This window comes from Rhineura floridana, chromosome 6 (assembly GCF_030035675.1).
Source record: "Rhineura floridana isolate rRhiFlo1 chromosome 6, rRhiFlo1.hap2, whole genome shotgun sequence".
In the NCBI taxonomy this organism is placed as follows: Eukaryota; Metazoa; Chordata; class Lepidosauria; order Squamata; family Rhineuridae; genus Rhineura; species Rhineura floridana.
Window position 1 is genome coordinate 12413305 of NC_084485.1, and position 56077 is coordinate 12469381.

The following is a 56077-nucleotide window of genomic DNA, read 5'->3' on the forward strand; positions in this document are numbered from 1 at the left end:
AAATAGGCCCAACGTTTTGCAAGACAGTATTATGTTCACTCAATAGCCCACCATTGGGTTGTGATAAAAGGCCATTATTAATCCCTTTTTTTCGACTTCCTTTGAGGCTGGGAATAGCTCTGGTGCCTGTCCTGGGACCAAGATACGTGAAAGATCATCTTACACCTTACATACCGAGTCAGTCACTGTACTCAGTCGGTGAGGACCTCCTGCAGATACCATCTCATCATGAGGTCCATTCCCCACAACATAGGGATCAAGCCTTTAATGGTGTGACACCTACCCTTTGGAACTCCCTTCCCTTAAATATTAAGCAGACGCTGTCCCTGTTATCTTTTCAGCACCTACTGAAGACCTTCCTCTTTCAACAATCCTTTTAAGTACAGACCTGATCCCAGTCTGCCTCTGTGTTGTAGTTCCCGACTTGTGGCAACCGTTTTAAAAGTTAAATGTTTGTTTTTACAGATGTTTTACAGATTTTAACAATTTTTGAAAGATTTTTTAATATGCTTTATAGATATTTTTAGTATTTTAGTGCCTGTTTGCCACCCTGTCTGTTTGCCACATCCTAATATGTTTTAGAACAGAGGTGGTGAACCGCTTTACTTTCAACAAATCTAACTGGAATTTGTTTATCCCAGCTGGATAATCTAATAATAATAATAATAATAAAATTTTATTTGTGAGTCGCCTATCTGGCCAAATTAATCTATATTAGACTTGACATTGTTTTTATATAGGCAATTATTTTCACTGTTTTTATATATGAAATTGCTTTATATACATTTTATTGAATTGTGAAATCCTTTCAAGATGCTTCACAGGAAGAGAATTACAAGTGAAATGGAGCAGAGATAGGCAATGTGGTGCCGTCTAGATGTTGGACTACAATTCCCATCATACCTGATCATTAGCCATGCTTGCTGGTACTTATGGGAGTTGTAGTCCAACAGCATCTGGAGGCCATCACATTGGCTTCCCCGAAAATAAATAATTTCTCTGCTGGGCTGGCTCAAAAATGGCTACTCTTCCATGACCACGTTGGGGAGGTGGTCAGGTCCACCCACCTGTCAGTCACCTGACAACATATGACTGATTCTTGACAAAAGCAATAGGCCTTGGATTCAGTGCAAAATTTAGACAGCACCTGTGCAAGCCCAATTGCAAACGAACAAATGCAGTCCTAACTGTCCTTTGACAGCTGCAGCTTTATCTGTCCTGCTCCTGATGTCATATGATGTCAGATGAGCTACAGGTGGATGCAGCCTGCCAAAAAATAGCCACACAGGCCAAATTAGCTGGATTTGTGGGCCAAATTTGGCCTGTGACCTGGAGATTCCCTTACTCTGTTTTAGAACATAGTGATGGGGAACTTGTGGCCCTCTAGATGTTGTCAGCTTAAAACTGCCATCAGCCACAGCAAGCATGGACAACGATTAGGGAAGATGGGAGCTGTAGTCCCAATTTCTGGAGGGCCACAAGTTCCCCATATGTTATAAAATGATAAAGAGCATGTACAGAGTGTATAACTTGCACAAAAAAGCAAGAGGTGTGTCTTTGCACTTCTTAGCCTCTATCTTCCCACCCCAGAAAGGAGCCAATGGGTGTAAAAAAGGGATGCTTACATCTGGCATGAGGTCACTTCCTGCCCTTGCCCCCCCCACACGTCTCCCATCTGAGATTTCCTTAATATCTTTTCAATTTAAATGGAAACTATTGCTCAAAGCCAATGTTCTAATAATGCCCCACAACACCCTAGGCCCTAGCTTCTGTTCCATAAATGTGGCCCTGTGGGCACTTGAGAAATTTGTTGAGAAATACAGTATTTATTATTATTTTATGTATTACATTTATATTCCGCCCTCCCTCTCAGAAGGAGTCCAGGGCAGCAAACAAAAGCACTTAACTCCTCCAAATTTTACAGTCCAGTTCTCAGCATACCAAAAACTGTATAAAATGCATGATTGTACAAGATGATATTTAGAAATATGTAGAGAAATAATACATTTAAAAATCCATGTTTAAATGTGAATTTTCACTTTTTTAAAAAACTCAATTGTATACAAAACCAGGAGAAACAGTGAATACACTAGAAATTGAAATGGACCCACAACAGACTGACCCATCCATTCCTAAATGAACTTGGTTCCATTCATATCTCCCATCTATCCTGGCCATGTTGCGTTAGTGAGGTAGGGTGAGTAGGTTGGTCCCCCAAACTGAACCCACGGCAGGGTCAGAGTTGCATCCAATGTTGCACCAATGGAACTGGACTTCCACTTTGTCTCCTCCCCCACATGCCCCAAATCTGCTCAAGGGTCCCCCAACCCTCCAGAGTCAATTTTGAGGGTGAAGGAATGGTGGTGGAGGGGACAAGAGAGGAAGCTCTGTTGCATGCATAGAAGTCTGCTGCGCCAGTAGAGCTGCAATATTGGATCTGGTCCTTAATCCCACACAAGTTCGTCAAAGTTTAGCAAGGAGAATCCACAAAGAAAGGTTGTGGTCAAACTGAGGTCAGGAATGAAAGATTCAGTCCCAGTCCAAATGCAATCCAGGGGCAGCATCAATAAGCACAAATCCAGGAGTTGGTAAATGAGATCCAGATGATAGCAGGGCAAGGCAAAAGAGCAAGGTTCTGAAGTAGGGAGGTGGATGACATAAGTTGTTCTCAGCGGAAGCCTCCCAGACCATGCCCAATTCCAGCTTCAGATGCTTGAGCCTTTACTCTTGAGGTGTGTCATTACTTGCAAGAAGCCCTTTACTCAAGAGTTGTGCAGCGACATTGTGCTCTCAGGCAGGAACTCCACTATCGGCCAGCTGCCTGGGCTTGGACCTTCTGGTGGAAATGTTCTTGAGGTTCGTGTGTGTGTCTTTGCCTCCCCTTCTGACTCAGCCAGGGGTTCCTCTGCTGGAGGTGGGTCAGGAACCCAACCCCACATGACCTTACAGGGAGCTCCTAGACATAGCCCTGGGGAGATCCCTGCAGGGATTTCAGAGCTGGCGTTGGGGGGGGCTCTGTCTGCTCACCCAGATCTGGATCCTCATCAGAGGTTTTGTCTTCCTAGGTAAGGACAGGGCCTGGCATGACACCTTTACCTCTGCAGCCCCCTGAAAATCTGCTCTTGAGAGCTTCAGGACCCTCAGGAAAGGGGTGGGAATAGGTGCAGAGGGGCTGCAAACAAGGAGCCTTTTCTCAGTTTTCCCTATCTAAAATAAAACCTTGATGCAAATAGTCCTTGATACTAGGATCTCATTTCCTCACTTTGCCCACTCCGACCCTGTATTCTTGAAAATGAAGCTCTCACCTTGAGGGGAGCTTACCTCTGAGAAAAGGTACAAATCCTGGTATTTTGAGAATGCTTGCTGCAAGCATGTTCACAGTGCACACTGGCTTGATAACTTTAGAGCTGCTCCAATCTGTCCTTTTAGGCTAGCCTCATCTGGTAGTCTGAAGATCTAGTTTAAAAAAGTGCAAGCCTATGGTCTATTCACCCTGTTACGGACCAATCTCACAAGGAAGAGTTGTGACTCAAGCAAGTGACCTGCAGAAGACAACACACAGACAAAGCAATTAAATATGACCTAGAGGAAGCTTCCTCCGACTGCAAATACTGAGATCAGACAAACCCAGTTCTCAAACAAGAGCAGTGGCAGCATCTGAGTGGCACAGTGCATTTCTGAAGAAATGGCCACCAATCTGTAGCCTTGTAATTGAAATGTGTCTGCATGTGAATGACAGCCTCACCCAACATGAACCCACCCATATACTAAGCTCATCATCAAAGGCCCTCCTCCGGGTGCCTACTCCGAGGGAAGCTCGGAGAATGGCAACAAGGGAGAGGGCCTTCTCAGTGGTGGCCCCCAAATTATGGAATGATTTCCCTGGCGAGATGCACCTGGCACCAACGTTGTTATCTTTTCGGTGCCAGGTCAAGAATTTCCTCTTCTCCCAGGCATTTTAGCATGTTTTTAAATTGCTTTTAAAAATGTTTTTTTAAATTTGTATATTTGTTTTTAATGTTTTTAATTGTTGTAAACCGCCCAGAGAGCTTCAGCTATGGGGCGGTATATAAATGCAATAAATAAATAAACCTGCTTATCTATCCTTATAACAGCAAAGCCCACAATGCAAAATGAAATTGCTTATTATTCACACATCTTATCCTGTTGTCACAGAACCTGCATACAGCACTCAGAACATGCTCAAACACGTATGCCACAAATCCAGTGAGTTCTTACATCCAGAATAGCATACACCTTTATGTATTAAGAGTATTTTTACTAAATTGTGATTGAAAAATTTTGATTGAAAGAAGAGAGAATACGAGTGCCTTCCCATCATTTGATCAATGGAGTCCTAGCAATGAAGAGCAAATAGACAGTCCCTACTCCTGAGGGCTACTAACAAAACATGCGCCTATATACCACTCAGCATGCTTTAGCGAGGCTCCTATTGGATAATCCTGCTTCTAATTTTTACAGACAAGTAATACTGCACGGGAAATGCAGAAAATTTCAGTAGATGAGCAAGTCCCAGTGGGGAGATGAGGTTGTGGAGTAGATTCAGACTGTGGAAGTGGCATTATAGGCCATGTTCATATTGATATCTCAGTTACTCTGCGCCACCTGTGTAAAATTAATAGTGATCCTACTCCCCTATGAATTTTAGTAGTATGTTTTCTTTCATTCACATGTTTAAATTGCTGCTCATTTACTCAGTGTTTGCATTTCACTTTTAATGCACTTCATAAAATTTAAAAATTGGGAGCTTTCCAGCAGATAATTTAGCTGCCCTGACAGCTGCTTATTCAACTATTTGAAAGCTTCCAGAGATTCAACAAACCGTCCTACAAAGCTCCATCCATTGAGTCTTACAGTTCTTCCCATTTATTTAACCTGTCTCTCCTTCAGTAAAACCCAGTGACACCTATGCTGCCCTCACAGACTAGAACAATTATTCCCACCACCTTTGTGAATTTTCATGGAATCTGAAAGCCATCAGCAGATCACCTCTTCCTTTTTCACTACTGTCAAAATACCCAGTTGGACATCTGCCTGTCCTATGTGGATTTGCCTTTTAGCCTTCTTATAGCCATGTCTCCTTTGAAGTCTTTCAACATGTGAACATCTATATTAGAATTGACCCCTTGCCTAGCTTACAGAGGAAGCTGTATTTTGTAAAAGACACTTGAGCTTACCATTTCCATCTAGAACAGTAGTTCTATATTGCATTCCACCCACCCAACTAGAGAGTCAGGCAGTCATTAACAGATTATCAGTGTGGTGCAGAGTCAGTGTGAGGTAGTGGTTATGAGCATTGGGCTAGGACCTGAAAGACTAGGGTTCAACCTCTTATTATTTATTTATTTATTAAATTTATATCCTGTCCTTCCTACCAGAAGGAGCCCAGGGCAGCAAACAAAAACATTAAAACACTCTAAAATATCATAAAAACAGACTTCAAAATATATTAAAACAAAACATCTTTAAAAACATCTTTTTTAAAAAAGCTTTAAAAACATGTTAAAAAGCAGTTCCAACACAGACACAGACTGGGATAAGGTCTCTGCTTAAAAGGGTTGTTGAAAGAGGAAGGTCTTCAGTAGGTGCCAAAAAGATAACAGATGGCGCCTGTGTAATATTCAAAGGGAGGGAATTCCACAGGGTAAGTGCCACCACACTAAAAGTCTGCTTCCTATGTTGTGCAGAACGGACCTCCTGATAAGATGGTATCACCAAAACCAAAACCTTGAACTTAGCCCGGTAGCTAATGGGCAGCCATGAAGCTCACTGGATGACCTTGGGCCAATCACAGTCTCTCACTCTAAGCTTGAGCTCCTTGAAGGAAAGGTTGGATGTAAATGTAATATAAATAGATACACCTTAAGTCCCACCAATACCGCATAAATGTGAGTGCACCATTATATTTAAAAACAGAAGACAAGATGGCATTGGCCCATTGAACTGTTGGTTGTACCAAGATGACATGTAAATCTTTTTTGTTTTTATTTCTAAAGCAAAGCAAAACCAGTCTTCAGGCAATCTAAATTACTTTGTTCCGTTTCTCTTGCTTTATTTATTTTGATTTTAAGACGACAATCTAGGTTCAAGTCCAGCACCACTTTACAGAACAAGAAATATAGCTCACAGCTCCTGTGAACTTCACAAAACACACAGTAAGGAAACTGAAAGGATCTCATGTCCCACAAGCCCTCTCCCTCCCAAAGAGAGGCACAGAGACCAGTTATTCCACCCTAGAGTGCAAAGGAAGGTTAGGAATCTATTTAAGTCTCTTGAAGCTATCCTTCAGCTTTGGCCAGAATCCTCCATCCTTACATTTCTGTCAATTTAAGTCTGAGTACAGGGAGATTACACCTCTAAATCTTTGCTTTCTGGATTAAGTTAAGAGGAGGCTCACCTCACATTTTTAAGTGATTGCACAAATTACTACACCAATACATAAATTTTCTACCCATGGAGTGTTAGAAGAGGGTGGGGACACTAGATTCTTGGGAAATATCAAATATTCTAGCATGACTGTACAAAAAGGGCTCTTTAAATCATGAATCCTAGCACTACACACCTGGTTGTGTATTTAGAAATGCCCAACTTTGCAAATGGCTTTTATACATCCCAAAGATGACCCTGGATATTTGTTGGGCCATAGGTCAACTGGCATACAGAATGGCTTTTTGCAGCCCATCTAGCTTACTTAATCATTCCATCTCACATACAACTGATTCCAGTAAGGTCTTGCTGAGGGCATCATTTGGAAAAAAGTTATGTCTGTATGCCAAACCCACATATTATTTAAATCTTTATGGCCAGACGCTGGAGAGTCTAATATCCATGTTCACACATTTCCTGCAAAATATACACAATTCTACAGTGGAGGAATACAACATCTGAACTGCCACTGAGAGAGGTCAAGGCAGAGGTAGTTGGACCTCAATTCAGAAAGAAAAGATGGGGCATAGAGACCAAGGCTGCCTGGACTAAAGGGAGAGAAGATTGTGTTGGGAAGTTGGGATAGCGTTTAGGACTAGTGGGTAATTCACAGACACAGTTGCATTATTGCAGTCAGCCCAGCCAACATTATTGAGGTTTAATCAATGTTGTGGTATGTATGGGTTTATCTCCTGTTGCCAAGTGCAGTATTAATCAGAATTATACAGCTAGTGTTCTTTCTAGCACTTTCTGTTTTAGCTTCTTGGGAACATGAATGTCTAAAGACACCTGCAAGTGTCCTGCATCTATCCCCGATAAGTGTCCCCTCTGCAGAAAAAAAACCCCCAAACCTTAAAGTAGCAACCAATTTGTAAGTGCATCTTTCTTCTTCTCCACATCTCTGAAAAAGACCTTTTAAATGCTCATCATCCCAAAAAGCTAAATAAGCAGGACTTGCTCAAAGGGATCACAGCATGAAAGTAGCTCTAGGATTCCTAGTTTAATACATACACACTGAATGGCTTTTAAAAATTGATTTCTTAAAATGCAATTACCTTTGTAAATCAGCAACAGCTCTGCTGTTTCTGCACTTTCAATTTGTTGTTGAGAGGTTTGCAGGGTAGTTTAGAGACCGAGAAGTGTGTTTGGTGAGGGTTGATTCCTCCAATCCAAAGGGGGAAGTAACACAACTAGGGAAAAGGCCTACATTTAATGCTGGGAAAGGCCTAGATTACATGCTGCAGACTCTTTGCCAATCTGACTTTGCCCATTAGAGTACAATACCCTTTCATTAATCTGTATGACTGAGTTCAAATCTGGTCTGGGCAAAGTCATTAGCATAAATCTTTTTTTGCTAGCCTATTGGCTCATGCATACATGCTAGACATTCATAGTATTAAAAAAAATAAAAAAAAATTAGGGGAAAAAACTTTCAATTTAAAATAAGATTTCCTGACACAGGCAATCAGGCAAGAGGCTATTTTTAAGCCTGCCTTAGACCTCATGTGAAGTGAACCTCAAAAGCTTGTCCTTTTAGTCTTTAGGTAAGGTCGCTACAGCCAAGGCAGCAGCCAGGCCTTGCTGCAATGATGACTTAAGGGTGAATCAAAAGCGTCCCCAACAAGGATATGCTACCCTTCTCCCCAATAACTGATCCATGATTTCAGAAGAACAAAGAGGGCACTTTGAAGCCCAACACAAAAATGTTTCCTGTATATAGTTTTTTTGAAGATGCTAGCACCACCACAAGCCCATTTAAGATTCTGACAGATAAAGAGGTGATCTCAAAGGATCTAAAATGACAAGACATTAGATGATTTGAGAAAAATTTGCAAGACTAGGTTTGGATAAAAATGCAAGAACAGAAGAGAAGAAAGGTGTATTTTTTACAGATATAATGTTCTTTTGTTCATAAATGTATGGGTATTTTAGAAAGTGACATAAAACAGAGCAACAACGCAATTCAAGATAATGCAGAAGAGTCAATATTAATCCAGACTGACTACATCAGCAGAGCTCAAGTACATTTCCTTGTCCCTATTACTGTGAGGCTTTAATCAAAAGATTTACTGCCAAATCATGGGCTGTCGACAGCACTTCACATTCAAGTACACAGAATATCTGCAGAGCGCAAGCACTGGCTCTAAGACTTGGACAGTAAACATGTACTAAACAGAGCCGATAAGAGAGGTTCGGTATAGATTTACTCTAGCCACTACTTGTTGAACATGCAATTAAGTTCCCATAATGTGATCTTTGAAAGAAAAAAAGGGGGCAGAAGTCACGGTGTATGTTTACAAAAATGTCAGCACTAACATTTGGAAAGGTGTTAACTCTCACTGTGAACATTGTTTTTTAAAGGAGCATTTGTACATGGTCAGAGATCTCAGAATAAGACACTGACATCTGTCTGGCACAGGAAAGCACTACCTCACTACTGCCATCAGAGATTCACCGAAAGGGCACTAGACCACTGAGAACAGAAACAATAAAAAGACTAGAAGAAAAGTTTAGTTGGCAGTTGAAAGGTTAGTTGGCAGTTGAATGGTTAGTGATTAAGGATAGCAGAACAAGCCAGTAAGATCATACTTCTTCACAAAGTAGATATTGACATATTGAACAATACACAAAAATCCTAGGAAACTGTTAATACTTAGTGGGTAGTTTATTCTGTGTATGGATAGTTATGTACAGCAGACAACCTTAGCTGAATGCTGAACAAGTGGATGTTTAAGTCTGTGCCAAATCTTACCAGAAGACCAGGCTCAGGCCCACAGAAGACCAGGCACAGTCCTCTTGCCAATGCAAGATCTTCTTGGACAGAGATTCAAACATTTGAAATGTAGCCTTGCAGGCAAACTTCCCACATCAGTACTAGGGGGGAAAATCCCAGTTCTGGCATCCACACCAGGCTTCAACCCATTATCCTACGATTCAAAGTTTCCCAGTAGGCTCTCACATCATTAGTAGTCACACTGTGCTGTAACACTTTTAACATATGGAGATGACAAAAAAAAGGATCTATTGACCACAGGCATCAGGAACATACATAATACCCTGCAGAAAGAAATACCTGAATTCTTCTCAAACATCATGCAAAGCAACTCAACGTGATAAAGTTACAACCTGGTCACTTTTGTGGAAGTCCTTCCTCCCTTGCTTTTTTGGAGGGGAGGGTGAGGAGAAAGGGAGAGGAAGTGGGCAACCTATTATGAAATTTTGTGAACTGTTTTTATCCATAGATATAAACAAAGTATCGAATTCATGTTTGTTGTTTTGTTAGAAGTTCCTCAAGAATGTTGGTTCTATCATCCATAAGTTCTGTTTTGACCGTGTTCGACTATCTTGTCTAATCCTTCCAAAAACATCACCATTTCCGATATCAGGCAGTTCTGCTAAAAACCTTAACTGCAAATGGAACCTTAGGTGGAAGAAAACAAGATGAAATATTTCTTTTAATTTTTTAAAAAAGAAATGAAAACTGCCAAGGGCAGAAATAGGAAATGTCGTGTTCTTGAGTCTCCGAACGTTTTTAGAGAAGAAGCCAACCTGGTTTCTTCTAAGACAGATAATCAAAGTGAATAAGGTGAGGAGGGGTTGTTTTCCATTTCAAACCTTGATGAATCTAAGAGCTGCTTCAAAAGTGTCTCAATTACCATTTTGCTTGTTTCAAACCCACCCCAGCAACTTCAATCACAGTTCACTAATCTGTAATCAGTTGAATAGACACCCATATAATCTTATCCAAATGTTCTCCAGAATGTCACCTGGAATTCCAAAGAGCTGAGCACTCTTGCAAGACTACACATGCAGTATTGTGCTATGATGGTATGCTTGCATGGACTTATTTTCTCCAGGCTCTCACTTTAAGGAAGTTGGCATGCTCCGCATACAACAGCAGCATGATGATAATATATCTAATGCACAAGGTCATTTCCATGGGAGAGACACGTCTTCATATGGTAATTACAAGAATGTGCAAACCAATGTTTTTGTCATAGTAGTTGTAAACAGGAGTGGAAAGAGAATGGAACAGTAAGCATGAAGTTTAAACATTAACATCAAAATGACGTTAATCCAGTCACATGGGAAGCCTTTCCATCAGAAGTATGACTTTTTCCTCTGCCTTGCTGGACAGAGACACTGTCCTACCAGTTCTGGTGATCCCACCCTTCTTCAGCAGCTGAAGAAGGTTCTTTTGTTGTCTTCTTAGGGGTCTTTTTGGTTTTCCCCTCCCCGGCTGCATTCTCCCAGTTGGTCTCCCAGTTTTCCCAGCTGTCACTGTTACTGTTCTTGTTATTAGAGACTGTCCCTGACCCCCAGACATCCCAGCTATCGGAGCTTTTCTTCTCAGTAGAATTGTCCACGTACGTCCAGCTGTCACTGCTTGGGGACTTGTGGATCTTTGGTGGATCCGAATTGCCAAATGTCTCCCAAAAGCTTTGATCCACTGCATTGTTCTGGTAGCCTTCACCACTGCTGTTCTGGTAGCTCTCCCCCTCTGGTGGCCTTTCAAGAAGAAAATACAGAACAGAAGACTAGTTTATTTCAGTGTAGGCTGAATCAGAATGGCTGCTTAAGTATTCAATACTGCATCTTGATTTTCTATTATGCTGTGATACTCAATCTCCACCTTAGAAGTGACAGAGCAAAAAGTAATTGTGTCTCATGTGTATGTATATGTATGTATGTGTATAGAGGCTCTACCATATCCAGCCAGGGCTCCAGTTGAAGCCAACTCTGGAGACTGAGCAATCTACATACTGGAGCAGGGGTGAGGATTCCACTATACAAAGGACAATCCATTATGGGATGGCATGGCTACAGACTTATTTTCTCTCTTTTTTTGTGGAAATAGAACTGAAGCTTAAAAGAGAAATATCATGAGTTGTCTAATTTATTTATACATATTTGTATACTGCTTAATATAACAAAACTCTCCAAGTGGTTTACATAAGAATAAAATTTCAACGATGACATTCAATAAAATTTCCTAAAAAGTAGATAAAAACAGAACAAAAATATGTATCATAAATATAACTGAGTGGTGTACAAAATAGGTTTTCCCAAGCTTTTCTGGGCTCCGACTATTAATTTTTAATTCTCTAATGGCAGTATCCAACGCCCTCATTCTGTCAGCACAAGAATTTCTGCTTGTGCAACAGAACTTTTCCCACCTTCCTGAGCCCTGCGTCCTCCCCACATCTACTCCAGTGGGTTGCGGGAACTGCCAGAACAGATTTGGGAGGTGCATGGAGGGAGGAGAGGGGAGGAAATTCCATTGCACAAGTGGAAATCCTTGCACTGATGGAACAAGTTAGCACTACATTGGATCCCACCCTGTTTTTAAGAGGTGTTTAAAAGCCATTGCTACCTCTGCCTCATGAATTCGGTAATTTGGGAGGGCATTCCAGAGGGTGGGTGTTATTACCAAGTGATAACCCGCTAGTCATGAGACTACTCAGAAGATCTTAAGGATCAGCTTGGTCTATACTGGGGGAGGTTTCTGGTTTTGTTACAGGTTTAAATTAATTTATTATTATTACTTATTTATATACCACACCTTCCTCCAAAGGAGTCCAACAAAATCTCTGTCGACAACAAAACCTTGAACTTGGCTTGGTAGCTAATAAGCAGGCAGTATTGTTCTTTCAACACTGGTGTAGTATGCATAAAGCCAGGTGTCCTCCTGGGCCCCCTAGCAGTTGCATCTTGCACTAGCTCAAGGGTGGGCAATCTTGTCCCACCAAGTCAAATTTGGCCTGCAATGTTTTTTTTTTTTTTTAAAAAACACCCATGTGCCAATCAAGTAGTGTCACTCTATGGGGGTGTTAACACTTGCTTAATAACTTGCTTTTAATAACGTTATTTGTTATTTATTTTTGAGAATTGTATTATTTTATTGATGTATTATGTTCTATTGATGTATTGTTATATTCATGTTTTGTTTTTGTAAGCCACCTTGAGGGCCTTTTCGCCATAAGGCAGGGTATAAATTTAATAAATAAATAATAATAATAATAAATTGAAAATACCCCCCACACCATTGATGCTTCCGATAAGCTCATTTCAAAACAAAACTTTAGAAAATTTATAGCCCTGAACTCAGAAACGCTTGCTTAATAACCCTCTAAATTTTCATGGCAATACACAAAACAATCAAAGAGAATCAAGAGTACAAAGAGTACAAAAAAGAGGAAAAAACCCAGACCCCTTTTGGACCTTTTTCTGTCAGAGTTCTCATAATCTGTTGAAATTAATTAAACATCAGCCATGTTCACAGAGTACCTGTAATCCTATTACTGACCATGCCCCTTACTCTGACCTTCATCTTCTGTAGTTTAAAAGTTTTTAAAAGCCTGGCTGATTTTTAATTAATTTAAGAAATTTAGCATTGAACTGAATGATAACCCCGGGCATGCTCAGTAAAAACCAACTGTCACTGTTCTAAAACCCAGACTCACAGCTGCTGGGCTTGCCTAATCAGGGGGCCAGATCCCACCCCAGACTTTGATTTCACTTGAGACAGTCATGGCTTCCCCGAAAGAATCCTGGGAAGTGTAGTTTGTGAAGTGTGCTGAGAGGAGAATCCTATTCCCCTTACAGGGCATCTCCTAACAACTCTCAGCACCCTTCACTAACTACACTTCCCAGGATTCTTTGAGAGACACCATGACTGTCTAAACTGAAATAAAGGTGTGGTGTGGATGTGGCCAGGGACAGCTTTGGTTTGAATTTGGGTGGGAGGCTACATGTGCCTGCTATACAATAAAAAGGTGAGGAAACGCTGAAGAATGATACTGTTCACAATGTTTTCCTTTTGGAAAGGAAAGGGGCTTTCCCTCTGCCCAGTGCCCACCCATCCAATCTCCTCCCCTCCCCCTTCCTCCATTCCCCTCTCCCCACTCCTCCCCCAAGTCAGTTTCACCTATCCTAAGCATGATCGCACAGGGGTAAATCCCACTGAACTCAAAAAAGCATGCAAATAATCAAAGTTGCCCTCCCCTCCTCCTCTCTCCTATCCCCTCCCTCTTGCCCCTTCCCTCCCCCTTCCTTCCCCTCCTCCATCCCCTTCCAATCCCCTCCACTCCTCCTCCCCCATGGTCAGTTTTACCTATCCTAGGACTATGACCTGGGAGACCAGGGTTCAAATCCCCACACAGCCATGAAGCTCACTGGGTGACCTTGGGACAGTCACTGCCTCTCCGCCTCAGAGGAAGGCAATGGTTAACCCCCTCTGAATACCGCTTACCATGAAAACCCTATTCATAGGGTCGCCATAAGTCAAAATCGACTTGAAGACAGTCCATTTCATTTTCAAGCATGATTGAACGGGAGTAAATCCCATTGAATTCAATAAGCCTCCAAATGATCAAACCTGCCCTCCCCTCTTCCTCCCTCCCATCACCTCCATTTTGCCCCTTCCCCTTCCTTCATCCCTCCCCCCTCCCTTTCCAATCCCCTCCTTCCCCCTCCCACTCCTTCTGCTCCTTTCTCCCCTTCTTCCTTTCCTCTACTCTCCCCTCCCACTCCTCCTCCCCCATGGTCAGTTTTACATACCCTAGCCATGATTGCACAGGAGTATATCTCACTGAACTCAATAAACATGCAAATATCAGACCTGCCTTTCCACTCCTTCCCCTCTCCCCGCCCTTCCTCCTCTCCTCCCCTCTTCCTTCTTCCTCCTCCCCTGCCCACTCCAGGCTTCCCTCCCCACGGTCAGTTTTACCTATCCTAAGCATGATTGCATGGGAGTAAATCCCACTGAACTCAATAAACATGCAATGATCAAACCTGCCCTCCTCCTCCCCCTCCTGCCTGCTCCCCTCCCCTGCTCCCCTCCCCAACCCCTCTGGTCAGTTTCACCCATCCTAAGCATGATTGCAGGGGAGTAAATCCCACTAAACTCAATAAGCGTGCAAATGATCAATCCATTCTCAGCAAACTTGCACAGGATTCCATTTCTTACCTTCCAGATTAAAAGCAGAGAAATTCACTAATAGGCAAAAAACCTTACAGGTTAAGAATGTACTTATAGCCAACATATATTTCTATCAAACTTTAAGAAGCAGGGAAATTGGGCAGCTACAGTGAATGCATCAGGGGAGCAGGAGACCTGACCTCCCTGCTAAAACAAGATCAGCACAGCACATGTCTTGTTTCTATTATTTGGGCTGTTTGCAGGTGTTGCCACCACTCACCATATGCTCAGAGGCACGTTACCAAATCCTTCCAAGCTACACAGGAAGTGGATTGGACTGTGAAAGACCAACCCAAATTGTGTTTGCATTTTGATAAATTTGTAGGGCAGTCCAATATCTCAGAGAGGAGGTCAGGTCTCCTGCTCCCCTGGTGTGTTCACTATAGCTGCCCAATTTCCCTGCTTTTTAAAGTTTGATAGAAATATCTGTTGGCTATAGGTACATTCTTAAACTGCAAGGTTTTTTGCCTATTAGTGAATATAGACACTAAGAATCACAGGGGACAAAATCCATGTGGCACCCCACAGATCAACTGACAGAGGGCTGAAGCACAGTCACCCAATACTATTGTCTAGAACTGACCACATAAGTAGGAGTGAAACCATAAAACAGTGTCCCCAACTCACAGAGACAGTCCCCTTGTCCCTCTCCTGAAGGTCATCCATTAGGGTGCTTTCACCACCATGCAGTATGCAAAATTATGTGCTTTGACATGTGTTCGGTCACCCCAACAATGAGACTTGCGTCACTTGCACTCTAGGCATCTCCAGATCTGTTTCACTGGTTGGGGTTCCCCAGTAAAGCAGAGGATTTGCCTGAGTTCCATAGTGGTAGAGAGGACACTCAGGTGCAATTGTGTTGAGAGCCCACTGTGCCTCACTGTTCCATACTGAGGCAGATCTGCTTGTACCAGCTACTGGAAATCCCCCAAAGCATTTAGGAATCCATTGGATCCCATTAATCTCTAGGGGCGGACCATCTTAATATGTTTCCCACCCCTACATAGTTAGATTGGCACAATCACCAGTGTGACAGAAAAGACAGAACATAAATCTTCTAAATAAAGATTTATTTATATAAATAAATAAAGATTTACAATAAATATTGGGTTATGTGAAGACATGGCCCCAGAATGGTGGGGGTGGAGGAAGATAAGCTACAAGTAGAGGCAAGTTTGGTGGTGATGGAAATACTTCTGATATATGAGAAAAGGAGTATAAGTCCTTTTGAATATGCGATGTTGAGGAGCAAAGGTGCTAGTTTATATCTATGGTTAGCTATTTCAAGGTTGTGTTTCTGTTTCATCTTAAAATGCTCTAAATCTGTTTCTGTCTTTGGAAAAGGTCAGAAAAATCAAATAAGAAATGGAATATTTCTGCTAAAAGGGTCTTAACTCCCGTTGAATTCTAGTATGATCTTTGGTTTTTAAAAAGGAATACAAGGATATCAGTGTCCTTTGGCCACAACAGCAGCCAAACAAAATGGATATGTAAGACTGGGAAGGCTAATACACATCTAATGCAAATAGACAAAAAGTGTACCTTTCAGAAGACTCATCTGATTTTCCAGAAAAAAAAGTGGTGACATCTCGCCATCCCTTACTACTTACTCCCTGGACCTGTGAAAGAGAGATTTGGGGTGAAAAGGAAACCCAAAGAAAGGTTACAAAGACTGATTGTTCACATTGTGACAAAATACAATTGGGGGTGGGGAGCAACAAAACCGCACATAGCCAGCTTCGTCATCTGCCTCCAAAAGAGGGACTTACTGAGAAATAGTTTTCCTGGACATGCAAAATTGGACTGGCTTCTTCACCAATAACAGGGTCCAATTTCCCTATAGGTTTGCTCACATGGAAATTCATATACTGCGATGCCAAGGCAAGTTTTTCTGTTAACCTTCTCACCTCAAATGTAGGCATTAAATGCCATGCCCAGGCTCCAAAGGGCCACATGCATTGTTCCATACAATACAGGCGCTTTTGAGCCTGCCCCATCCCAGCCCCCCCCTCACACCTCCCCAAAGCCACTCATTCCTTTAAGTCCAGGGACCAGAACAACTTTCTATATAATTAGCAAACCCTCTTTGAGCATGCAGAAGCATCTGGCACCAAATGCATGAACTTTCCAGCTCCTGGCCTATGCCTACCTTCTTTTTATGTTCATACTCCAGAAAGTATAATGAAAAGTGATCCAAAGCACAACTCTACAGACTGGAAGAGACTTAGCTTTGAGCAGCTGAGGCAAAGACACCAGACTTTTAGCCAGATAGGCGAAGCCTTAAAACATTTCTGCAGAACAATTTAGCTTCCACAGCCAAAAAAACCAAAGTTATAGTACAAAACACACAAAATTATTTATTAGAAAATAATTATCACACATGTAAACATTCCAGTCATACAACCCTAAAGCAGGCCAAGCCCAATACAATGCATTTCAACATATGCCAAACACGTTTTGAACAAAAATGCATAATAAACTCTGGCCTAATATAACATTAAAAAGAAACAAAACACAATCCAGCTTCCACACCATCTCAAGAAGGGAAATTAAGAATAATGCTGGCAACTGCTACAACATATAAACGATGAATACAACACGCTTTTGAGAAGTGAGCTCATCGCTAACACCAAAGCTACCAAAGCTATGGAAAGTACTATTGCTACAATTTCCCCCCGAACTTTATAAAATATACTGCTTTTCTTCAAACATTACATCAGAGCAATTTAAAAATAAAAGCATTCAAGAGAAAATACAACTAGAAAGCATTAGCACTTACCAGTTTTATTGAGCAATGGCGGCAAGAACAGAACAAGAGGGAGAAGGCACATGTATTAGCAAAGTTTTGAAGTCTATGTATTCAAGTGAAGCTGTTTCCATATTCCTTTGAAAACTTTATGGCTGGTAATTGGCTACCAATTGCTTCATTCCATAATGAAAACTAGAAACTGGTTTAGAAATGCATCTTGAGAGCACACAGGGCTCTTTTGTTGCCGCCTCAATGGCACACACACCATTTTAAATATATCTCTTTATAATATATTGATGGATGTCAATTTCCCACAAGAGCCTGATTCAGTCTAATCTTCAATGATTTACTCAGCCATGGCATAAATACCAGCTCTCCCTATGTGAGGTCATGGTCAAACCTATTTTCCATGCAAAACAGATGGAATCAAATCACCTCAACAGTATCAAAACTAATCTGGGAAGTAGGCCTAAAGAAAAACAGGAGAGACAGCTGTTTGCTGCAGGAGAAATTACTACTTGCGTGGAGTGCCACATGGCGAAGGAATATGGAGACTGGCTTAACACCTGGCCGCCTAGCCACTAGGCAGGGCCACTTCGTACCTTGGCAGCCAAATGTGAGACTCCCTGGGAAACGTCATCCAAAATTTTTCCTTCTTTTACCTACACGAATCAAGATGTCCAGAGTTAGGCACAGAAGAAATTTATGCCATAACTACCTCTGAGAAATGGAATTTACACCAAAGGTAAACACAAATCTTTTATTCCACAGACAATGGGATAAAGAGGGGAGGGTGTGCTACTTTTTAAAGGTTATCTGCCTTTACAAAATGTGGACATTTGGGATGCATCTTTCTTGGGCAATGCAAAGGCTTTGGATGCAACATATTCACCACCCAAGAAGCAAATGACATAATGGGCTCCATATAGAGAGAACTTATGTTAAACATGTGAGACATCTCTTACAAGGATTTTTTGTTTACCATAAAAGAAGTCCTATTTAGAATTCTACACAATATTTATAGCCCTTTTAAGAAGTTTGAGAACATCTAAAAAATCCTACCTCAATTCAAAAGGCTTGTTACACAGTACAGACCTTAATCTTCAGATTATAATAAATACTTATTCTTGGTTTAATTTAGCAATATGGTGTCTCCAGAGATTTGCCACTGACTGACCAGGGATGGAAAAAGTCCCTCATTATTGTGCGAATGCAGAAGGGGGACCACGTTTGAAGAGTGCTCTGCATCAAAATATTCCTCTATGTGAAAGCTCACACAAACCTTCTGCCAAATATGCCTGTCAGCTTTCCACACGGAGGTATACTTTGCCAAAAATAATACTTTCAAACAGGTTAATTCCCCATGTACATTCTGAGATGGTACACTCGTGCTATAGGACTGTACCATATGAGCAGAAGGGCACATTGCAATCTGCTCTTAATCATTCCTTAATCCACATTAACTATCCTTTTGTACATTCCATGCCTGAGCACAAGAAACCTGCCTTTTATCATTCTTAATAGAAACCATGGAATGTACAAAATGATAGTTAATGTGGATTAAGGTATACTCTTTCAAGCCCTGTGATACTAATTATTCATCAACAATTTACAATAAAAGGGAATTTCACAGAAGGCATGTGGAATGTCACCAGGGCTCCAAGTTCAATTCTGGACTCGTTGCATAACCTTTTGCATGTTGTTTCTTTTAGCCTCAGTTTCTTTTCTGCAAGATGGGAATAACCTGACAGGTTGTTATTAATACAATGACTATAAAAATCATGCTGCAAAAAGTTGAAACATCCAACTTAAGAGCTCTGCATCCTGATCCTACTCAGAAGTAAGCCCCACAGTTCAATGGACATAGTTAATCTCGCGTTAACACACTTAGGACTGCAACCTAAGGCTACAAATATAAGCATTCTTAGCAGGGAGTAAGCCCCCTTGAATGCAATAGGACTTACTTTTGACACAATATGCTTAGAACTGCACTATAATGCTGTTGACATTTTTGCCTAACGAACTGTAATATATGAAAAGTGAACTCAGAAACCAGTGCTTTGTAGATCATATGAGAATTACGATACACAATGATTGCAGTATTCTCTGTCCACAAGCTTTTCCCCCCCAACTTGGTGCCCTCCAGATGTTTGGGACTACAACTACTATCAGCCCTATCTAGCGTGGCCAATGATCAGGGATGATGGGAGGTGTAGTTCAACAACAGCCTAAGCACCAGGTTAAGAAAGGCTGCTCTGCACAAACTGAAATATTAAAATGAACTTCTTTTCAGGATTAAATTCACCTCTGATCTTTGAGAAAAGTGAAAAGAGCAGGTTGCCGAGGGCTCTTCAATAGCCGCCCCAGTCTCATGGACAAGGCTCCTTGGTAAAGTTTGCGGGTGCCCAACACTTCAAAAGTTCAAGGAAGCTTATAAAGCCTCTCAATTATATCAGGCAATTACAGGAATTTCCTGATAATGCTTCACATTATTTATCTATGACATTTTCCAGAGTTTTTTTGCTTTATCTGCAGATAGCTTCCCCTCCCCCACTTTATTAAACTAGATGGGTACTAGGGAACACTTCACACAGGGCCTAGGGCAGTTTGCTGTCAGCAGGAAAGGCATGATCTGGCAAAAGAGCGCCAGTATGGGGTAGTGGTTATTGTGTTGGACTAGGACCAGAAAGATCCAGGTTCAAGTCTTGACTTGGCCAGGAAGCTCACTGGATGACCTTGGGTTAGTCATTCTGTCTTAGCATACCCTACCTCATAGGGGTGTCGTTAAGAATGAACCATATATGCCACTGTGCTCCTTGAAGGATGTAAATACAATACATAAATAAAGAGACGATGGGCTCTATGGCAGATAAGGGTGACTGGGAGAAATAATATTCACATCATTTTGAACCAGGCTCTCGGAACTTTGGCTGCAAGCATCTTGAAGTATAAAGCCAAGACACCAACAGGAAGTATTTTTAGATTATATTGGGGAGGAATTATACTGCCACCATGTGCACACACAATTCACGCTGGAGAAGTTCATGTGGATGATATTCAAATCTCAGTAGCCATGTAGTCTGTTCCAAAGTTACCTTTTCCTGTGCAGGTTTGAGAACATTTTCATTTAAACTCTGACCTAACTCTGAAGCCTAGTTAAAAGCAAAACAAAAATTATGAAGTCAGTTATACTTTTCTTCACTGGAAACATCTAACACGTATTGCTGCAAAAAGTAGCCAGTAGACTTTCAAAGAAAAAGAACAAAAAAAGGGGGGGGGGAGACAAAGTAGGACAGAAGAGCCCTTAGCTTTGCCTGGTACAAGCGACAGAGTGAGCTTCAAGCACACAATGCAAGTCACAAAGGTGGGACAGGGGGGGAAGATACACCAAAATGTACAAGACAACAGGCTGTTCAGTATCCTTGAACTAGTTCTTTTAGCAAGCTCCAACAGACATTAAGAAAAGATCCTTGCTAAACCACAGGTTATCTTAGGGATACAGCTGCTGCTGCCGCTGCAGCGAAGTCAGTTCCCACACTGCTCCAGTAACGTGCAAGAAAATTCCACCCAAGTGGTTTGGCGATACTATGCAATTCTTTAAATGTAAGAACACAATATGGCCCCTATCGTAGGCTGTCGCCTTCAATTATTGGAGGGGTCTGAGAGCCAGCCGTGCTACTAAAGTATGATGGCAATCGTGCCACTACAGTAACATGAAGCCAACAAGTTCTTTTGCAAAGTTATGTAGCAATTTCACAGAATATACTCTAAAGTTCAGCAAAGCCAATCCCATTTGAGATTTCCTGTGTCTCGGTAATGCAGCAGACTTGCTCTTGCATTAAAAAAAAATACTCTGCAGCCTAACTTTTATGCCCTTTGCCGAGATGCACAAGCATATTAGAAGATGGAACTACTATCCAGAAAGAGATGTGCAAGGCTTCTAGAGTCAAGGTTTGCCACGTGGCACTAACAGTGCCATGCAATGTATTTGACTGAACAAAATTAACAAATAGAAACCCTCTTGTGACTTTCTACTCTGATGTCTCAGAAGTGGCCCGTTAGTCTAGGGGGTGCCTTTCTCTCTCTTTTCTGTTTATCTAGACAAGAGGTCCTCAACGTGTGGTCCACATATCCCCTAGGCTTCAGAGCATCCATGAACTAGGCTAAAAAAACCCCACCAATTTTAAATGCAATAAAATCATATGCTACACCCTGTGACCACCTACCTATTGTTTGCTTGCCAAAGCTTATAAGTAGTTTTCTAGGGGTGGCCACTATGAAGCAAGATGGCTGCTGTTGTGCGCTCATTAGAATACCTGAAAGAACTCGTCCATCACCGGATGGGTGGCTACATCACTCTCTCCGGAGAAAGACATGGAGAAGGGTCTTCTCTACAGTGATGCCCCAGTGGTGTAACTTTCTCCTCTTGGAGACATGGATGGTTATACAATTGGGGTCTATTGTATATTTGTTCGTTCTTGTTCTCTCTCTCTCTCTCTCTCTCTCTCTCGATTTTGCAGACTAGATTGATTTGAACCTGTTTTGTTATATTTTGTAGTGTTATTTATTGATACTGTTGTAGTTTTTTATTATTATGTTCTGAATTGTTTTTATTATATTGTTTTATTCTTGCTCTGGAAGCTGCTTTGAGGTCACCTGGTGATGAAAAGCAGCATACCCATACACTAAATAAATAAATAAATAAAACCCAATTTTAAATGCAATAAAATTAATGTTTTTATTTATTTATGAAGGTCCACAGCTTTTATTAAATTCTCAAGGTGGTCTCAAGGTGGTCTTAAAAAGATTAAGAACCACTGCTCTAGACCTATATGGACTGCTACAACTAGAAAGAATATATTGGATGTGATGAAGTTGTTCCCAGTAAATTGGGGGCAGAGGATGGGGAGAGAACGGTATTGGCTAGGGATTAAAAAAGACAAAGAATATACTTGTAGCTTGATTCTCTTGGTGACATTAGGTGGAACTGTTTGCTCTACAGATACTTCCTTTCTGCTTATGACACTCAGATCTAGATTGTCCAGTTTCATCTGTAGTACCTGCTTTTTATGGATTGGAATGGATGACCTTTAGTCCCTTCAGACATTATCCATGATAAAGAAGAAACATTATTCTCAGCTTTCATTTGTTTCCAAGAATAATGTCCTTTGTTGCTATTATTTCTTATTGGATATTATTATGGAAGAGCAGTTACATTTCTTCTCCCACTATTCTTTAAGTAAGAAGTACATAAGAACATAAGAAGAGCCTGCTGGATCAGGCCAGTGGCCCATCTAGTCCAGCATCCTGTTCTCACAGTGGCCAACCAGGTGCCTGGGGGAAGCCCGCAAGCAGGACCCAAGTGCAAGAACACTCTCCCCTCCTGAGGCTTCCGGCAACTGGTTTTCAGAAGCATGCTGCCTCTGACTAGGGTGGCAGAGCACAGCCATCATGGCTAGTAGCCATTGATAGCCCTGTCCTCCATGAATTTGTCTAATCTTCTTTTAAAGCCGTCCAAGCTGGTGGCCATTACTGCATCTTGTGGGAGCAAATTCCATAGTTTAACTATGCGCTGAGTAAAGAAGTACTTCCTTTTGTCTGTCCTGAATCTTCCAACATTCAGCTTCTTTGAATGTCCATGAGTTCTAGCATTATGAGAGAGGGAGAAGAACTTTTCTCTATCCACTTTCTCAATGCCATGCATAATTTTATACACTTCTATCATGTCTCCTCTGACCCGCCTTTTCTCTAAACTAAAAAGCCCCAAATGCTGCAACCTTTCCTCGTAAGGGAGTCGCTCCATCCCCTTGATCATTCTGGTTGCCCTCTTCTGAACCTTTTCCAACTCTATAATATCCTTTTTGAGATGAGGCGACCAGAACTGTACACAGTATTCCAAATGCGGCCGCACCATAGATTTATACAACGGCATGATGATATTGGCTGTTTTATTTTCAATACCTTTCCTAATTATCCCTAGCATGGAATTTGCCTTTTTCACAGCTGCCGCACACTGGGTCGACATTTTCATTGTGCTGTCCACTACAACCCCGAGGTCTCTCTCCTGGTCGGTCAACGCCAGTTCAGACCCCATGAGCGTATATGTGAAATTAAGATTTTTTGCTCCAATATGCATAATTTTACACTTGTTTATACTGAATTGCATTTGCCATTTTTCCGCCCATTCACTCAGTTTGGAGAGGTCTTTTTGGAGCTCTTCGCAATCCCTTTTTGTTTTAACAACCCTGAACAATTTAGTGTCGTCAGCAAACTTGGCCACTTCACTGCTCACTCCTAATTCTAGGTCATTAATGAACAAGTTGAAAAGTACAGGTCCCAATACCGATCCTTGAGGGACTCCACTTTCTACAGTCCTCCATTGGGAGAACTGTCAGTTTATTCCTACTCTCTGCTTTCTGCTTCTTAACCAATTCCTTATCCACAAGAGGACCTCTCCTCTTATTCCATGACTGCTAAGCGTCCTCAGAAGTCTTTGGTGAGGTACCTTGTCAAACGCTTAACCCATTCATTATGGGCTAAGAGTGGGATAAGTGACTTGCTTTCTACTTTTTTACTGTGATAAGCTGTCCAATTTATATATATTTGTTAGAGTGAGCAATGGGTAAACTAGTGGCTACTTAAGATTCCTAACAGAGACAAGCTTGAAAGAACCTCCAAACAGAAGGGGCATTTCTCATCCTTCACAGCTTCCTGCCCTTCTTCCTGGAGCCACAGCCCTACCTGATGCCTAATACTTCAGTTTTCTCATGTGTTCTAACATTATACTGTTGGACTAACATGACTGGCTCCCTCTTGTAACCATTACTGCGCCTGTTGATGCCGCGGGATGCTGCGCGAGCTTACAATCTAAACAAAACTATCTAATCGAAGTCCTTGTTTATTATGAGGGCAAGCATCTGCTTAATTCAAGGAATATGCTCAACTTATTCACCTTGAGGCGAACCTGACGATTTCTACTTCATGGAATTTTTAACCCTGTGAAAGACAGAGGCCACTGAGGTTTGACAGATCTGTGACTGCATGTTGCAAATCCTTCTCTCCCATTAATGAAGCCTTCTGTGGGACTGACCTCATTTCCAAATCTAATGCAAATGTATTTCTGGATATACCTCATTCCTGAGCGCTCACCCCATACACCCACAAATGAAACTTTGACGTGAACATTTACAAAATACTATGGACTGGAATATATACTTAGGGGTCTTGCTTGATGCAGCCCATTTCAAAACAAGTTGAATGAGACGTTACAGAAAGATGCAGACAAAACTGTTCAACAAAAATGACTTGATTTCAAAAAGGGAAGGGGTTAAATGAAAGGGGGGGAAAGGCAGCTAGCAGCAAAACGTACATATTCAGCACAAAAACAAAGCGCCCATGCATGAGAATTGAGGGGAGGGCTTTACCGGCTCTGCCTGATGTTTGTGGCCCCAAAACTTTACACCCAGGCAGCACAAGAGAAGAGAGCAAGGGAGTAGAAGACGCAGCTTTTAGCAAAAGGTCTAAAGCACTCTTTTTCCTAGGCAAGAAAGCATGATATTTATTCCTACATCAGTGCCTTACTGACAAGCAAAATGTTTGTTCTCTTGTTTAACATGCCAAACCGAATTGCCAAAAATAAACTAAAATAAAAATTATATAGTCAGGGCTGTAAGCAGAAGCTAAAAAGCAATAGCTCCAATTACTAGTTGGGAAAATTTGCCGTCAGAATGATCCAGACTGAGAAGAAGACAGCAATGCTGCTGAAGTGGCTTGTCAGTAGGGCTGATTAGTTAACTCCATTATAGTGCTCTGAATAAATATGCATGTTGATACTAATATGACATTCAACAAGGTTATAAGTAAGGAACTATGACTCCTGTGAGGGAGCAGTAAAGGAAAATCAAGGCAGTAACGAATCTTCTACCCAAGAGGTAAATATCTGCAGGCTTTATATTCTGCCAAGGTCTCCCAAGAATATTTACTGAATGTTTCTATGAAGATACACTATTTTAGCTTGCAAGATGTTTTCAATTAAACAATTATCTTCACTGGACACATACATGCACCCAATGAGAGAGACCTCAAAGAATCCCAAGTCTTTGCTTTACACAACAGCACAAAATATATGTGCTGCCAGGCCCCTTCTATGATGGCAACCAGATGTTTCAGGGCTAATATGCTCTTCTGGAAGCTGGTTACACTAGCATGCATCCTTCACCTACAACACAAGCACCTCAGGAACATGTGAAATTGCCACTGAGCCTGTAGCCAGGAGATGCTCACAGATAGATGTTATTTGTATAAACCATGGATATAATTCCCCCACAAATGTGGTAGCATGAAGGCAGGGCTCCATAACCATACAGTCACAGCCATTCATTTGTACAGCCCACGTACAGACACCTCAGTTCCTACAAATAGCACCACCAACTGAGCACCTCCCAGATGCGACTCTATGGCAGCCACATGCTCCCACCAGGACTCTAGCATAGTATCAACCAGCCCCAAGTAAACCAGCAAATCAGGCATAGATTAGGAGGCAATTCAGGTTCAGAGGCTATTGCTTAATAATAGCATGAAAAAGAAATATCTGGGGTTCTGCAGCACTTGCAGGCTACAAGATTTTACCTGAGGAAGCTGCTATCCATTCCCTACATTTATACACTATAGAAGCTATAGTTTTCCCTCAGTCAATTTATTTCCTTCTGGTGAGTTGCTTTACAGCCACACCTTTTTGGGAAAGGTTTGATGTGACATAGGAGTAAATTCAGCAGTCACTCGGTAAAATATAAGACATGTATAAACCATTTGACTCGAAGCAGACAGCAGTATTAATTGAACTCCAGTTTGATACAACATTTTCTATTAAAACAAGAAAGCATTTTTGAAAGACACTACATTAATGTGGGTTGCAGGTGTTCTATAAAATGGCAGCAAACCACTAACTGAACATCTGAAGAGCCAACAGGTTCACCCTTTGTTCTGGGATATGCTTCAAAACACACCTTGCCTGCTTCCTAACTTAAATGAGGACATGATGGCTTGATCACAATACCTCTGAAACTGGAACCTAATTTGCAGTTTCACAGAGAACATCCAGGATATTGCAAATATTCCAAGAGAATTCACACTGCTGAGGGAAAGAGAACTAGCAACGATTTTCAATGCTGGGTTAGCCACATAACAGAAAGACTTATTATAATCACCTTATGAGTTGCTTGAGATCCAAATTTGGTAGCCTGTTAATAGAAGCAAAAATGGTTTCTTTCAATCTTGTGTATTCCCCTCAGCAATCAAAAGTACAGACACTTGTGGCACTACAGTCCACTTTATCAGACACTTCACTGGTTTTGATGCAGAAGACTAACGTAGCTACGCCTCACGAGATTGTAATGTTCTTATGTTGCTTAAAATTCTACATAACCCCCATCATCCTAAGGGAATTTAAAGACCCACTAATTTTGTTAGTGTCCTTCCACATAGGTGGCTCCAAGCATTACCAAAGCTTTTCTTTTTCAGCTGAAGGCGATAAGCAGAATAACAATTGACTCCCCATACTTCAGGATCATTGTAGTTTTCCTGTGTACATGCCCTCCACGTTCTTGCCACACTACTGGGTGTGACATGGCCATATGGGCACTGGAGAGTCAATTGACCAGAGCAATATTTTTAATACTCATTTTTGCTGCCACTGGTGAGGGAAAGCTTCTCCTTTACGAGTACCAACACACAGCAGACTGATAAAGGAGGAACAGAGAACTGTGTCCCTCCTCTGGCAGCTTGCACTTATGAGTAAAAAGCAAGTGAGGAAAAAAACGCAGGCTGGTAACTTTTGGGGGCTTACTAACTAGGAAAGTCAAGACTCTCAACTATGTTAAAGCATCTATGTAATTTCCAAAAGTGCCTTTTGAAAATTCTACTGCAAATAATGTCAGAAATTTCAATTAACAGATTTTTTTTTAAAGGGACTAGATGAATCCACAAATTTTAGTTGTAACAGCCGCTATTAGACTTGACAGCTAAAACATATCTCCACTTCCAACAGCAATATTCTTCTGAATATGAGTAACTATGAACACACACACAACTGAGGTGACAGCTGTGCCATTCGTGCTCAGATTGTGTGCTTCTAGAGGCATCTGGCTGGCTATGCTGGAATAAGAATGAATCAGAAGGGCTCATATGTACTGGACACCATACTGGTTCATAGCCAAGGCTGGATCTGCCGTGCAGGAGAGTGAAGCAACCTGCTCCATGAGTTGGCTGGATGAAAACAGGAATTGTGTTGGCCCTATTTAGAGGGGCATCTGAACTTCTCTTCAGATAGCAAATGATTCAGACCAGTGTTGTCCGCAGCCTGTTTCAAATATTACTTTATAATGCAACATTTTAAGCTCTCTCAGAATGGATTCAGTTGACTTGATGATTCATATGATGATAACTATCACCATCATGACAGGATGGTCATTTAAAGCTTTCACCACAGTGATTCCTCAAAGCTCTTGTGTGTTAAGATGATCATCAGATGAATGGGCGGTTAATAAGGACTCTGAATGCATCCTTAGCAGAGTGGAGAAACAAACCAACCCCACCACTGTAGTTGTTTGTCTTTCAAGATTTCTGCCTGCAGAAAAGTCAGGTTTCTAAGAGACTCCCTGTTACAGACAGCAAGTGGAGTAACTTCATTTGATGGATTACAATATTTACGTACACCTTCTTTAGCTGCAGAAGCAAACTTGCTCGCTCCAGTAGTAAAACTGCTCCATCCCTGAAAGAAGAAAGAGATAATGACTAGGCTAGCTCCATTCTTACACAGATAAAACAAATCAGTGTTTTTGCCAACAACAGAATTTAGGGGAAATCTAACCATTTCTCAGTAGCAGGGGTGGGGAACCTGTGGACCTCCAGACACTGATGGACTCAACACCCATAATTCCTGATGATGGCTATGCTGACTTGAGCTGATGGGAGGTGGAGCCCAAACACCTGGAGTGCCACAGGTTTCCCTCCCTTGCTCTGTATCATAATAGCAAACTCATCTACCCTGTTGTAGACACCATGTTAATGCACAATATAGTCAGCTTCTTTGTTCATAAACTTACTCAAAGGCCCAAACTGGCATCCATAATATGAAGGCACAACAATTCCTGTGCCACAACATGAGATCTGAGTACTTAACCATTGGAAGGTAGGATGAAAGAAGGGAAATATTCTTTCCTCAATTTAGGGGAGTTAATATGGGATGCCCTAGTTCCAAGTCATCAGCTCTCAGCTTCAAGTTCAAGCAATTTCCTTCTACAAACCATGATCTTTTTTCTTTTTCCTAACAATATCCAATATGGCACTATTAGTTATGTAAAACAGAGCCAGAGGAAGCAGCCATTTTGGCTATTGTCTCACTTCTGGCCAGGATTGGCTTATGGCAGTGAAGTCTCCAGCCAACTCCGCCTTCTCTCCGCATGAAGCCTTTATGCAAGCAGAGGGAGACCAGTGCCATTTCAGAATGTACATCTAAGGAGACATTCTTTTCAAACACATTAAAATGATTGTGAAAAAGAATAGGGTGAACTGTTTGTCATTGTAGTAAAAATTAATGTTTTTTGGTGGGAGGGGAGGGGGAGAGGAAAACAATCCTATATTTTTTGATCTTAAAATGCTCAGCTAGTATTTCTAGAAATACCAACATGGGGACAAGAAAGGTTAGCACAAGTAAGAATTACCTCAATCAGCACAAGTGGCACAGTGGTTACAAAGGATCGATGCTGGTGAGAAAGCAAAGCAGGTGGAAAAATTTCCATTTGGGATGCTAAGAAAAAAAATTGTTTTTACCCTTACGATTAGCAATCAACTGTACAGTCGAGTTGTCTGCTGCTATTCAACATTACCGCTCTACGGTTGAAGTAATCTGCCTAAAATTGCACTCAATCTCATCTGCTTTCTAAATGTTTATTTCAAACACGGTGTGATACAAGGAACCTTGACTAACTTGTTGGTAGCAGAAGAGCGTAAAAGAACAGGAATGTAGCTTAACATCAGTACGTATAAGGAAAGCCTCTACTTACCGAATACAGAGAAGACATGGCATTGTTGAGAAAGTCATCTTCCTTTTTTGGAGGAGTAACTGTGTTCCCAAACCCCACATAACGATTTTCTTGACCCCTGAATCAAAACACACATGAAAATCAGCAAATCACATTTACAGTCAAAACACACTTCTGTAAAACAGGCACACACATGACTTTAAAACAGTAAGTAACATTTTGGATTAATTTGCTTGAGGTCAAATCTAGGGTACACCTGGAACCACTGTAAGGAACCACTGCAAGCTACAGGTAAAACATTTTCTTCCTAGCACCATTAATAGTTCCGTAATGTTTACAATGGCCCATAGCCCAAAGTGCTGCTTTGAAGGCTGCCCCTCAAAAATAGAAATGAGCTTTTCAGTTAGTATTTAATAAGTGCACATTCTCAAATACTGAACAGCTTGTAGCTTTCACACAATCTATGCAACCAACAAGTAATTCTTTATATTCAACCTGTGTTTAGATTTATTTTACAGCCCTTCCCAATAGATGAACTATGTTGAAACTGGGCACTTTTATTAATATGCAATTACACATTACATACTGTGAGTGATACACAATGTCAGTCATACCCGGAGTAGACTTTCCAATGATTTCAGTGGGTCTGTTCTGAGTATGACTAATGTTGTCTAGCACCCAGGAACACAATTCTTTCCCAATTTAAAAAACAAACATACTGGAAACCATCCTTGGAGATGGAAGAGCAGCAGGGAGTGAGGAGCGGGGGTGGAGCCACTTAGCACCTTTCCTTCCTGCCATTTATTCTATGACTAGAATACGACTAGATACAAGACTTCCATGTTGCTCTCCTCCCCAAGGAATGGGGAAGCAGCTTCAAGGAAGAATTTTTTAAACAGCAAAAGGGCAGGAAGTGAACAGAGATAAGCAGCCTCCTCCACCTCAACACTGTTCTTCTGCTCCCAACTGTGGCTTCTGAGGCTGCTTTTCATTTTTTTTACAAATTAAAAACCATGGGGAAGTAAACATACAATAGCATGATGTGTGTACCTTAGCCCATGCTTTGCCCATCAACTACCCCCCACCCATGGAGCTTGGCATTATTCTCATTTAATACTTCAGGAACTGGGAGAGGAGCGTGTAATTTTGCCCCACATTCTAGCGTGAACTTAGGTTGGGGATATAGGTGCAGAAGTGACAGTGCTGCTGCTACCTAGAAATACATGCTCATATATTTGGCAAGTGGGGCTGGTGGTCTTTGCTGCATTTTGGATCTGCTACTAGTTATTATGGCCTCCTCAGTTTAGTTTTAGTCTATAATTATGTTTAAGGGATGTTATTTAATTGTTCTATGCTGCTAGATTTTTACTGCATTTTTTCTATTTGACTTTTGTGATATTTCGAGGGTGTTGTAAGCCGCTCAAACGGTTATTTGAAATATGAAGCCGTGTATGAATTACCTAGATAGATTCCATGTCTGTTTTTAAAAAACTAACTCCATGGCCCTGTTGGGCTGGTGACCAGTAGGCATTACTGTCTCTAGTAGTTTTCCATGAAGCCTGCAAGTGTGAAGACGTAACTGTGGTTAAGGGGGAGTTATGTCTATGTTCTGTCTGGGAACGGACTGCCAGGGTCGTTGCTATGGTAGCCATCTGATAACGACTGGGAAAGTTCTAACAGAGTCTATGTGTTGTGCTCTTCTGAATTATGCCTCTGAGCTGAGAGGCTGTCTTTTGTGTTCATCTATGAAGAGAGATGTACCAGAAAGGGGGGGGGTGACTGAAGAATCTCTACAAGTATTTACTCTTAAGCCTCTGGCCTTAATGTCTTAATAAAGACTCTTAACATGCTCTGAAGACGTTTTCTTGCTCAACTTAACTCCAACGTAATGTATGCTGTTTCACACAACAACACACAAGCCAACAGGCCCATGCCCACTAATGCACAGACGTTAACGCAGAACATACAGTCAAGCCACTGGCCCATCTAGCTCAGCATCACCCACACTGGCTGGGAGTGGGATTGAACCAGCAACCTTCTGCACGCACAGCATGTGCTCCACCACTGAGCTATGGACCTTCAACCTTTCCTGCAGTGCAGAAAGGTGCTCTGAGGAGAGCTTCACAAATTTTGATTTGGCTTACTAGCCAGCCGTTATTTGCAGTCTTCACTGAGTCCTCCCAAGTTCTTCGGCACAGGAAAAGAACTCAGGGTAGAAAGGCCTGTCTCTCACTTTGTATTTTTTTGCACAAGGCTACATGCAGTGAGAAAGATTTGTGCTGCTTTTGCAACAATAAAGTGTGAAGCAAAAGTCCTCTTCCCTCAGTGGAGGGGATCTTTGTGTGGGGCATCCAGGACAGGTGTGGCCACCGGGGGGGGGGTCAATCACTGTTGGCTACCAAGCTTGTGGAGCTCTTTAACTGAGAAGTGATATTTACCCTTGATAAGAGCCAAGATCATCATTTAACCAATCTTCAAAAGCTTTGTCAGAAGTGGCACCGGCATTCTGGGTTTGTCCAGCCGAGCTTCTACAGAGAACAAAAACAGTACATGCATCAAACATTAGGCCACAGTAACCAGACTACTTGAAATTGACAGGCACAGGACAAAAGTGCATGTGGCATCTGTAAATGTGAATTGTGGGGGGAATATAAACCTGCAGACACCTCATGTGTGTGGCATGCCCTCCCCTTGGAAGTACACTTGATGCAGACAGTCTTGTCATTTTGGCACCCAAATAAAGTTGATTGTTTGCCTAGCCATTTCTAGGTGACAAGAGTAGATGCTGATGGAGAGTAAGTGGCCCAAGGGCCATACCCTGGAATTTTAGTAGCTTAGAGTCATTAAGCTGTTTTTGAGGCATGTTTATTTATCTAATTTATGTATCATAATTGTGCGAAGTACCCCACTCTGAAATTTATTGAGATGAAAGGCAGGTTAGAAATAATCTTAATAAATGAAAAGGTCAAACTTCCTAATGATCAGCTTATACATGCAACATAAAAACTGGACTTCCAGGAAAAAAGAAAATACACACAATCTAAACTTCTAAAAATAAAATGAAGAGCCTTGGTCAGATCCTTAGGGACTAAGAAAAAGCTAAATGTCTTAAATCTGAGCAGAAAATCTTTTCAGATTCAACTTTATGGAAGTTTTTGCTCCTGTAAAAGTAGCATCCATTGTGTCCTACTACCAGATACTGAAATTAGACATTACTGAAGACATCAGCCCCACATCTCCTCCTCTCTCCCCAACACCATGTAGCAAAAAGTGACATCACGGCCCACCCTCTGTACCCATTTCATTGGCCAATGAGTGCAATGATGTCACACCAAGTATTCTCTATTACTAAATACTACTGGCAGAAAAAGGAGGAGGTGATGAGGTGTTGCAGGTTATAGTAACAGCCATGTGCGCTCCTCAGTGTCTACCTCCATTCTTACAATAACCACCTTCAGGTGGTTAAAATGGTAGCCCTGGAATAACCACGTTAAGTATAAGATAGAGATGCCTACCGGTGAGCTGAGGACAGAGCAACTTTGGGCTGAGGGGGAGTCCAGTTTCTGGCAGAAGAAGTTTCAATTGACCATTCTTTACCTTCAGCCAATGCAGCTACCTGAAAAGAATGATATTTTACAAACCGCAATTCAGCAGAAACAGAGAATGGGTTGAACAAGGCTTGCTTCCAATGTTTGTGCAAAAGGTACCCCATCACCTTGTTCTGGAGGCAGCAAAACAGAAGGATTCTCCTAAAGCAAGAAGTGGAAGCAGAGAGACAGGAAGTGCCACCCAAGTCCCCTACTGCTTTATCTTAAGGACCGGGAAAGCAGCAATTTATATACAAAGCATAATTATCTAACTGGGGAGAGCATTCCGTAGACGGTGGGCCACAACTGAAGCAAGACATATTATTTTGAGGTGTCAGGCTAAATCAACTGTGGGGAACCTGTGGCTCTGCAGATGTTGTTGGACTACAAGCTCCCATCATCCGTACAATTGGCCTTGGTGGCTTGGGCTGATGGGAGCTGGAATCCAATAACATCTGGTGGGGCCACCAATGCCCCACCCCTGGTCTAGTGTGATGAGAGTGAATCTAAATGAACTTCAGGTGTGCACACTACCCTCATCCTCTCTCCTTCTCTGATGTGGCTGTGAGCAGGAGTTTGGAAGCTTGTACTTCCATCTTTGCTAAACCACAATGTGTGTTGTCTAAACTGTAGTAAATGTTTCTTACGGTTTGTTTGATGCAGCCAAGCTAGAGATTCACTTGAGCCTTGACACTTTCTGGCAGTGTGCTTAAGGCAGCCTTTCCCAACTAGTGGGCCACCAGATGTTGTTGGACCACAATTCCCATCTTTCCTGACCATTGGCAATGCTGGCTGAGGCTGATGGGAGTTGTGGTCCAACAACAGGCAGGCTTAAGGCATTCTTGCTGGGCCAGGGTAAAAAATAACCAAAAACAGGATTGGTTACTTACTTACTTATTTATTTATTTAACAAATAACTCATTTACTGATCATTAGTTTTTAATTTGTTTTTGGTTAACTGTATACTCTGCAAGTTTTGATGTTGCTACTTTCACGGAGGCTTATTTTCATTATATGGGTTCACCGTTTTGGTTGATTTTAATTTTAATTTATTTTATATTTCTGAAAGTTCGCCTTGTATCATTTTTGAGAAAGATCACTAAGAAATTTAATAATATTTCTTAGAAGTCATGTACTGCAGAAAGGAATGTAATTAAAAACTTCATTTTGTATTTTGTTTAATTAGATTTACCTTATCTCTAAAGAGCGCTGCTGCTTTGCTGTTGTACTTTTCTTGCAGTGACCAGCAAGGATCATAGTCTTCTTGAAACTCTAAAAACTCCCGGAATTTACGGTTACCACCAGCCTTCATTTTCTCCAGTTCAATGTCCTTCCATTTGTCCATTGTGACAGAGCGCACAAAACTGAGAAGCCAAATACAACCACCACCTCCCATTATGTTAATATCAGTACTCAAGCAGTTTGACAGGTATATCAGAAACAAAAGCTTTCCCAAATAACTTCTATGTGACCAGGGATCTGTGCTGGGCTCCTAAGTGAGTTAAGCAGATGACTCTACTAAGTGACACCCCTTCTGAAGTTAAAGCTGGGTTATTTTTTAAAAAACTGAATAATGTGATGCTACTCTTAAATGTTAAAAATGTACACATCAGGCTGGATCCAGACACAGTCATGCCTGAAGCAGGCCTATTGAGATAAATGCGACTTTAGTCACTCTTAACTTAGTTTGGATTCAACCCATTTTCCTGACCTTTCAGCACTTCACACTTTTTCCCCGTTTCTTCCTTTGATGTGTACTTAGATGATACACCTAAGATTTATTAGTCTTACAAAACTTTTTGTAAGCAGAAAGCGGGAACTCTTAAACAGACTGCATTTGCAGGAGGAATCTTCAGCCCGCAGGCCAAATTATATGCACCAATGTTCCTAATTTGTCTGAGGGCTTTTTTTCACCAGTCACACTCACGTGTCCCACACCTGATATCATATGACATCAGGTGTAGGTCAAGGAATAATGCAGCTGCAAAGGAACAATCGGGATCCTTAGAGTGTACTCTCAGTTGTTCTTTTACAAGCAAAACTTGCATTTGACATCAAACGTAAATCTCACTGAGATAAGTTCCACCTGAGAGCTCCTAATCAGGGGTATCGAGTAGCGCCAATCCATGGCAAATGCAAGCCCTGTTGGGTTCAGCTCCAGCTGGGAGTTCCCAATCAGAGCACCTGAGCAGAGATAATCCCTACTGAAAGTGGAGCTTGCATTTGTGGCCAAACTGAAACAACACTAAATACCAACCCTATTGCCAAGGAACAATTGGGAGTATACAATTTAAGAGTATGCTCTCAATTGCTAATTTGCAAAGGGATTTGCATTCAGCACTGCTTCAATTTAACAATGCATGTAAGCTGCCCTGCTCTCTTGTGGCCACGAATCCGCCTGACATATCCATCAGATGATTGACAGTTGGCCAGACCTGCCCACTATCAAAAATGACCCACAGAGGGGTGGCCTCTTATTCGTTTGGCCATCTGGACCAACTTAATTCTCCATGTATGACTTAGTGTGATGTGCATGAACAGGAAGGAGCCAGAGCAAGCCTCAGGCTTGTGCACTCCTCTCTCATGCAGCCAGGACAACACTGCCAGCATTTTCTTTCAGTTTCCCTGAATCTCAGTATGCTGTCTTATCTGAAGCAAGGACTGTGGTTTATCTCTAACTATGGCTACTTAAAGAAACCAGCTTCATAACCCCCCGTTTGAAAGTGGCTTGCTTTGAAATTGACCACAGTTAGGGACAAAGCATGATTCCTGGTCCAGACAACACAACAAGCCAAGGTCCAGGGAATAAACCCTGACGAAGTCAGGAGAAAGCACATGAGCCCAAGGCTCGGTGAAGATCCTTCCTGCTGGGGCATGGCAAACTAACCATGGTTTAGTGTGACATGTGAATGTGGCTAGTGTGTCCTAATATATCCTTTCTTCCCCACTTGTTTTATCAATGAAAATGTATTTATTATCATCAGGGACTGACCTGAGATGAACACCCAAGCCTCTATGTTTTCCTGAGCAGTCCAGACAGATCCAAATTCCATAGGTCACACTCACCCATTGGGGGTTAAACGCACCACATTCAAAACAAACCTGCAATAAAAGTAGGGGCGAAAATTATTTCAGTTTTCAACAGCTACTCCAGGTAAGTGAAACAGACCAGACACAGTTCAGAAATAATATCACAATGTAATTTTGAAGGGAGAAAGTTTAGAATTATATATTAATATAGCCTGACAAGTCATTTCATTAGAAATCTAGGGCAGAGGTAAGAACACAGCACCTAGGTGTGTTCCATTTAGTTTGTTTTGACTAGTCTATAATGACACAAAGCAAACCCTGTTATTTACACAGTGGCATATTAAGATACCAAGAGCACTGATTTTCACATTTCCCATATCCCCAAATAACCCTGCCTGCGTATTAAAATCTGTCTTGGAAGCCCTTCTCCAGGTTCCACCAGTGGTGACTAGAAATAAGAACTGGTCTGTGATGGAACCTCAGCTCTGGAGGCTCACCAGAGAAGTTCACATGGCATCAAACCTATGATCTTCTTCTCGCTTATTTTCCTTTTTTATTTTCCCAGCCTTTTAGATTTGTGTGTGTGTATGGGCATTTGTGTTTCTGCTTTTACTAATTTTGTTTCTGCTATTGAATTTTGTTGTTGTTTTGTTTTAAATTTATTTCTCATTTGTAATTTTGTACCATAGGCTGTTCTGGAGTTCTTTGCATATAAGATCATAGTATCAAGCATCTGAAGTAAATAAAAAAAAAAACAATACTCAATGTACATAATTAGAGCTGTACAATCTGCGTCTACGGGCATAGGAATACTTTTATACACTGCACAGAAAAAGGTGGGCTGGGGAATCTTGAAACCTCTCTGTGGGGTTGCATGGAATCCAGGGCTACGCAAGAGGCATAAGAACGTTGCGGTGACTTGATAAACCTGCATTAACTTCAACATGATCTTTTTTTTAATCAAGAAAACACCAATAATAGAAGAGAGACAGCACAATGGCTGGATGAGAAATGTGAGATATTTGGCCAAGTGACTCACAGGAGGGTCTGGAATATTTCTTTTTGTATTGCCTTTTTTGTACACGATTTTTTTCATACCTCTGGTGACCCTATCTCCACAACAGTTGTAACAGGAAAATAGGCATGCTCTTTCTGTTAACTTATCTAGAGTAGAAGTAGCAGGCTGCCATTCAGAGCAATGCACTGAAATTAATCAGATTAAAATGATAGATCGGTACAACTCATACCACTTCAAACGTAACATCTCACATCCAGTGACTGTTGGAAGCTGTCCTGCAAGTACATCTGTATGGAAAATTCCATGAGTGCATGCTAAGGACCACCTGCTCACAGACAAACCAGCCCAATTGTTGAGATTATTGTCAGAGGCCTTTCTCTGGGTATCCCGTTGCCACCAAACCAAAAGGGCTTTTCCGTGGTAGTTCCCCATTTGTCAAAATCTTCCCCTAGAGAAGTGTATCTGATGTCAAGTCTTTTGTCCTTTCAGCTACAGGCCTTTTAATCTTTTATCTGCTGTTAGCATTAAATGCTGCTCTTATTCTTTTAGTCTGTCACTGTTTTTACAGTGCAATCCTATGCATGCTTCCTCAGAAGAAAGATTTCAAGACAATGCGCACAGGATTTCTGCCTTGGTTTCCAATTGTAATTTGTAGTTTATTGTCTTACTTTATAACCATAAGTCATGCTCAGAGGTCTAATTGAATTGAAGGATGAGTTATCATACTGTATAAATAAATAAAATATATTCTATAATATGTTCAGGAACAGTCTTGCAAACAAGGAAGATTGAACTCCATTTATGTGATTTGTTTCTTTTATTTGGAGAACTTATTCCAACATACCTTTTGCACATAAATGTACTCAAAGGTCAACTTCCAGAAGTCACTGTGAGAGTACAAAGTTCTGTTGCTATGTAGCCAAACTATCCAGAATGCACTATACATGCAGGAATTCCTGCAATATATATTTTGCATATGCAAACATCATACGGATTGATTACAGTGCGTAATCACTGTCCAGAATTAGTCAAGTAGTCCAGAAAAAGTTCACATGGCAAATCTGCATGCTAATGTGAGAAGTATATAAAGGCATTTGTCTAACATAAGCTGAAGGTGACTCACTGCTGCTGAGTCATATGTTGCTAAGAGGATACATCAAACTGCTTACATTGTTCTCATCTTGCACTCTCACTTCTTTAAGGACCTTCCTTGTTCTTGGACTAGCCATGGCCCTGCAACAGAGAGGAAAATAAGAGACTTGATATCAAATTACACTGTGGCCCAACAGAGATGTTACAGAGGATCCATGCAAACCAAGGTTTGTCGGTTGAGATATAGCTGGGAAACAAACATGTATTTCTTTCCCCTCAGTTCTCAGCATTAACTACAATTTGGTGTTGCATGTAAACAAAACAAAAAAGGGACTGCCTTCAAGTCGATCCCGACGTATGGCGACCCTACAAATAGGGTTTTCATGGTAAACAGTATTCAGAGGTGGTTTTACCATTACCTTCCTCTGAAGCTGAGAGGCAGTGACTGGCCCAAGGTCACCCAGTGAGCTTCGTGGCTGTGTGGGGATTCGAACCCTCGTCTCCCAGGTCATAGTCCAGCTCCTTAACCACTACACCACACTGGCTCTCAAAGATTCACATTAATCAAAATTATAATTTGAAATGGCTTTGCAATAAACACACACGAAAAAAACAGTTTTGAGGGAACCGTGGTAAACAGAAACCTTGATGTACATGCAATGCCAAAGTATGATTAATGACAACTAGGGAGCGACAAGAAGCGCAGGTTTCCAAACCTGGGTGACAATTTGCAACCCATGGTTTAAGAGGGCACCAGTGCAATGTTTGCACTGAGTCTCTATGGTGTTAACCGAACCAGTATTTTGCATCTCCTAAATATTGTTCCTGCATCAGGATAATTATAGAAAAAAATCAACTGGAGAAAACAACTCTAATTAAATGTTTCAAAGCCACTGTAGTTATTGGTAAAAGTAATCATTTTTATACCATATTTCATATTTTCAAAAGAATGAATCTTTTACGTAACACACGCTATTCTGAAGTGAGGCATGTTCTCAGTCAAGGAAAATCAATACAATTTTAAGCTTTAGCTAGTGCCTGTCTGTAATGAACCTTTCCCATTTATATTACTTCGACTGTTACGTTTTATGTGCTGCTCTAGCTCCTACCACCTTCTCCTTTTAAAAGAACAGTGACATATAATATTGCAGCAAAATGACTAGCAGAGCCAGAAACTAATGTCCTGAAACCCAATGTCCCTGCAGTAATTCATGAAGAAAGTTGTACAAATTGAAGGAGCACGTCATTACGGAGTAAGGAAAGGTTGTTTCTTTGCAGAATTGCTTGCCTTTCGTGCAAGATTTTAAGTATACATTCCCTTTGATTGCCACAGAAAATGTAATGCCATAAGACAAAGGTAGTCTCAACAACATCTGGAGGACACCATGTTGGTGACAACTCCCATCAGCCCCAGTCTGCATAGGCAATGATCAGGGCTGATGGGACTTGTAGTCCAAGCATGTGGAGGGCACCAGGTTGGAAAAGGCTGCCAAAGGAGATGAGACTTGTGGAAGAACTGAGATCTTGCAAAGAAATTGCAGGAGGGAGAAGACAGGCCAATGACGGAGATCTTATTCTTTTTGCCCTCCATCTCCCTGTAATTTCCCCACTTGGAGTAGAATGGGTTCAAGGGAAGCACAAAGCAATTAAACCTCTTAATCCTGAACCCATCATGCTGGTTTGTACTGGACTGAAGAGAAGCAAATGACACACCTCTTGTTTCCCTTAAGCCAGTGATTCTCAAATGGTGCACCCAGGCACACTGGTGCGCCCTAAGAGGTGGCTAGGTGTGCCTCAAATATTATGAAAGTATATTTTAAAAATGAGAAGAAACCCATTTGTATAGGGTAAGTAATAGTTTTCTATAGTTTATTTCTATTCATAGTTTAAAATATATTAATATATTTTTAATTTTGTACACAAAGTGCGCCAGAAATTTTTATATGTTTTACAATGTGCCGCGAACCAAAAAAGTTTGAGAACCACTGCCTTAAGCCATCCGAAATGCCATTTCCAAATTGCTGAGAGCTTCTGCCTCCATGCTATTCTCTGCCAACAGGAATGTTCCCTGGCAGTATAAAGGCTGTGAAAATGAGGCATCATATGCCTACAAAGGGGGACTGGGGGAAGCACTGGCCCCCACTATTTTCTGCAGGTGGGGTCCCTACCAACAGTCCAGAAACTGTACCTTCAGCATCTACACACAGCCCTTGAAAAGTTTTAAAGATATATAATACTTAGTATTCAGTTTAAAACTTTAAAGTATTCAAAGATTTTTATTACATTGTTGTAATTCTTATAATATCCCCTGCATGACAAGTGTTACTGTATCAGGTGATATCAGGTGAGGGCCTCCTGCAGATACCATCTTATCAGGAGGGCCGTTCTGCGCAACATAGGAAACGGACCATTAGTGTAGTGCCACCTATCCTTTGGAATTCCCTCCCCTTAAATATTAGACAGGCGCCATCTGTATTATCTTTTTGGCATCTACTGAAGACGTTCCTGAGTGTGTAAACCTTCGTCTTTCAACAAGCCTTTTAAGTTGAGACCTATCCCAGTATGCGTCTGTGTTGGAATTGCTTTTTAATATGATCTTTAACCTTTTTTAAAATGTTTTTAATCTTAGATGTTTTGAAAGCTTTTTTTAAGTAACATTTTTGAAGATGCTTTGTTTTAAAGTTTGTTTTTATAATGTTTTAATGTTTTTAGTGCTTTTGTTTGCCGCCCTGGGATCCTGCTAGGAGGAAGGGCGGGTTAATAATAATAATAATAATAATAATAATATCCCCATTTTTAAGATGGGGAGAAAGAGCTAAGGCTGAGCAAAAACAGCTTGCCTAAGCCACCTAGTGAATTTATGTCACAGGAGAGATTTTAACCAGTGACTTCTTGATATGTAGCTAATTTTTCACTCATTCACAATAGACCAAATTAAAATTTAATTCTGACATTTCACAGAATCATAGAATCATAGAGTTGGAAGGGGCCTTGTAGACCATCAAGTCCAACCCCCTGCTCACAGCAGGAAATCCACAGCTAGAGCATCTCCTGCAGATAGCTGTCCAGCCTCTGCTTGAAGACATCCAGCAAAGGGGATCCCACCACCTCCCTAGGCAGTTGGTTCCATTGCCGAACTGCCCTTACTGTCAAGAAGTTCCTTCTAATGTCCAATCTGAATCTACGCTCCTGCAACTTAAAACCATTAGACCTAGTCCTACCCTCTGGGGCAGCAGAGAACAAATCTGTACCCTCCTCTATGTGACAGCCCTTCAGGTACTTAAAGAGTGCAATCATGTCACCCCTCAGCCTTCTCTTCACCAGACTGAACATGCCAAGTTCCTTCAACCTTTCCTCATAAGACTTGTTCTCCATACCAGCTATCATCCTCGTCGCCCTCCTCTGAACCCGCTCCAACCCGTCTACATCCTTCCTAAAATGAGGCGCCCAGAACTGAACACAGTATTCCAGATGAGGCCTGACTAATGCAGAATATAGTGGGACTATTACTTCCCTCGACCTGGAAACTATAGCTCTGTTTATGCAGCCCAAAACCACGTTTGCCTTTTTTGCCGCACCATCACACTGCTGGGTCATGTTCAACTTGCGATCCACCACAATTCCAAGGTCCTTCTCACACGCACTACTGCTAAGTCGGGTATTTCCCATCCTGTACCTGTGCATTTTGTTTTTGTGGCCTAAATGCAGAATCTTGCATTTGTCTTTATTGAATTTCATTTTATTAATTTCAGCCCAATTTCCTAGTCTATCCAGGTCCCTTTGGATTTTATTCCTGTCTTCCACTGTGTTAGCTATCCCTCCCAGTTTTGTATCATCCACAAACTTCATAAGGCTTCCCTCCACCCCGTCATCTAAGTCATTGATAAAAATGTTGAAGAGTATCAGCCCCAGGACAGAACCCTGTGGCACTCCACTCGAAACCTCCTTCCAGTCCGAAGCAGAGCCACCGACGACCACTCTATGAGTACGGTTTTCCAACCAGTTGTGAATCCACCTGACAGTATTTCCATCTAGTCCGCATTTGACCAGTTTGCTAATCAAAAGGTTGTGGGGGACTTTGTCAAACGCTTTGAACATTGTTATTTTTCCTGCTCTGAAATATTCATGCTAGTATTAGGGGTCTGCACCTGCTTTGAATGAAGTCCAAATCCAAAACCAAAGTGGACTGTTTCAGAACAATTTGGGCTTTGTCCAAGGTGAAACAGAGCTTCCTCAAACCTTCTTTTCTGCCTTGGAGATTTGGAGGATGCAGACAGAGTTGGACAATTTCGGACTGAATGGTTACTTTTCCCCTCCAAGCTCTCCTTAAAAGGAAAATGTCAGGCAGGGGAGGGGTATAGATTTGTATCTGACACCTCTAGCCTCCAACCAGGGAATAACTTTACCAGGGCTCTTAATTTTATGTTCAATTACAGTGCTTTTGAGAGGGATATCAAAGGAACTTACCAGTTTGTGTACATGGAAGAGAAAACAAACCCTTAAACTACGTTTCATTCATATCTCTAACCCATGCACCTATCATTCTGAAAAATATATGGTTTACTTACCAGCAAGCACCTCTAGGATGCATGTCATTTTCATACACACTCCCAGAAAAACAAATCTATTTCCCTCTACCCAACTTTACATATTCTCCTTGCACAAAACGCTGAACCTATCTGCCTGAAATCTGACATTCTTCATTTCCTCAGAAGGGGCAACTATACCTGCAAATTTTGATCAATTTTGTCAAGCAATAATAGTTATATTCATTTGTTAATTTCCCTATGTAAGTCAGTAGGAAGACATATGAAGGCATGGATTTTACAAAGCAAGGCAAGACACAGCAGCTCATAGCTGAAGAGCCCAAACTGAACTGGCCTCTTTTGCGAAGCGGGATCCAAACAAAAATTTTGTCTGCAAAACACACTATTCAAAACGCACTATTGACTATATGCTAATCAATGTATTTTTTTAAAAAATTCTCCATAATGAATAGTAACTTTAGGAAATAAAGACTTTTTTTCTGAAGAGCTACAAGACAGCATTACTGGCTTACGTTCCAACTACTGCTTGAGGAACGAAAGATTTCAGACTTTCCCTGTTTATTAGGTCATTATATTTTTCTTTCATTCAATAAAACAAGAATTCATTTATTCTCTGACATACTGCATTTCCCACCACACAAGGAATTTTAAAACTAAAGTACTCTACTTTTCGTAAGTACTTAAGTACAATTTTGCATACACTAACCATACTTCATGAATAGCACAACTACAGGAACCTCAGCGATCACAATATCCAATATCCAATTTTGACTATCCAAGGAACATCATAGGGTTGTTTTTTTAGCATGCTGTGGGAGAGGTAGATACTTCACTAGCGAACAGATATTATTTCAGAAACATCCAATTATTTACATTTCTTTCTACTACATGAAGACATAGGAACACTCGTAACAATTACTAAAATATACATTCATTTACATTTAATAAGATCAAATACCACAATACTTTGCTGAAATTTGTTATATTATTGTTGCACAATATAGCAATTATGCAATACAAATAGAATAAAGTACAGCAAGTTGACTGGGTACCAATTGACCAATGTTCTGTCTCTCCCTCTTCCTATTCACCCAGCAGGCTGCTGGGAGAGAGACAGATTGCTCTTGCAAGAGGTGTGAATTGAAAGCACAGTGTCCCTTTGAAATTAAGCCGAGGGCTGCAACCCCTCTCCAACACAGGAGGCATTCAAGAGGCAGCTGGACAGCCACCTCTCAGGTATGCTTTAAGTTGGATTCCTGCACTAAGGGGTTGGACTCGATGGCCTTAGAAGCCCCTTCCAACTCTACGATTCTATGGTGCTATGATTCTAAGCAACCCAGGACCACAGATTGTCCAACCCTGAAGTAAGAGAATTGATGATTCCTATATCCTCTTCTACACAACTAAGTCAGAAGGCACGGTCGCTCAGATAGCACCTTGTCACAATTTCATCCATGGCTCAATTATCTCAAAAAATGTGTGCTCAGTATTTGGAAAGAAAAACATAAGCATATTCATATTAATATATAAAGTTACCATATACTTAAGACTATCAGGTGCATGTTACCCAATAATGCCAAACCTGATTGATAAAGGCTCTCTGAGGGGTCAGACAGAGATCCTTCCCAATTCCTGTCATCCAGGACTCATTTAAGCAGAGATAGAGTATACAGCAGGGCCCCGCTTCACAGCGTTCCGCTGATGCGGCGGCTTTCAATCAGGGGAAATTCCCCGTTTTAAAGCTGATTTTGCCGTTTTGCGACGCTTTCGCGTCATTTTCGCACGAAGCGGCCCATTATAGTCTATGGGGTTCCACTTTACAGCGATTTCCGCTTTACGGCGGGGGCCTGGTCCCTAACGTGCTGTATTAGCGGGGCCCTACTGTAGTAAGCTGCGTTATACTGAGTCAGACCAAGGTCCATCTAGCTCAGTACTGTCTACGCTGACTGGCAGCAGCCCTCTAGGGTTTCAGGCAGGAGACTTTCCCAGCCCTACCTAGAGATGCCAGGAATTGAACTTGAGACCTTATGCATGCAAGGCAGATACTCTACCAGTGAGCTGCAGTCCTTCCCCCACACCAGTGATTGAACCTGGGACTTAGAACATCCAAAGCTTACATCCTACCACCAAACAGTAGTTCCTTCCTTCCGTTCCAGGCGAAATTATGTACATATGAAAAGGACAGTTGGTTGATGTCAGGCCTGGTTAATACCATGTAGGCAAGATATTATTTTGTACTGTTTTTAATTGTGTTTTATGTTTCATCGTTGTACATTGCCCTGATATTTTATGAGATGTTATATAAATATTTTTATATATGTATATATAAATAAATAAATGAGTGCCTTTCTCAAAATGTCTGCTAGCCTAAGATGATACATACATGTATTTTATTGCTTTAATTGATTGCTGTTACCAGCCTCTGGAGGTTTTCCTCTAAAAGATGGGATAGAAATATTTAAATAAGAAGTAGGAAGCACCTATCCATCTATTGTATTAAACTGAGCAGCTTTGTTTGGATCCAATTCTAACTATCATGGATTGCTTGGTTTTTTTTCCCTGCTAACTGATCCTATTGACTGTTTAGCTTGTACTTCTATGCATCTTCTTGCACTCCCTGGGCATCAACAGAAATCCTATCATAAGAAATGAAGAACTGTGGCAAATTATATTTCAAGAGAAAATATATTCCTGGAGGTTTAAGCATATTTCAGATTAAATTAAATAACATATTTAATTAATAGAATAAAGATTAAAGTATGTTTGCATTAATGGAAATTAAATAAAAATGCATCCACATCTGGTAGGCTCCAGTTAGATTTTGGATATCTTAATTTTACTACACATTAGAATGGTGATTTCCAAATGGTGGCTTGCAGAAGCTTTGTGGGTGGGTTGCTAGGCTGCTCTCAGTGGGTGTCAAGGACAGTGAAACACAAAAGGATAAGAGGAATGGAATGCCTGAGTTTGATGGTAGGGAAGAGCCCTAAACAAAGACAAAAATCTTTCTTTGGAGGTGGAGTAGGTAAAAATGTTGGACAACTACCTTGTTATAATGCAGACAATGTCCCCCTCCCTCCCAAAAAATATATTTATCCTATCAGCTTCCAGAACAATGAGCAACCATCTACAGAATAGCGTAATCAACACTGCCTCCATCATTCCCTTCATCTAAGTGGTAGGACTATGCTTCTGGACAATGGTGGTCTACACTGAATGGCAGCAGCTCTCCAGGGCTTCATACAGAAGTCTTTATCAGCCTGGGACATACTTTCAAGTATATACTTCCTTCTAAGTGAGAGGATTAGGTAGAAATAAGTGACTTCATACAACTGCATCTTTAGAATGTGAAAATAGCAGAACATAAAATGTCAACAGCATAACTTGCCTGAGTGATGTTGTCTGCAACATTTGACAATGCTCACTCAAAAAGTACCATTTTATTTATTTATTTATTGACACACACACACACACACACACACACACACACACACACACACACACACACACACACACACACACTGCCCTATAGCCGAAGCTCTCTGGGCGGTTTACTTATTCGTTAAATGTAGCAAGGGCATACATCTCAACTAGATATTGGGATAAAGTTCTAATTCTTAGAGCTTAATATACAGCAGATTTTGTCTTCTTAAAGCAATTTTGTCTTAAATGCATAAGCAAGGGCATATAAGTGAGCCTTCAAGGCAACAGCAGCAAAATGTCAATAAAAGGCATATGTAAGAATATAAGAGGATCAAATTAAAAAAAAAAGATACAGGAAGACATGTTAAGATCCTGTATAGTCAATATGGTGTATAATAGTTAAGATTTCCTAGCATATCCATCTTTCAACGAGCAACTAGATTGAACGATATACCAATTTGAAGTCACATCCCTTTCTAATTATATGCCCACATCTTGTGATAACTGAAAGTCCAGATGAACATGCTGTCTATTCCGGAAAGAAAACGTCAGAAGATAAGTGTTTGGAGCAGCCCGCACGTCTCCGAACCTTTGTCTTCCCTTCTAGAGCCATTTATGACTATGTTGTTTGCAGCAGAGGCTAAACATTTCACCTCAGGGCTCAGATGAGTGGCGACTGATTGCATGCATTAACTGGCACACAGGCTGCTAGTTGCCAGTTCTTAATTTTAAGCCACCAGTGCTTCAAAACATTCATTGCTTTTTGAAACCACAAGTCAATAACTAGTCAAAGGAATGGCTTAAACAGTACTGGTGTAGATATGCTACTCAAGGATCCACTATCTAATCCACCTTCTTCAAACAGTGATGCAAAAGTAGATGAAACCGGGTAGCAAACTGACTTAGTAACACACTCCTATCAAACACGAAGCGCCAGGTTTAGGGTTCTGGCCTGCTATCTCACTTCAAATATTTCAAAGGAAGGACAAGAGGAGGTGTAGATGGCTCACACTTTCCTTTCTCAAGATTCAAGCTTTCAATCAGAACAGGGAATGTAGGCAGGTCAAGGAGTTTTATAGAGCAGTAGCAGCCACTAAGCAATGTTGCATTAAAATATTTGAGCAGTTTTCTGTGTGGGAAATGTGTCTTCTTCAGAAGATCCAGAAGCATGAGAAAACTATATGCTCCTTTCCAGCACCCCGAATGGTGCTTGGTCACATTCTAGCAGGAACATGCAGAAACTGGGGGAATGGCTTTGTTCTTAAGAGCTTTCATTGACTTTTACATAAACATTCTGTGTAAATGCCAGAGACAGTTCTGTAAATTGAAAGTATAATCACCCCACCCACCCTGGCTTTTTAAAATAATCATTATGCCACAAATGTGTGGACAGAGCGGTTTATGAAAGTTTTTGTGCACTAATATTTGCAAAGCCAACATATTGCCATTTGGAAATGCAAATTCTGTGTTTCGTGGGGTTTCCAAAAAATGAAGGCAGGGCTCAAAACAGACCCTGACAACTACAACTATAGTTCTCTGTGCGTCTACAACTTTGATGCTGGGCTTAGGTAATAATTTATATTTAGTCCTATATGTATTCCTAATAATTTGATTTTGGGAGAGTTTGGTTCTCAAACAAGATATCCAAAGCAACTCTTGAGTACATCCTTACGAGTCTAAGTAAAACAAAGGAAGACAGTACCACATTCTGATAAAAAACTGAAGTATGGTTTAATACTTGGTGAACAAACCTAGTCTCCTCCAAGGCTGGCACACTTTCCTCCTGTGCAACTGAGACAAGTTGGGAAAATTTTGCTTTCACTTAATTACAGGTTTCAATGTCATCCAAAGCAGTGATTTTGTTTACCATCACACCAACTATGGTTAGTTTCAAATTAAGCCAACTTCAAACCATAGGTTATGAAGCAATTAAGGAAAACTACAATCTTCTGAACTCGTCTTGGCTGCAAATAAGGGGGGAAATGTGCAAGCCATTCAACTATGGTTTAGCAGTATGTCGGAATGCGGACAGTGTTTCTCTACATCTCATATCATTTGCAGACTTTTTTCATTTGAAAGACCAATCAAACACACCTGTAACCCTGGACAAGGAAGAAGAATCCATTGAACAGTCTGCAAGCACCAAAGTGAAATTAAGCAAGAGTGTGGAACTGACCAAAAATGCCTGCATGGGAACCCCAACCCAACCCAGTCTGAAGAACAGGTAGGTGAAGGTATAACAGCTGCCGTTCATTATATTTACTAAGTGAGATTTAATAAATAAAAAAACTGCACATCTACCTTGCAGCCCATCTGTATGCATGTTTACTCAGAAGTCTAATCAAGCTCAATGGCACTTGCTTCAAGTACATGCATATAAGATGGTTCCCCAGTTCGGAACGGGGAGATGAAGAAGAGATAAAGTACCTCAATGTACCAATGAGACAAAGTAGTTAGAGTCACTGGGTAACTTTGAGCCAGACACCATATCTCAGTCCAACCTACCAGTTACAGGGTTGTTGTGAGCATTAAAAGGGGGGGAAGGGGGAGAGAACTATGTACACTACAGGGCCCCACTTTTCAGCGTTCTGCTAACATGGCGCCAGCAGGACGATCAGCTGGAGGGGGGGCTGGAGCTCCCCGGAGGAGGGGAAGGTCAGCTGTAGAGAGCTACAGCTGATCTCCTCCTCTTCTGGCACGATCAGGCTCCCGCGCTCAATCTGATTGCGCTGTAGGAGGGGAAGATCAGCTGTAGTGCTCTACAGCTGATCTCCTCCTCCTCCAGAGCAATCAGCGGGTTAGGTTCCAGACCCCTGCACTACAGCTGATCTGCTTATCGGAGGTTTTCGCTTTTCGGTGGGGGTCTGGAACCTAACCTGCCATATGAGTGGGGCCCTACTGTACTCTGAGCTCTTTGGCAAAAACAGAATTACTAAATAATCGTTAGTCATTATAGGCTTCTGCACAGACAGCGCTTGCAGAGAAGCAGCCAGCACAAGTGAGACAAACTCTGCAACTCTTCTCAAGTCCTCCAAACATAATATCTCTGCTGGATCAGACCAAAAAACCAATCTAGTCCAGTATCCTATTTCCCAGTGTGCCAAACCAGATATCTAACAGAAGCCCGCTGAAGGACATGAAGGCAATAGGCCCCTTCTGCTGCTGTTCCCCAACAAATGGTATTCAGGCATACTGCTTCTGATTCTGGAGATAGTATATAGCCATCATGATTAGTAGCTACTGTCAGCCTTATCATCCATGAACTTGTCTAACCCTCTTTAGTGCCCATCACTACATCTTGTGGTAGCAAATTCCATAGTTCAACTATACACTGTGTGAAGAACGACCTCTTGTTATCTGTCCTGAATCTCCCAACATTCATCTTTACAGAATGATCCCAGGTTCTAGTTTTAAGACCTTCATTTCCTCCACACCACACATAATTGTATACACTTCTACCATGTCCCTCTTACTCGCCTAAAAAATCTCTGAATGTTGCAGCTTTTCCTCAGATGGGACCTGTTCCATCCTCTTGATCATTTTGGATACTCATTTCTGTACCTTCCCCAGCACCACAATATCCTTTTTGAGGTGCTGCAAGCAGAACTGGAAACAGTATTCCATGTGTGAACACATCATAGCTTTGTATAAAGTTGATTGATATTGGTAGTTTTATTTTTGATCCTTTCTTAATTAGTCAACCCTAAATTCACTCTTTGCACAGCCTGTACACTCTGTGTCAACATTTTCATTGAGCTTTCCACCACAACCTCAAGATCCCAGTCACCAGCATCTCATACTCTGTTGGTGTATATGGCTGTGTACACATCATACTTTTAAAGCCCATCTCCCACCTCCAAGAATCCTGGGAACTGTAGCTTACCTTTCACAGAACTACAGTTCCCAGCACACTTAAACTACAGTTCCCAGGATTCTTTGAAGGGCAAAATGTGCTTTAAGTGTCCTTTAAATGTATGATATGTATGCAGCCTGGGTCACATTAGGGTTGTTGTTTTTTTCCTCCAATGTGCATCACTTTACGCTTCTGTACATTCAACCACAGTTTCCTGCCCATTTGCTCCTCACAATCCCTTTTTATTCTTACCACCCTGAACAATTTGTTGTTGCCCGCAAACTTTGCCACCTCACTGCTCACTCCTACCTCGGTGCCACTAAAGGTCCCAAAAACTGATCCGTGTGGGACCCCACATTTTACATCCCACTTAGAAAACCTGTGTTTAGGAAACCACTTAAAAGCCTATTTTGCATATAAATTAATACGTCATCCTCCTTCCATGGTGGGGACTGTCCATTTCTTCCCTCTCTCTGTTTCCTTATTTTCAACCAGTAGCCCATCCATAAGAGGACCTCTCCTCTTACCCCTCATGACTGCTAAGCTCACTCAGGAGTCTTCGGTGAGAAGATATGGGTGAAAGCTTTTTAATAGCAGCATGCCTAGTGACGACGACGGAGGTGGTTGATGTACCAGTATCTCAACGTTCAAGCATCTTCACTCACCCAGCCAGCCTCACCTGGGGAGGGGGGGGAAGGAAACGATCCTCTCTAGAATCCCACGAATTCTGAGGTAAAGCAGAATTCGAACTCGGGGCCAGCAGGAAAAGGTGTGTGTGTGTGTGTAGGGGGGGAAGCAAGGCACCTCCCCTCATCCATCCTCGAAAGGTGCAAGTGGGGGAGGGGTGATGATGTGGCCTGAGGTAGGGAGGAGGGGCTTCAGGGCTCCTGCCCCCTCCACTCTTTCCAATAATAAAAATATTAATTTCCTCAGTCAGTGCCAGCTCGGGTTGTACCTGGCGGGTTGAGTGGCGCAGCGGCTGCTCCGGAACCGGGTGCAGCACAGTCGCAGTCAGTCGCCGTCCGTCAGCCTCGCAGCCGGCTTCGGCTCCTCTCGCTCAATTCCCCCCCCCTTCCTCTTACAGCGCAGGCGTCGCTTTGGACATAGCCGGCTACGTTGCCACTTTACAAAGGATTCTGGGTAGTCCAGAGGGAGAGGAAAGGCGGAGCGCTGTTGGAGGGCCGGACTTTTTCAGGTCCTTTGCGCGTGTGCATGAGAGAAAGAGAGTGAGGGAGAGACAGACAGACAGACGATTTGCGCCTGCGCAGCTCCTCGCCCGAGGGACTTCCATCTCGATATGCTAATAACCTTCTTGATGGGCCTCTTGGATGTGCCTCCAGAGATACAGAGAGCCCTGCGCGCTGGTTGATTGTCAGACGCGCTCTGAGGACAGATAGTTATGCGGCGGGGGGGGGGGAAGGAAGAGAAGGTCAAGCTGGGCGAGAGGAGAAGTGGATGCTGCTGCTGATTGGTCGCTTCGCGCCAGCCCAAGACAAGCACGCTCATTGGCGGACACACACAACACACACATCGACACTGCAGCTGTGCACGCGCGTGTTCCTGCTTTTAAGCAGGAAGCAGGTTCACACGTGCAGTTTCAGGAACTTCGTTGAAGAGAGGCATCCGCGCGTTCTTCCCAATCCTTGCGTCTCAGACCACATTTGATAGTACCTTGGGAGCCATTTAATGATCTTTCTGGCTAGCGCTACACAAGGGACAGCTGTTCTTGTTATGAACAGTGAAATATATAAGTAAACTATTTGTTGTCCTGACACAAACAACCTTTACTGTTTATCCAGTTTCTGCTTCCATCCCCCATTCTTGGTTGTTTCTCTTGGGTTGAATTTTAGATTAAAGGTCCTCAGGGCAGGAACCTTATCTGATGTGCACTAGTGCACTAGTGCATGATGTGCACTAGTGGTGTCTTAGGGAATACTTTAATATATTGCTGTGAACAGTTGGATATTCCCTAACAAGGCTTCAGGTTTTGAGATACCTTAGTAAACAAGACTAAATTTCAGTTTTGCAAAAAGGTTTTGCTGGATCCATATGAGTAAAAAAAGGGAAAACCATTTCTCAAAATTGTCCTCAGGTGAAAATGTTATCTGTTAGGACACTATCAATTCATGTAAAGTCTCAGCTGCATAACTTTGTTGTTATGTGCCTTCAAGTCAGCCACGACTTATGGCAACCCTATGAATCAGCGACCTCCAAGAGCATCTGTCGTGAACCACCCTGTTCAGACTTTGTAAGTTCAGGTCTGTGGCTTCCTCTAAAACATTTAATTAAACCTATCTGGTCATTCACACACACACATTAGCAAAATTATATTGCATAATAATAAAATGTACTACAGAATCATGGGGAAAAGCTTTAAAATGAAGCTCTTGTGGTACGTATATAAGCAAAAGACACACATCTCTTGGTTTAAGAGAACAAATGGGGAAAAGGCACTAGTTTCACCTGTGTTGATAATGTTGCTATAGTTACTGTGAGGTATAAAAAATGGTAATTGTAGAAAATAATCTTAATGTTTGCTCTTTTGCCATTTAGTACGGGTTCATAGGACCTTCCACCCCTACCCCTACCCCTTCCCCTTATCTACAATGGCACTTTTGTGTTGACCTGTTGCTGCCTTGCTGCTTTCTGGTTCTCAGCCAAATTAGGTTTGAAGCGTCTCCACTGAAAGAAATTGTGTTAGAACTGACCTTTCAAGATGATTAAAATGTGGTGGCTGATGATTCACTCATTGGTGTTATTAGGGAATTGCTGGATCTATACGCGATTAATCTGCATGTGTGAACTGCTCTAACACTCTATGGCTGACACGGAAGACCGATCTTACCATGCTGTCACATGCAGACCCTTCAGACAACTGACTGAAATAGATACAAGCACACAGAGAATTGCTTGAACAAATAGAAGCACAGAGTGGCTAACAACAGTGCCAAAGAGGGTATTGCAGTACAGCCTTTCCCAGCCTGGTGCCCTCCAGATGTTTTGGACTACAGCTCCCATCAGCCCCAGCAAACCCCAGATTAGAGAAAGCTGTTGTTGTGGGCTTACCTATGCAAATTACTTCTCGCACAAGTGATGTACTGATATAACTAACATCATATCAGAGAAGTACACCTGAAACAGGTCAAATACTTCCAGAAAAACAAATTCTATTGTTTTTATTCTGTGCATGACAGTCAAGTTATTGAATATTAAAATATTATAGAATTAATTGCACCTTGTTCCAAGAGTTGCAGATATAGAATGTTTGCTGTAAACAATTCCAAGTAGCGATTGAGCCAGTTGGGCAGTTTGGAATACAACCTTCAGAGCTAGTTATGAGCCACCGTCAAACTGGAGAGCTAGGATCGTCTAGTGCAGGTGTAGGGGAAACATTTGGCCCTCCAGATGTTGCTGAGTTGCAACTCCCATCATCTCTAGCCATTGGCCATGCTTGCTGGGACGTATGGGAGTTGTAGTTCAGCTTCATCTGGAGGATCAAAGGTTCCCCACACCTGGTCTAGCGATTAGAGTGTTGGACTGGGAGTGATGAGACCTAGGTTAAAATTCCCCACTCAGCCACAAAACTCACAATCTTTGGCCAGTCCCTATCTCTCAGCATAGTCTACCCGCAGGGTTGTTGTAAGGATAAAATTTGAAGGGGGTGAATCATATATATATGTACTGTATATAGATATATCTGTATATCTCCTTAGCTTCTCTAGAGGAATATTGGGCTACACCTTAAATAAATAAAGGTTTCATCTAAGGACTTGTCCAGATGATCTGTTTATTCAGCATCCATTCTGATTTGCTTGCACAAAGCTTATGCCATGGTTAGACTCTGTCTGGTCTTTATTAAGCATTTTTTCCTGATTTGTTTACAAGGTGGTTATATGACAATGAACATTCATCCAGATCTGTCTTCCTGTTAATCATTAGTTCATCCCACACCTTACAGTGCATTTTCCCCATTGCTTTCAAACCGCATGCATCACAAAGACCACCCCAGTGGTTTCCAATGGCCTTTAGTCTAAGAAACCAAATCTAAGGTATGTGCTGGCAGTCCTGAAACCTCTATCCAGTTGAAGATAGGGGTGTATGTAGCACGAAGCATGATGTATATTGTTTATTGTGTTTTTTAGAATGTATTTTAATGTTCCTTACAAGCTGCCTTACAAGCTTCCACAAAAGGTGAGAAATAAATAATGGTAAGAAATAAATATCTGATAAGAATATGTGCATGTTCAGGGAATCACTGGAGATGAATGGAGCACAATTGCTTTCCCCCCACTAATTTCTTTTCAATTGTCAACTTTGAAATCTGCAGAGGTTTCACCAAATGGTCAAATATGTAACCCACAGGGACAATAATAAGCCACTCATTTTCAGTGTGTTTCTCTCTTGCGTATGCATATGGTCTGTAGAGTTTAATTAGGGCAATGTTTCTGGAACCAAAGGATTTCTCCTTTTCTGTATTAAAACTGGAAACACTGTCTTAACACCTGAAAATATTTTCTTCTAATGGAGAGAAGTGCAAGAATAGTCTCTTCTCAGAGTCCATCCTGTTTTGTTTCTGTATGTTCACTGATCTGGATGTGCCTCCTGGTTGGCAGGATCATTGGAGGGTTAGATATGCAAGCCTTTGTGGCTGCATGCACACCATACATTTAAGGCACATGAATTCTCCCAAAGAATCCTCGGAACTGTAGTTTATCCCTCACAGACTTACAATTCCCAGCACCCTTAATTACAGTTCCCTGGATCCTTTGGAAGAAGTCATGTGCTTTAAATGTATGGTGTGGACACAGCCAGCTTATATTTGTCATGCAAAAGCTCCCGACAGAGAAGGACACAAATTCAGCAAATGAGTACCTGCTCTGTTTGCAGAAGGTCTCACATTTGAACCTTGGCAAAGCCGGTTAAAACTGGATTGTGTAGCAGCAGGAGATAAGAGGATTCACTTCACATTTAAAGCAGAATCTAACAAATTCTCACTTTCTGAAACAATATGAGAACTGAAATACAGCCACACTTCACAAGGATATTAGGGGAAATTGTGCATAAAAATATATTTGTGAAAATAACATACAAAAATGCATTATATTAGGAGAAATTGCTTGCAAAAATGTGTCCGTTAGTCAAAGCTGACTACAAAAATGTGTTTATCAAGAGAAATTCACACTAAAATGCTGAAGAATTTTCATGAGGATTTTAAAAATTCACAAACTACTGCAGAAATGCAGAGAAATAATTGGATAAATGAGAACCTGAGTCAACCGAAATGGATAGATCTTTCCATTCTTTTTGCCTGAGCTGCTGGAGAGCTGCTACCAGTCAAGGTAAATAATACTAGGCTAGACAGACCAATATAAAGACCCAGTATAAAGCAGTTTCATAGGAACATAGGGTTGTATCTAACACATTCCACTCATTCTACAGGACTTCCCCTTCCTCTCCTTTACCCATACATCCTCAAAATGCTCCAGAGGGTACCACAACCCCCCGGAGCAAATTTCAAGGGTGCATGGAGGGGCTGCAGTGGAGAAGACTGGAGGGGGAAGTTTTGTTGAGCCAGCAGAATGGCAGCACAGGATATAACCCAAAGCAAGCTGCCTTATGCTGAGTCAGACATTGTTCCATCAAGCTCAGTATTGCTACAATGACCGACAGCTGTTCTCTAGGGTTTACGATTGGAAATATACCTAGCCCTCTCTGGAAATGCCTGGGATTCCATCCAGATACATCGAAGACCAGTGCCACCTAGTGACTATGCTACCTAATGACACTTTCCACACATTCACAGTGCAGAGGTGGAATAGGATTACCTGACTCCAGCAGATATTTCCTGGAAAGAAACAAGGCCAAAGTGAGGGACTCATGGAGGAACACAGCTCTCAGCCTCCCATGGATGGATGGGTATTTTAACGTCATCTAGGTGCTCCTGCCTTTAAAGGTTAGGCAGGAGACAATTGGAGAGAAGGCCTTTGTGGTGGTGGCTCCCTAGCTATGGAATGCCCTCCTTAGGCCAGGTCAGCCAACACTGATGCTTTTATTATTTAACAACAGATAAAATATCTTTTTATTCTCCCAGGATTTTAACAGCTGACTGACAGTTGTAATAATAGATTTAAAACCAAATTTAAAAACTGCTTTTGCCACTGTATGCATTTATTGAATTGATTGTTTCTAAAACACCAGATTTTTTGAAAAAAAAATTAAAAAGCAGTACAGCATTTTTTTTAACCAAATAACAAATAAAAGGGTGAACTGATCTGGAGGCCCTGTCAGGTTTCATTTGGCTCCAAGCAG

The 56077-nt window shown here is 41.5% G+C and overlaps 1 protein-coding gene across 2 annotated transcripts; it reads right to left on the bottom strand.

Moving 5' to 3' along the window:
- Positions 1–9080: 9080 nt before the first annotated feature.
- Positions 9081–50999, bottom strand: ARFGAP1 (ADP ribosylation factor GTPase activating protein 1). Of its 2 annotated transcripts, XM_061631012.1 has the most exons (13): positions 50724–50999; positions 38023–38086; positions 35798–35907; positions 33998–34169; positions 32734–32834; positions 31657–31746; positions 29240–29336; positions 27889–27945; positions 26384–26416; positions 20273–20329; positions 17780–17839; positions 15971–16047; positions 9081–10956 (listed from the first exon to the last, which is right to left on the bottom strand). In XM_061631012.1, the coding sequence occupies exons 2-13, from the start codon at positions 38080–38082 to the stop codon at positions 10596–10598; spliced, it is 1275 nt and encodes a 424-aa protein (XP_061486996.1). In that variant the 5' UTR covers positions 38083–38086; positions 50724–50999; the 3' UTR covers positions 9081–10595. The 2 variants fall into 2 exon arrangements, with proteins under 2 accessions (XP_061486996.1, XP_061486997.1); XM_061631013.1 differs by lacking the exon at positions 20273–20329 and having other exon boundaries at positions 50724–50997.
- Between the last annotated feature and the right edge of the window lie 5078 nt (positions 51000–56077).

Bases quoted from the DNA above. Each gene is read 5' to 3' on its own strand.
- ARFGAP1 (XM_061631012.1), bottom strand. From the start codon at position 38,082: ATGGCTAGTCCAAGAACAAGGAAGGTCCTTAAAGAAGTGAGAGTGCAA. The intron at 35,908-38,022 runs GTAAGCAGTTTG...CTTTTATTGCAG, and splicing joins GAGTGCAAGATGAGAACAAT to GTTTGTTTTGAATGTGGTGC. The intron at 29,337-31,656 runs GTAAATATCACT...GTTTTGATTCAG, and splicing joins GATCTTGGCTCTTATCAAGG to GGGTCAAGAAAATCGTTATG.